Raw genomic sequence first — 72,089 nt, forward strand, 5'->3', positions numbered from 1 at the left:
GGGGGTATAAAACATTATCCTTGCCCTAGCCAAAAAGCCAGGGCAAAGGAAAGTGGGTGCAGACAGGTAGTGTTAAAGTGCCTTCGTGCATTGGTGATCCGAATCCCCAGTGCATTTCGGGCACCCCTGTCCCTTACAGTTCCAGCGGCACAAAACACCTCGAGCTTCTAGCTTCTCCCGACCTCTCAGCCAGACCAAGCTTCATACCCACTCTGTGCCAGGGTCAACCCACAGTGCGAGAGTAGATACTAGACCAGGCCGTTCTCGCTCCACGTAAGGGGTACTATTTCAACCCCTAAGAAGGTAGCGGATACTAAGCCCAGTTTTTCTCCACTCTCGACCAGAGGCACTGCCACACCCCGGCATGGTACTCCACAAAGTGTTTCTCCATTCCTCACTAGGAACCTCTCACGCTCCTAGTGTAAGAACAGGTACTCCACCAAGTGTTTCCCCCAAGCAGGTTTTTTTTTTTTTTTACCTCAGTTTGAAATTGTCCCAACCCAACATGGTGAGAAGCTCGTTGCAGACATCACACGACCATTTTTATTCTAAATGATAAAGTTTTATTATGAACTACAGAAGCTTCCAAAAATAGTCAGGATAATGTGCTATACATAGCAGAAGATAAAGAAGAAGAAAAAAACAGGATATAACTCCAAAAAACAACATAAGAACTGAAGAAAATAATGCAAACACACCCCACACACACAACACATACACCTAATCAAAAACAACCAGTTCCTTCCACTTTCTGTGCTTCCACAAACCTTCCGCATCCTCACTACCTCCCCTATGCCAATCCCATTGAAACAAAAATAAAGCTTTCCTAACACCATACGCACACATTCCTTAACAACAATATCATCCTTCTTAAAAACCAAAATATTCCGAACATCCCATAACACCTCAGACACACAGACCATAAACAACCACAACAATCTCTCGTTAGCCTTACCACTCACCCCTAAACCATACATAGCAATTTTCCAACTCATCACCCTAACACCAGTCAACTCCTTACATAAACCACCTAAAACCTTCCATACACTCTGAGCATCACAATTCCAAAACAAATGTACACCACTTTCACATCCCTAACAAGCCTCCCTAGGACATTCCGCAGACCGCACTAAGTCCCTCTTCTTCTGGAATTCCCTCACCGGCAAAACCCCATGCAGCTTCATCCATACAATCTCTCGCTATCTGTTCGTCAGACCACACACACTCAAACCCTTCCATACCGTACCACTCACCTGTGAAGACAAACCCTCTATCACACAAACATCCTCCCTATCTTTCAAACGTTTGATCACATTCTTATCTTTCCATTCCTCCAAGCTCACATCTAACAACTCAAACTTCCGAATAAAGGTTTCCACCAAAGAATACCACGCACACACATGATATGCCATTGGTATCACGTTATCTCTCACCCGCCACTGCAAACCACACAACATTCAACCAGCCATATATCACATCATACACGCCGCTTTTGTACTTCCATTCAACAGACGTAAAACCTGACAAATCTAATTGATTCCAAAAAATACTTCCAAATTTGGAAAATTAACGCCCCCATTTTTGCACTCTTTCAACACAAACACAAGTTTCAGTCTCTCCATACGTCCACCCCAAAAAAATAAAAACAACATTCGGTTCAACTTTTTAACACAGACACTCCCCGGAGGAAAAATATTATCAACGTACAACAGCATCGGCAACACCACAGCCTTAACAATTAGAATCTTCCCAAAGATAGTCAATTTCCTCAAACTCTGAAAAATTTACTTCTGAGCCACCTTTTGACCAACTGCATCCCAACTGTCATTCCCCTTCAAACTCATCAAAAATCACACCCAACACTTTCAAACCACCACGCACACATTCTATTTGATTATCACTCACTGAAGCATCACCGAAAACTTTCAACTTTTGATTTGTCCCAATTCACTCTAAAAGCAGACGCACCACAAAACAAAGACACTCAATTTTGCCCTATCCAAAGCCACTTTAGACTGACCCACAACCACGACATCCATGAACGCCAAAACCTTCACTTTATCAGCACGCAACATACACAACAACAGTTCCAACATGCAAATAAAAAGGATCGGTGACAACGGACACCCTTGCCTAACACCCGAATCCACTCTCACATGCTCACTCAGATTCCCATTCACCAAAATCCGACTAAATGCATCAACATACAATACCTGCACCTTTCTTACAAAACTATCCGGAAAACCCATACGCCCCAACACTCGAAACATGAACTCATGACACACTCGATCATATGCTTTCTCGAAATCTAACGCCATAACATACATATCCTGCTTACGCCCCAAACAGTCACTAATCAAATCCCGAAACAGCATCAAGTTATCAGTCGCACGTCTGCCAGGCACCACACACACTTGTTCTTCTTCAATTACTTGCCCAAGCACCACTTTCATACGCCATACTAACAACTTTGCATACATCTTATAATCCACATTCAGCAACGTAATAGGCCTCCAATTAGCCAACACTTTCCTATCGTCCTTCTTATATATCAACACAACCACACCCTCTTTCATCACATCAAGCATACTACCAGAATCAAAAATAAACCTCAAAACCTCCACAAAGTCCTCTTTGATCACATCCCACATACTCGCATAAAATTAAATTGGCAAACCATCACATCCAGGCGACTTATTCTTATGCATACTCTTTAACACAGACTAAACCTCACATTCCGTCACTGCATCCATTAACATATCACACTCATCCACTGTCTCAGTTATCGCACTCAAAACCCCAGTAGCCATATCCGTATCCATACTCTTCCACTCATATAGCCTCTTATAAAAGCTTTAAACCTCAAACATAATACCATTTTCATCACGAACATCCAAAATCACATCCATGTCCTTAGTAGTCCCACTCACTTTCTTAAAGAAAAACCGACTGCAAGTCTCCTCTTTCTCCAAATGTTCAACTTTCGACCGAAACATCAACTGACGTCCTTTCTCATGCAAACAGTCATCCACCTCACGCCGCACACTCCTGATATCCTCACACATCCTGACCCATCTCCTGCAGAGCATACAAAAATCCAAACGCTTCAATGCCCAGTCATACTTCAACCGTTTCTTCCGAGCCATAGTACGCCCCATTCTACGAGAAAACCCACCAATCATACGTTTCACCCACACCCACCACTCGAGAACATCTGCAAACTCATGCTTACGTGATCGCCACTTACCATAGCGCACACCAAAACATTTGCGCACATACTCATCCTCAAGCAATCGGACATTCAGCTTCCACACACCCCTGCCATACATCACATCACTCACACACTCAATCTTACACAACAAACATTCATGATCTGAATACACCACACGCCGCTGATCAAAAGACATATAACGCACACCCTTACCTAAAAATACATAATCCAGCCGCGACGCAATCATTCCTCTATCTGCCTTATAGGTAGGTTTTGGATCATTCGCACAACACACACGCGCCATATCAACCAAAAGAAAATCTGCAATCAACCGTTTTAACATATTCCCTGTCACATCCACACGACTCGCACTCTGTCTATCCTTAACATCCATAATACAGTTAAAATCCCCAACAATCACTACGGGCAATCTGCCTGGTAAAAAATACTGTAACTTTTCTAGTAAATCTTTATGCTCGACTTTAACCAGCCGGCGCATAAACATTAAATAAACAAAACTCAAAACCCCGATAAAAGAGATGCACCAAAAGGCACCTCACAGGAACAATTACCGTATAGGAAATAAAAGAAATATCCCTTCCCTTCGGTAATACACACACGCCATCCATTTTTATTCTGCCGGGAGCCCGACCACACAGATAATCCCTGAGGCCAGTCAGCAGCGGCAGGAGCCTCAGATACCACATTCCTGCAGACAAAACAAATCACCCCCATTGCACTGTAGATCATCTAAAACAGCGAGTCGCCTGGCCTTAGATTTGATACCACGAACATTCAGGGATACTATAGATAGAGATTTTGCCAGGATGGAGTACAATTAACAGGGGTAAAAAAACTATAACATCTATATATACATTACAGCAGGATCAGGTCCCAGTACAGGTCTCCATGAAGGAATGGACATCCACCTTCGCCAGGTATGACACGACAGGGGAGCCACCCTGCCGATCCCCAGCAGCAGCTGCAGACACACTTGAAGCTGGAGATGCAGCATCACCACTCACTGACTCCACTGCACCAGACACTTCCATCCCTCCCTCCTCCACACACAGTTCCGCATAACGATTACTGGTAGAGAGAACACTTGCTGTACCTGTAAGCCTCAGTCTTTTAGCAGAGCCTGCAGCAGAAGCACTCCTCTTAGAGCGCACCAGGATGAAATCCTCTTCAACAGGTGTTTGTGCATGGGATACCGCTGGGCTGCCCCCCACCAGACACAGTGCCCCACTCCACAGATCAATCCAAGTCCTCAGAGTCTGCATTAGAGGACACTAACCAAGCGCCACGCCGGGGACCCGCGCTCACTGCGGAGCTGTCCGGCGTTAGGGACGGGAATTCCTCTATGACAGCTGAGCTGCGGGTGGGTGGGGCATAGCGGTGACACACTCTCCAGAATGCATCAGGGTAGGCGAACGTGATATCAAAAGTCCCAGCAGTAGGGAACTCCTGGATACAATATATGTCCTCCACTTTAGCGAGGGTTACCAAGATCTGGTACCATACGTGCATCAGCGTACGCTGCTGTCCCCCGACGGTTCTATTCATCTGTACACGAAAGGTGTTTTTAGCACCTGACATTCTCGCAGCCACAAGGACCCCAGCAAGGGTGAAGATCCACCACTCGAAAATCCCAGGGCCCCCAAAAGGGAAACCCTAATGCCAGACCAGGCACACAAGTGCACCTGATCTTAGCCAAAAGGCCGAGAAGCGATAACCCGAACAGGGGCCGAGAGATGATCAGATAACCGGAACTCTAACCTATCATGGAAAATGATCCCCACACACACACACACGCTTTCTTTATACTATCTGTAGATTGACTTGACTTTTGGCGACGACGACGACCACAGCAAAGAAGGAAAAATCCGGACTGAGCGCGCGCGTACCCACATTCCATCACTCACTCCTGCATCGTGAGTTTTCTCTCCTGGCTGGCTGGTGCACAATCATTTGCATGTGGCCCGCCTCCGACAACCACACCCACCAGACGTCTGCCGCCCGTCCGTCCCTGGCTCCGTGCTTATCACACTTACACAATGCTATGCACTTCAAGCAGTGGGACATTCATTCTTCAATGGAAGGCTCCCTGGTTGCGTTGAACCTCTCTCTAAAACTTGGATTGTTTCGACAGGCCCGTCCATCCTGGCAGATTTAAATTTTCCCACTACAGTGGGAGGGCTCTGTGATGTCATCGTGATGCGTCCACTGTAATGTCATCGTGATGCGTCCACTGTAATGTCATCGTGATGCACCCTCTATGATGTCATCATTATGCGACACGTGATGTCATCATTATGCGACATACATTATGTCACAATGTGTTTGGCTGTATGGACTGCATTTGCTTGGCTTGCTTACCGACATCCACTTGAGGGAGACACACACCAGGAGATAGATGCAGCATATACATACTGCAGAGCTTGTGCCTTTAGTGTCTCTACAGTAACTATCCACACCTCCTGCAGCCAGCGTGGCCACCACCCACCGCCACAAAAATATAAATGATTGCCAAACATTACATACATTAAATCATTACATACTCACGCTTCAGCTTTTCCATTCTAGCACTCCAAAAAAATAAAAATAACATCTGGTTCAATTTTTTTAGACACAACTTCCCTGGGGGGAAAATATTGGCAACATATAACAACATTGGCAAAATCACTGCCTTAATAATTAAAACTTTGCCATAAAACGACAACTTTCTTAGAGACCAAAAATTCAAAGTTTTGGCAACTTTACGTCCGACCACATCCCAACTCTCCCTGCCATCCAAACGATCATCAAAAAACACACCAAGTACTTTTAAACCAGCACTCACACATTCCAGCTGACTATCATACACAGGCACATTCCCAAAACACTTCATTTTCGATTTCTCCCAATTTACTTTAAAAGCAGATGCACCACAAAAGAAAGATACACGCAACTTCGCTCTATCCAAAGACGCTTTCGTTTGACTCACCACCACCACATCATCCATATAAGCAAGCACCTTCACACATTCCCCACCACATCCAGGCACCAGTAAACCACGCACCACTTTATCCTTATGCAACATACACAACAAAGGTTCTAACACACAAATGAACAAAATAGGCGATAAAGGATAACCTTGCCGCACCCCCGACTCAATTCGTACATACTCACTCAAAAAACCATTCACCAAAAAACGACTACAAGCATTCACATACAAACTACTAATCTTCCGTACAAAACCACTTGAAAAACCCATTCGCACCAACACTTTGAACATGAAATCGTGACAAACTCTATCATACGCCTTTTCAAAATCAAGAGCCGTCACACACATACTCTGCTTACGGTCCAAACAATCTCCAATCAGGTCTCGAAACAACATAAGGTTATCAGTCACTCTTCTCCCAGGCACCGCACACACTTGGTCTTCCCCTATAACTTGCTCCAGCACACCTTTCATTCGCCACGCCAACAATTTTGCATACACCTTATAATCAGCATTCAATAAAGTAATAGGCCGCCAATTCGCTAAGACCGTCCTATCACCCTTCTTGTAAATCAAAGCAACCACCCCTTCTCTCATGTCATCAGTCATCCTGCCATTCTCAAACATGTAACTTAAAACTTCCACAAAATCCACTTTCACAATATCCCACATACTCAAATAAAACTCAACAGGCAAACCATCCCGACCAGGTGATTTATTCTTACACATACTCTTTAGAACCGACTCAATCTCACACTCAGACACATCATCCACCAGCATAGCAGAAACACTCTCCGTCACCTGCTCCGACACTGCATCCAAAACTTCACGAACCATCCGAGCATCAACACTCTTCCGCTCATACAATTTTTGATAAAACATTTCCACTTCAGACAACATACCATTCACATCACATACTACAACACCACTCTCATCCAAAAGCCCATTCATATCCCTATGTCCACTACACACTTTCTTGAAAAAGAAACGACTGAATGTCTCATCCTTTTCCATATGATCCACTTTTGCACGATACATCAACTGACGCCCTTTCGTTTCCAAAAAATCATTCACCTCCCGCCGCACGCTAGCAATATCATCCGACACTTCCTCACCCATATCATGCAACCCATACAAAAAATCCAGACGCTTCAAAGCCCAGTCATACTGCTCACGCTTCTTTCTAGCCACGTTACGCCCCATCCTACGGAAAAAAAAACCAATCATACGTTTCAGCCAGTCCCACCACTCAAGCACACAGTCAAAATCAGCCTTACGCAAATGCCATTTCTCATACTGCACACGAAAACATGATCGCACATACTCATCATCAAGCAAGCACACATTCAACTTCCAAACACCCCATCCAAACTTCTCATCCCGCACACATTCAATCTTACACGCGAGGACTTGATGGTCCGAAAAAACCACACACCGCTGAGCAAACGAGACAGAACGCACACCCTTGCTTAACAAAATATAGTCCAATCTAGACGAAATCTGCCCCCTATCCGCGTGATAAGTAGGCTGCGGCCCAGACACACCACACACACGCGCCACATCCACAAGATTGAAATCCACAATCAAACGTTTAAACATATTACCAGTCACATCCACACGACTCGTACCCACACTCTGCCTATCAGAAACATCAGTCACACAATTAAAGTCCCCCACGAGCATAACAGGCAATCTACCTGGTAAAAAGAAGACAATTTTTTCAAACAGATCTTTACGTGCTATTTTGTCTGCCGGAGCATATACATTAATCAGTCTAAACTGGAAACCGCAATAGCAAACATTCACTAGCACACAACGCCCAGGTTCAATGACAGTATAGGATTGGAAGGAAATATCCCGCCCCCTTGCTAACACTCCCACACCGTCATTTCTATTACCACGGGACCCCGACCACACAGTAGCACCGTGCGGCCAGTCCGCAGCATCTGGCGCATCAATAATGCCGCATTCCTGTAAGCAGAAAATATTCCCCCCATGCAAACAGAGGTCATCATACACGGCTAATCTCCTGGCCCTTGATTTAATTCCCCGAACATTCAGGGAAACAACATTAATGAGATGAGCCAGGATAAATTAGAAAAGGGAGATAGAACAGTGACAGTAATGCAGCATAAAACATAACCAGATCATGTCCCAGTACAGGTCTCCATAAATGACTGCACGTCCTCTGCATCTAAATATGGGACCGCAGGAGAGCCCTCCTGCAGATTCCCCACAACTGGCACAGACACAGGGGACGACACAGTGACATCTACAGCAGGAGCACTGGCAGCTGAAGCAGGAGAGGTGACCTCCATCTCCCCCTCCTCCAGCAATCCATCATAACGGTTAGAAGTAGACAACACAGGCACAGTACCTTGGAGACGTGGCCGTTTAGCAGGGCCAGAGTGAGGACCTCCTTTCTTAGGTCGCACCAGGGTGAAGGCATCCAGATCAGGGGTAGTGCAGGCAGAGCTCACAGGGCTGGCAGCACCTCCGGACACAGTGTCCCATTCAACAGAGCCCTCTGAGTCTGCATCAGAGGACTCTGTCCACTCTCCACAGCGGGACTCTGCGCCGCACTGGCCGGCGGCTGGGACGGGAATTCATCAATGACCACACTACCGCTGAGCCGCGGGGGGGCGGGGCTAAGCGTGTCCTCGATCTCCGGAGCGCTTCCCCCGGCGGCCGCAGCAGCAGCGATGACAGCAGGAGCCGCAGCAGCAGGGTCACGTCTCACCCAGCGCTCTGTAACCCGGCGGGGGGGCTCCTCCTCAGCATGTAGAAGTGGCGCCACGGCATCAGACTCCTCAGCATGGGCCGTTACAGGGACAGACTTGGCAGGCATGATGACAGTAGCAGTACCAGACACCCCGGCCGGGGTTCTGGCAATTACTGATGTTTGCCCTAGTGAAACACCCACAGACACTTCAGTTGACACAGGGGCCACAATGGGGGTATTCATCTTCTCCAACACACTAGCAGCAGTCGGCGGGGGGTCAATAAACTTTGTACAGGTGCGCATTAGGTGGTCCTGGCTCCCGCAGAGATCACATTTTTTTCTTTGGGGACATTGCGCAGCTTCATGATTTGCCATACCACAATTGCGGCAACATTTCCCTTTCATGCAAGACCTCCTTCGTATGGCCAAAGGATAAACAGTTACGGCAGTATAAGGGCTGATCCGGGTAGAATAAAAAAAACCTAGCTCCACCGATAGAAAAATTTGCGGGTGGGTGCATGACACCCCCAATCCCCCCAGGGTCCAGGCGCAGCCGCACCCAGAACCGTGTCTTGCCGTTAAAAATGCCCACATATTTCTGGAGGCGTATACCGCCACGGACAGATGAGCAGTATCTTGTCAAAAAAGCCTTGATCTGGTCCGGCTCGACAAAGGGGTCATACATGTGTACGGTCAGAGGGCGTTCTGCTCCCATAAATAAGGGCAGCAAGCTAAACCCTTGGAGGAGGGGCTCATTAATATGGGCTCTTACCCGCTCGTATGTGGTGATGCAGGCTTCAGGATAAACGAAGGTCACGTCAAAAGACCCAGCATTAGCAAATTCCTGAATGCAATACAGGTCCTCCTTCTCCACTTGGGCCAACGGTACCAGAATCTTGTGCCAAATGTGCATGAGCGTGCGGTGCTGTCCTCCGACTGTCCTATCCAACTGAATACGAAAGGTGTTTTTTGCACCCGACGTCCTGGCAGCCACAAGGACTCCAGCAAAGGATTAGATCCACTTCCCACGAACACTCAGAGCCCCCAAAAGGGAAACTCCGAATACCAAGGGCCAGACCAGGCACGCAAAACGCACCTGATCTTAGCCAAAAGGCCGAGAAGCGATAACCCGAATGTGGACAGAGGGAGCTGCGCAGCCGAAACAGGATCTACAATCCATCATGGAGAATCACCCTCCCCCCTACAGGCTTACTCTATACTATCCGCAGATTGACTTGACTTTTGGCGGCGGCGGCCACCCCAGCAAAGAAGAAGGAACAAATCCGGACTGACAAGCAGGCAGTCACCCAGGTGCGCGCGCGCAACCACATTCCATCACTCACTCCTGCCTCGTGAGTTTTCTCTCCTCCTGTCTTGCTGGCTGGTTGACTGACTGGCTGGCTGATGCACAATCATTTGCATTTGGTCCGCCTCCAACAACCACACCCACCAGACGTCTGCCGCCCGTCTGTCCTTGGCTCCGTGCTTATCACATTTACACAATGCTATGCACTTCATCGCTTAAGCAGTGGCACATTCATTCTGCAATGGAAGGTTCCCTGGCTGCCTTGAACCTGTCTCTAAAATCTGGATTGTTTCAACCAACCCGTTCATACTGGCAGATTTCAAGGTTTCACTACAGTGTGAGGGCTCTGTGATGTCATCATGATGCGACACACGTGATGTCACAATGTGCTTGGCTGTACGGACTGCATTTGCTTGGCTTGCTTACTGACATCCACTTGAGGGAGACACACACCAGGAGATAGATGCGCATATACATACTGCAGAGGTTGTTCCTTTACTGACTCTACAGCAAACATCCACACCTCCTGCAGCCAGTGTGGACACCGCCACAAAAATAAAAATAATAATATTTATTTCCAAACAAGAAAGGGTCAATAAGCCAAGCTGCAGGATGATGATAATAATAGTAAGTTAGGAATTTAGGAATTGATTTCAAAGTGGCAATGCTTGCTTGTTCGTTCGCACTTACTTAGCATTCAGGAATTAGGCCTCACATCCACATGGCCCCTCAGCGTTTAAATTTGCCATGTGTAGAAGGAGGGAATTCAATGGAGACAAGAAGTAGACACAAAACAAGACTCCACACAGTAGTTCTCAGGTTGCTTTTATTCATTTTATTCATCCATTGTAGCATTTTGCAAGGAACAGCAACGCTTGAATACAATTTTGCAGCAGTGTAAGCCTGCTTGCAAAATCCCCCCAAATCCAGGAGTTCAGCAATGCTATGCTGCAAGACCTTTGCAAAGGCAAACCCTGGGAAAAAAGCAAAGACATGGTCACTAGTCCTATTTTTGGAAGACAGAATAGGAAAGGTGCACTGGTCCTGGAGGTACTGCAATACCGGGTCAATGCGTGGAGTGGACAGAGCATGCTCTTCTTCCATCTCCCTGTTCTAAAAATCCATTTACTATATGGCCCCCAGGTAGGTGGCATTTTAGATATTATATAGATAAGAACAGATTTTTTTTAAATATTTCCTGTTTTGTCCACAATATTGATACTTGCCACTTTTATTTTTATAACCATTGATGTGTAAGAATGAATAATAATTTTTTTCCATTCATCACATGGTAACATATAAAACATCAATTAATACATTCCAAAATAGACTTGCAAACCTTGCTTATCGTTAATAATTTAAAAAAATAACACCACAGCATATAGCATAATACATCATAATAAAACAAATACATTGATATAGCAATAAAATACATACACAGAATAAAACACCCTCCTAAGCTCCACCCACCCCATCTAGTCCAATCTAACAAATTGCTTCCATTTCTGATGCTTCCACATACCTTCAGCATCTTTCTCATCACCAGTATGTATAGCCCACATATAACGTATAAAGTTTACCCAAGATCATTCACACACAAGCATTAACCTTATTTCCATCTTTTTTTAAGCACACAAATATTTCTAACATCCCACAACATTTCAGGAAAACAACCTGAACAGTATCAATCATCCACACATTCTCAAAAATATAACGTGTAACCTCAATCTAGTCTTCCACTACTTCTCACATACTATCAAAACTCTACAAGCTAACTATCTTTCCCTGAAGATTCCATCCTTCCCATACTCTTCAAAACATCCTAAACTTCAGTCTCAGACACATCACCCAGTGACATTTTACAATCACTTTAATCAACTCTACACTTATACACACACCAGTAGGATGTGCGCACCGTGCAATATTGTATACAATTTCCCGACATACGATATCAGGCATACACACTATACAATGAAACAATAAGATAAGATGAAATGTTATCTTATGGGGCTGGAGTTTTTAAGGGAGCACAAGGAGGAGTAGGAGGGTTCAGGCTGACTTCAACACCCTAAACTCGTATGGTTGTAAGTACACACTCCAAAAATGCTCATGATATTGCACCATCAAGACTGCATGCAGTTCAGATGTTGGATGTCAAATGAGATCCGCAGGGCAGCACATCATAATGATAAAACCTATGTACACACTATGCAATATTGTATGCAATATCTCATAGTGTGGATGCAGCCTCTCACTAATTCCAATCGGCACCTCAAGGGCACTACACACTTGGTGATTCCAGCGATATAAACGATATGATCAATGAACGATTTCCCATCAACTGCAATGTGCACACAAACTGAACGATGTCTATGAACGATTTTTACGTTTTGAAAGATTCAGGTTCATTTAAAGACTGGGCATGGTTTCATACTAGGGAGGGCAGGACTATTCTAAATAATTGAATATCTGCCCTGTAGTTTGTTGGTGAGATGTATACCTGCTAAACCTTCTTGCACTGCTATTTTGCCTTTCCTTTGATTTTGGTGTGCCCTATCAAAGTGTCTTTATTGTGTGGGGAGCCTCAGGGCACTTACAGGGTTACCTTGGATTGGTGGTCCAGGACCAATTGCATTTACCTATAGGCAAAACCAGTGCTAGTGGCTGTCAATCTTATTTTGTCAAACAGAAGTAAATCACATCTCTTACCACATAACTTCGCATTCAGGATGTCACAATTTACATAAGTAAATAATTTTCACCAAAATTCCTCAATAATATTCTTTAGGGACTAGTGGTGTCCTGCAACAACAACAACAAAAAGCATACTGTAGGGAACCTTTTACTCCAAAAAAATGTTTGACCATCTGCCATAAATGGTCTGATTTTTTTCTGGGGCGGTGTGAGGGTGCAAATAATGGGTGGTTTATTGTCAATACTTTTCAGTACTTAAGGGCCCCATACACTAGAACAATATGTCTAGAGGCTGAAGTCGGGGCGATTTCCCTTGAATTCTCCCGGAAGCGTTTACATAAGATTCCAAATGATTTTGTACAATTTGACATTTTTGAGACTGCTATACATCGCATACGATATGTCAAACACCTACATATCGCATGGGATGTATAGCATGCATTCACAGGAACCATCAGATACATCTGATGGGCTGGATTAGGGTGCTAGGGGGGCTGGCCCAAAGACAAATTAACTAGCAGCAGCCAGTATGCCTGTGGACACTGCATCTATGTGATTGGCTGGATTGGTGTTAGGGGGGTGAGCCAAATAGGCATATAAATAGCAGCAGCCATTTTACCCATGTGCACACTGCTGCTCTGTGATTAGTGAGGCTAGTTAATACCTTCCGAGTGTTCCACATTGTTAGTGTGCTTTGCTTTGTTTGGCTTGTTTCAACAAAAGTGCTATACCCTATTTTCAGATGGATTCCGACAGGTATCAACATCTGTTAGCCTATGGCTATTTGAAGCTGAAACGTGACCGGGATCTGAAACGGAAGAGGGTTTGGAGCAAGGAGTTCACATGTCTCTCCTGACCGAGATTAAGGGCGATATCCCTGAAGATTATCGCATCTACGTGCGAGTGGATGACGCTATCTTCCAGGAGTTTCTGGGCATTGTGACTCACTACATTGAGAGGCAGGACACCAAGATGCGGGGGGCCATCCCTGCTGAGGAGAGGCTGACTGCTACGCTGAGGTTTCTGTCTAGAGGGCGGTTGTTGGAGGACCTGAAGTTCGGGACCCTCATCTCACCCTAGGCTTTGGGTCTGATCATCCCTGACACCTGCAATGTCATTCTGAAGGTGCTGCAAGACCATTATTTAAAGGAAAGAAAGGACACCACACCTGTTTAGTTACTTAAACTGTTTATAGAAAAAAGTTGTTTTTCCCTCTTGGAAAATGTGCAAAAAGTAGGACATACCATTCAAGTAGGACATACCTGAAACACTGCATTTGGTTTGTCCTGTGGAGTTATTGTTAGAGCTTCTGTTTTGTGTGAAACAAGTAACCACTACAGAAAATGTATGTCTATTGTTTGCAACTGATCTTCAAGTCCTACCAGCCACCACAGTGCTAAACTGTAGCACTACTGGAAACAATAATAAAACCATTAATGCCTATAGTGTACAAACGGATGACTTAATTATAAGTGTAACATACATAGTAACATAGTATCTAAGGTTGAAAAAAGACAATTGTCCATCGAGTTCAACCTATTTGTGGTCTCCTATGAAGGATAATTTTGTATAAAATGTTGACTGATGTTGATGACTGCCGTTACGTTTTACCCCTCTTTTTTATAATAACCATAGTGCGTGACTATGCCCCGTTACCCTGGATATCCTTATCCATTAGGAATTTATCTAACACATTCTTAAAGGTGTTGACTGAGTCAGCCATTACAACTCCCTCAGGCAGGGAATTCCAAACAGATAACAGAACAGAAATTTGAGCTCCTTACAGATAAATTAATTTTTTGGCTTGTTTAACAATGAAGATGAAATGGAACCTAAAAGTGTCTTCTGGGATAGCTGTGATATGCATGTATCAAGAAGTCCCCTCGGTTGTCAACATGCAAATATGTCAGGTGGATTGGAGTTAAACCCAAAGATCACTGTAATTTTGAAGATGCTCTGATTATGGTTGAAGTAGTGGCTTGTTTAGAAAATCAGGATTTGAACAATTGGCTATATGCTGAACTGTATCCGACTGATGAAACAGACTTGTGCTACCAGGTAACACCAATGCACTCTGAGGGTACTAGAGAAGAACCAGTTTCTTCTACATACATGAAGAAAATAAAATCCATAAACTCAAGTCAATCTTATCTTGAGGTGAAATGGACTTCTGGGGAAACTCCTTGATGGAAAAGAGCCAGGATGTATGAAGGGAAGATATTTATTAAATTATGGGAGCAACAATAGAAAGGGGTTTGCTGTTTTCTCTGACGTCCTAGTGGATGCTGGGAACTCCGTAAGGACCATGGGGAATAGCGGGCTCCGCAGGAGACTGGGCACATCTAAGAAAGATTTAGGACTACCTGGTGTGCACTGGCTCCTCCCTCTATGCCCCTCCTCCAGACCCCAGTTAGAATTTTGTGCCCGGCCGAGCTGGTTGCACACTAGGGCCTCTCCTGAGCTCTTAGAAAAGAAAGTATATATTTAGTTTTTTTATTTTCAGTGAGATCTGCTGGCAACAGACTCACTGCTACGAGGGACTTAGGGGAGAGAAGCGAACCTACCTGCTTGCAGCTAGCTTGGGCTTCTAGGCTACTGGACACCATTAGCTCCAGAGGGATCGAACACAGGCCCAGCCTCGGTCGTCCGGTCCCGGAGCCGCGCCGCCGTCCCCCTTGCAGAGCCAGAAGCAAGAAGAACGTCCAGGAAATCGGCGGCTGAAGACTCCGGTCTTCATTAAGGTAGCGCACAGCACTGCAGCTGTGCGCCATTGCTCCCCAGGCACACCACACACTCCGCCATTGCTCCCCAGGCACACCACACACTCCGGTCACTGATGGGTGCTGGGGGGGGGGGGGGCGCCCTGGGCTGCAATTAGAGTACCTTACTTTGGCAAAAACACATAATATAGTCAGTAGGACTATATATGTGTAAAATCCCCTGCCAAAAATATCCTTAAAAAAGCGGGAGAAGTCCGCCGAGAAGGGGGCGGGTCTATCTCCCTCAGCACACTGGCGCCATTTCCTCTCACAGCTCCGCTGGAAGGACGCTCCCAAGGCTCTCCCCTGCAGTTTCCAGGCTCAATAGGGTAAAAAAGAGAGGGGGGGCACTAAATTTAGGCGCAAACTGTATAGCAGCTATAGGGGAAAAATAACTGTGTGTAGTGTGAATCCCTGCATTATATAGCGCTCTGGTGTGTGCTGGCATACTTTCTCTCTGTCTCCCCAAAGGACTTTGTGGGGTCCTGTCCTCAGTCAGAGCATTCCCTGTGTGTGTGCGGTGTGTCGGTACGGCTGTGTCGACATGTTTGATGAGGAGGCTTATGTGGAGGTGGAGCAGGTGCCGATAAGTGTGATGTCACCCCCTGCGGGGTCGACACCAGAGTGGGTAGATATGTGGAAGGTTTTACACGACAGTGTCAACTCCTTGCATAAAAGGTTCGATGACATAACAGCTGTGGGACAGCCGGCTACTCAGCCAGTGCCTGCCCAGGCGTCTCAAAGGCCATCAGGGGCTCAAAAACGCCCGCTACCTCAGATGGCAGACACAGATGTCGACGAGGACGAGACTAATGTACATTCTACTAGGGCCATCCGTTGCATGATTACGGCAATGAAAAATGTGTTGCACATTTCTGACATTAACCCAGGTACCACTAAAAAGGGTATTATGTTTGGGGAGAAAAAGCAACCAGTGGTTTTTCCCCCATCAGATGAGTTGAATGAAGTGTGTGAAGAAGCGTGGGCTTCCCCCGATAAGACACTGGTAATTTCTAAAAAGTTACTAATGGCGTACCCTTTCCCGCCAGAGGACAGGTCACGTTGGGAGACATTCCCTAGGGTGGATAAAGCGCTCACACGTCTGTCAAAGAATGTGGCACTACCGTCTCCGGACACGGCCGCCCTAAAGGAGCCTGCGGATAGAAAGCAGGAGGCTATCCTGAAGTCTGTATATACACACTCAGGCATTATACTGAGACCAGCTATTGCTTCAGCATGGATGTGCAGTGCTGCAGCTGCGTGGTCAGATTCCCTGTCGGAAAACATTGATACCCTAGACAGGGACACTATATTGCTAACCATAGAGCATAGTAAAGACGCAGTCTTATACATGAGAGATGCACAGAGGAATATTTGCCAGCTGGCATCTAGAATAAACGCAATGTCCATTTCTGCCAGGAGAGGATTGTGGACTCGGCAGTGGACAGGGGATACAGATTCTAAAAGGCACATGGAAGTTTTGCCTTACAAAGGTGAGGAGTTGATTGGGGATGGTCTCTCGGACCTAGTTTCCACAGCAACTGCTGGGAAGTCAACATTTTTACCCCATGTTCCCTCACAGCCAAAGAAAGCACCGTATTATCAGGTACAGTCCTTTCGGCCCCAGAAAGGCAAGCGGGTTAGAGGCGCGTCCTTTCTGCCCTGAGGTAGAGGGAAAAAGCTGCAACATACAGCCAGTTCCCAGGAACAAAAGTCCTCCCCCGCCTCCTCTAAGCACCGCATGACGCTTGGGCTCCACAGGCGGAGCCAGGTGCGGTGGGGGCCCGTCTCAAGAACTTCAGCGACCAGTGGGCTCGCTCACGGGTGGATCCCTGGATTCTACAAGTAGTATCTCAGGGGTACAAGCTGGAATTCTCGCCGTTTCCCCCTCGCCGTTTCCTCAAATCTGCCTTGCTGACAACTCCCTCAGACAGGGAGGCAGTGCTGGAGGCAATTCACAAGCTGTATTCGCAGCAGGTGATAGTCAAGGTACCCCTCCTTCAACAAGGACGGGGTTACTATTCCACAATATTTGTGGTACCGAAACCGGACGGTTCGGTGAGACCCATTTTAAATTTAATATCCTTGAACACTTATATAAGAAGGTTCAAGTTCAAGATGGAATCGCTTAGGGCGGTTATTGCAAGCCTGGACGAAGGGGATTACATGGTATCACTGGACATCAAGGATGCTTACCTGCATGTCCCCATTTACCCTCCTCACCAGGAGTACCTCAGATTTGTGGTACAGGACTGTCATTACCAATTCCAGACGTTGCCGTTTGGTCTATCCACGGCACCGAGGGTATTTACCAAGGTAATGGCCGAAATGATGATACTCCTTCGGAAAAAGGGAGTTTTAATTATCCCGTACTTGGACGATCTCCTTATAAAGGCGAGGTCCAGGGAGCAGTTGTTGGTCGGGGTAGCACTATCTCGGGAGGTGCTACAACAGCACGGTTGGATTCTGAATATTCCAAAGTCACAGCTGGTTCCTACGACACGTCTACCGTTCCTGGGGATGGTTCTGGACACAGACCAGAAAAAAGTGTTTCTCCCGGAGGAGAAAGCCAAGGAGCTGTCATCTCTAGTCAGAGACCTCCTAAAACCGAAACAGGTGTCGGTGCATCACTGTACGCGAGTCCTGGGAAAGATGGTAGCTTCTTACGAAGCAATTCCATTCGGCAGGTTCCATGCAAGAATCTTTCAGTGGGATCTGTTGGACAAGTGGTCCGGATCGCATCTTCAGATGCATCGGCTGATAACCCTGTCTCCAAGGACCAGGGTGTCTCTGCTATGGTGGCTACAGAGTGCTCATCTTCTAGAGGGCCGCAGATTCGGCATACAGGACTGGGTCCTGGTGACCACGGATGCCAGCCTTCGAGGCTGGGGGGCAGTCACATAGGGAAAAAACTTCCAAGGACTATGGTCAAGCCAAGAGACTTCCCTACACATAAATATTCTGGAGCTAAGGGCCATTTACAATGCCCTAAGTCAGGCAAGACCCCTGCTTCAACACCAGCCAGTGCTGATCCAGTCAGACAACATCACGGCGGTCGCTCATGTAAACCGACAGGGCGGCACAAGAAGCAGGATGGCGATGGCGGAAGCCACAAGGATTCTCCGATGGGCGGAAAATCACGTGTTAGCACTGTCAGCAGTGTTCATTCCGGGAGTGGACAACTGGGAAGCAGACTTCCTCAGCAGACACGACCTCCACCCGGGAGAGTGGGGACTTCATCCAGAAGTCTTCAAAATGATTGTGAACCGTTGGGAAAGGCCACAGGTGGACCTGATGGCGTCCCGCCTCAACAAAAAGCTAAAAAGATATTGCGCCAGGTCAAGGGACCCTCAGGCGATAGCTGCGGACGCTCTAGTGACACAGTGGGTGTACCAGTCGGTTTATGTGTTCCCTCCTCTTCCTCTCATACCCAAGGTACTGAGGATAATAATAAGAAGAGTAAGAACTATAATCATTGTTCCGGATTGGCCAAGAAGAGCTTGGTACCCAGAACTTCAAGAAATGATCTCAGAGGACCCATTGCCTCTGCCGCTCAGACAGGACCTGCTGCAGCAGGGGCCCTGTCTGAAGACTTACCGCGGCTGCGTTTGACGGCATGGCGGTTGAACGCCGGATCCTAAGAGATAAGGGCATTCCGGAGGAAGTCATTCCTACGCTGATAAGGCTAGGAAAGATGTGACCGCAAGACATTATCACCGCATATAGCGCAAATATGTTGCTTGGTGTGAGGCCAGGAAGGCCCCAACGGAGGAATTTCAGCTCGGTCGATTTTTGCACTTCCTACAGGCAGGAGTGACTATGGGCCTAAAATTGGGTTCCATTAAGGTCCAGATTTCGGCTCTGTCGATTTTCTTCCAAAAAGAACTGGCTTCACTGCCTGAAGTTTAGACTTTTGTTAAGGGAGTGCTGCATATTCAGCCCCCTTTTGTGCCTCCAGTGGCACCGTGGGATCTCAAAGTGGTGTTGGATTTCCTAAAGTCGCATTGGTTTAAGCCACTTAAAACCGTGGAGCTAAAATACCTCACGTGGAAAGTGGTCATGCTGTTGGCCTTGGCGTCGGCCAGGCGTGTATCAGAATTGGCGGCTTTGTCATGTAAAAGCCCTTATCTGATTTTTCATATGGATAGGGCGGAATTGAGGACTCGTTCCCAATTCCTTCCTAAGGTTGTTTCAGCTTTTCATGTGAACCAACCTATTGTGGTGCCTGCGGCTACTCGGGACTTGGAGGATTCCAAGTTACTGGACATAGTCAGGGCCCTGAAAATATATGTTTCCAGGACGGCTGGAGTCAGGAAAACTGACTCGCTATTTATCCTGTATGCACCCAACAAGCTGGGTGCTCCTGCTTCTAAGCAGACTATTGCTCGCTGGATCTGTAGCACGATTCAACTTGCACATTCTACGGCTGGACTGCCGCATCCTAAATCTGTAAAAGCCCATTCCACAAGGAAAGTGGGCTCTTCTTGGACTGGACATCCTCAGCTTCCAGGTAAGGGACAGCAGGAGAGCCCCCCTGCAGATCCCCAGCAACAGACACAGATACAGGAGATGACACGCTGGCCCCCAACACCACCTCCGGAGCACTCACAGCAGCAGGGGTACCAGCAACCTCCATATCCCCCTCATCTAGCAGCAAGCCATCATAACGATTAGTGGTAGGAACAGTGGTCACAGTACCTTGCAGCCTAGGGCGCTTGGCATAACCAGCAGCAGGACCTCCTCGCTTAGGATGCACCAGGGTGAAGTCTTCTGAATTTGCAGCAGACGGACAGCGGGTGGATACAGGAACCCCCCTTCCCCCGCCAAACACAGTATCCCACTCCACTGAGCCCTCCGAGTCAGCATCAGAGGACTCAGTCCAGGCACAGCGGCGGGACCCCGCAGCAGGGCTGACGGGTGTCAGTGACAGGATTCCTCAATTACCACGGAGCCTCTGAACCGTGGGGGGGGGCGGGACTTAGTGGTGACGCGACCTCCGGAGCGCTTCCCCTGGCGGCGGCGGCTTTCTCCTCCTTGGCCCTCGTCCCAGCAGCAGCAGTGCTCTCAGCGGCGAGAGCTGCGCCCCCTTCTCCGCACTGACAGGCAGAGTGGGCGGCTCCTCAGAATTTGAAAATGGTTTGGCGCCACAGCAGTGACAGTTAAAGCAGCGGGCTTGGCGGCAATTACAGGCGGTTGTGCAGTTAAAGCACCCACATGCACACCAGATAACACCGAGGGCACAGACTGGGCAGACAGGCTTTGAAGAACACTGGCAGCAGAGGGAGGGGGGTCAATGAAACGGGTACAGTTGCGCATGAGGTGGTCCTGGCTACCATAGAGGTCACATTTCTTGCACTGGGGACATGTAGTCTGACATTCCACAATTACAGCAGCATTTACCCCTCATGCAGGTGTCCTTAGTGTGCCCAAAGTGGAAGCAATTTCAACAATAATAGAGCTGGTCAGTGTAAAATAACCTTTCGCCCCCTTCCCCCCCCCCCTCCCCCCCCCCCCAATTGAGAAATTAGCAGGCGGATGCATTACACCTCCAATCCCCTCGGGTCTAGGCACAGCTGCACCCAGAATTTGGTCTTGCCATTAAATATGCCAACGTAATTTTGCAGGCGTACGCCGCCGCGTACAGATGAGCAATACCGGGTCAGGAAAGCCTTGATCTGGTCAGGCTCCACAAAAGGGTCATACATGTGGACAGTTAGTGGACACTTAGCCCACATAAATAAAAGCATCAATGAAAACCCTTGCAAAAGCAGCTCAAATAAGTGGGATCTTACCTGCTTGTGGGTAGTCAGGCAGGCTTACGGCTAGGAAAAAGTGACATCAAACGACCCAGCAGAGGGAAAGTCCTAAATACAATACACATCAGCCTTGTCCACTTGCAGGCTCAGAGCTCTTTCACATGTGTAAGCACAGTCCATTGGTATAAAAAGTCACACAAAATATCCCCTGCTTGGGGAAATCCTGCAAACATAAATGTCACTCACTGTGATCCCAGCCAGCTTCTCCAGCAGTTCTATAACGAGCCACACCATCTCACAGCTATCTTTGAAGGTTTCTTTAGCAACAAAGCGAATTGTATTTCTTATTCCATGATGCTGCAGTATTGCCCAATTCAAGCTGTACAAAGCACCCAAGGTGATATCACTCCTTTTGGCCTGTAAAATATGGAATGCTTCATGAATTTGCATGTTATCCTTGTGCAGGGGCCATGCTAATCTTCTCTGTATCGTTCCAATTTTAGCATATGTGCTGCCGAAGCAAACACTCCTCTTGGCCTCTAACCAGACCTACACTTGATCTTAGTCAGAAATATTTTAAAATCAGGCACATCTTCAAATATTAGAACACCTATTCAATAACGTACATCTTTAATCATCATCTCTGGTCTTTATTTTTACTTTCTATTACACTTAAAGACTCAATTCATCAAATAATTTGCATAATCACACCTCCTTTTGTTTCACCTTTCCCTGCATTCCAAAAGAGAGACACCCCAAATACAAGACCTGGGGGCTATTTTAAGTTCAAGTAAATCACACAAAAATAGCATTTTGAAATTTATCTCCCCACATTTTCTGTTGGACATAATTTTCTGGTATCAAAAAATAGTCCTCTTTCCCAGAGAATTTACTGAAGCCATGCTGTTCCAACAACTGAGACCACAATCCTTCTTTAAATCTTTTCTCTGGTACCATTCTGACCATTCTTCCTTGATACCTCCCAACATGACCCTCTCCATGAAGAACAGTAGGCTCTTCTCCTGGACTTCCCTTTTAATTTGTGATTGCCATCACCTGTGCTGAAACACACTTCTTATCCATTAACCTGTTCAACACAGGTGCCGGCAATCATAGAGAAAGGGAAAAGTCCAGAAGCAGAGCATTGTGTCCCTCCTGAAGAGGGCCATGTTGGGAGGTATGCTCCTTTGAAACTGTTAACAATTTCCTCAGGAATATTTTCAAAATCAGGCACATCTTCAAATCATACACAAACTGATGTTAGTACATACTGTTCCTCTACCTTAGGCTTCTTTACAGATTTGAAAAAAAGAGAAGGATAAGAGGTCGGCGCACTGGTATAGTCACTTAAATCCTAAGTGGCTATTAATTAGTCTAGAAGTACCGGAGTGTTAAATAGTGTATGAAAATTCAATTATCCATAAATCTAATAAATCATGGCAGTTCAATTGAACCTGTTCTTATATATCCAAGCCCGGTAGTGCTCCCAAGAGTTAGAACAAGAATATAGAACACAGAGTAAAGTAAACTCTCTTGGTGGGGCACTCGTGTCAATACTGTTAAAATATAATTTTTATGTCTGAACTCACAACTAGACAGAACATTTAAATATGATAAAATGCCAAAAACCTGTTGTTACTATATTACATTTTCACCACTTGCATCAAACATTTATTTTACAGTGATGTAATGCGCCTTACAAAGATTAAACACACTACCATCAATGTACTGCTCAATTATCAGTTGTCATGCTTCTATTAGATTACCTACTGTCAGTATTCTTGTTAATATCTTCCACATTGCCAGAAGTAAACAGAAGAATCCACACTCTTTTTACATATACATTGTGGGAATTAATATAGCAGCCTCTTTTTTATTGATTTTTCAAAAAGAAGATGCTTGTATCATCAACAAAACTTCTGAATATAGACATTTCAATATGCAAGAACAATTTAGGGAAGAGAAGTAAATAATAATAAAAGACAAACATTACACAGGACAGACACAAAAGGTAAGAGAGGAAGGATTAGGGATGAGAAGAGATGTGTAAAGGAGAAGGAAGGAATGCTAAGAGACATAAACATATCTAATCATCCCCAAACGTACGTAGTAACCATACAATGAGGCAGTAAAACATACCAGGTTTAAGTCAATATTTACGATAAGACTATATCAAACCAGCAGTGCGTTAAAAAGACATTGGGCAATATACAGTAAACATGTTTGTAGTATAAGGGAGGTGTCAGTGGAGTAAAGTAGCGTTATACCATTAGGCAATATAATTCAGTGCAATAACTCTAGACCAGTCTTTTGAACCTAAATAGTTTGCAATCAGAGCACGAGAGTCTGAGTACAAAGAGGAGGTGTAGAAGTCCCATTTGTTGTGGAAGGATTTTGCAGAGATATCTTCATTCAGCAGAAGCGACCTCGCTTCAAAATAAACCAATTGTAAGAGTTTGGCTTTAAGTTCTTGGATAGATAGAGCCGATTTTGAAATCCAGTGGATTAGAATCAATTTCTTTGCTAGCGTGAGAACTGTCACAAGAAAGGGGACTATAACATAAGAGAACTGTCCCAGCGACCAATTATCAAAATGTAATAGTAAGCATGCAGCAGGGACCAGTGACAATCTCAGACCTAAGACAGAGTTCAAGAAAAGCAATGTTTTGTTCCAGAATCTACGAACCTTGAAATAAGTCCAAGTACAATGAAAAAATTTAGCATTAACCATACCACATTTCACACATTCACCAGTTGCATCTGCTGTCATGTATTTCCGTTGGGCAGGGGCAATATAAGCTCTGTGCAGAAAACGGAAATTAACTTCCTGAAGGTACGCTGACCTTAAGAATTTATAACTTTTAGTATAAAACCCTAGATATTTAACAGTGTGATCTGGTAGGAGAGGAATATCTGTTTTCCAATTATTTAAAAAAAAAGGGAGAGTAAATAGGGGTAGGTACCCTAGTATCAATTAATGGGAGATATAGGTGCTTCACTCTGTAAGGCCGTATTGTGATTTTCTGTAAAGACTCAAGTATAATATCGTTTATTGGAGACGTTGAAAGGGTAAATGGGAGGGATTGTACATAGTGTCTAAGTTGTAAATAAAAATGACTGTTCGGGATAGCATATGTCTGTTGTAAGTCCTGGAAAGACATAACAGAACCTCCAGGATCAAAAACCCTGTTCACAAGAAGCAGTCCTTTTTTCCTCCAGCAGTGGGTGGATCAGTTGTAGATTGACATAGAGAATGCTGGGTTGCCCCAGATAGGGAGATATGGAGAGTATCAGAAATCTCTTTAAACATTTTTAAGGCTAATCCAGTTGAAATAGGTGTCATGAAATAATATATTAGAGAAAATAGAACGAGGGATATCGGAAGATTTTAAATGTAGCATAGCTGCCGGAGAGTATGGTGAAAAGACGGCTCTGTCAAGGGAATTATCCGTATATGTCGAGTTACCTAGTAACCAATCACTGGCATATCTAAAGAACACCGCCAGCGTGTATGCTTTAAAATCCGGGACACCAAGGCCTCCCTGGACTTTTGGTAAGGTCAGCTTTGGGTATGCAATCCTGGGACGTTTCCCTCCCCATAGGAAAGAAGAGATAGAGGATTTCACTAATAAAATATCCCGATTGGACAAGGCCTGAGGCAACATTTGGATTAAATAAAACAGTTTAGGAAATATAATCGTTTTAACTGCAGCCACCCTCCCCAGTAGAGAGAGAGGTAAAGAGTGCCACGAGGACATGAGAGAAGAGATTTTCTGGATGAGAGGAGAAAAATTTGCCTTGTATAATTTGTCAGTTCTATTGGTAATCTGTATTCCCAGATATTTGATTTGGGTATTAGAAATGTTATAATTTTAAAAAAGCGGGGATATGGAGATATCAGTAGTATAGGAGCCAAGTGGTAGTATTTCGGATTTGTTAATATTTGTCTTATATCCTGAGGTTTGACTGAAGGTATGTATCAATTTCATGATAGCTGGGAGGGAGTGTTGGGGGTCAGTAATGTAGAGTAACCTATCATCAGCGAATAACGATACTTTCAATTTGTAGGAGGATATCTGGATACCGTTGAAATTCGAAGAGTCACGGAGTGCCATTGCAAGCAGTTCTATCGCAATCGTAAATAGGAGAGGAGAGAGTGGGCATCCCTGCCTCGTGCCTATAAAAATGGGGACATAATTCGAAATATGACCATTACATAAAATTTGTGATTTAGCGTTTGAGTATAAAGATTGAATATAATGAACAAATGCAACAGGAATGCCAAATCGGACCATAGACTTATAGAGATGGGGCCAGAGGATAAGGTCAAAGGCCTTTTCTGCATCTAAAGAGGCTATTATCCCCGAGGGGAGGGAGCCAGTGTAGTCCTGGCTGCCAACACCTTCCGAAGATTCAGAACAGAGTGCCTGTCTTGGATAAAGCCGGTTTGATCCGGGTGGATAATCCGTGGTAGAGTTTCCTTGAGTCTATTTGCTAACAATTTGGCTAAAATCTTGTAATCTGAGTTCAACAGAGAGATAGGCCTGTAAGAACCAGGCATGGTTAAATCACGGTTTGGTTTAGGGAGAAGTTTGATATAAGCAGCATTAAAATACAAGGGAGCAGTACCAGAACTCAGAATATCGTTAAACATAAGGACCAGAGGTGCTAGTATGTCAGAATGTAGAAATTTATAAAAACTACCACTATAGCCATCCGGCCCTGGGGCTTTACCTGGTTTCAGGGCCTTGATAATTTTTGACACCTCTCCCGGAGTGACAGGGCATACCAAGGATTCTCGCATCTCATCCGTAAGTGATGGATAGGTCAAATGAGGCCACAGGGAGTCATGAAATGAGTCCACTGGTTCCACAGAGGTTGGGGAAGGGGGTCAGAGTATAAATCGGTATAAAAACCTTCCATAACCTCAAGTAATTGTGTGTTAGATGAAGTAAGCGTACCATCAGCTTTTCTAAGTGGGTGTACTGTGGTTGGAGATCTAGAACCTTTCAAAATATTAGTGAGGAGTTTCCCAGATTTGTTCCCAAACCTATGATAGTGGTAGTCCATTCTATAAAGGTATTTATTGCCCCTCTTATCCAGAAATTAATTGTAATGAGTTTTGGCAGTAATGTAAGCATGTCTATTATTGGGGGTAGGATCACGATGATAATCTGCATATGTAGAAGATAGTGATTGTTGTAGGGAAATATAAGAAGTCGCGTAGGCCCTGTCCAATCTAGCAGTGTATGATATGATGTTACCCCTCAAGACGGATTTAGCCGTCTGCCAAAATAATGGGGGGTTGTGAGAGGCGCATTCCCGATTATTGGAATCAAAATCTTTCCAGCTGTCAAGAAGCAGCTGTTTAAAAGGGGAGGAAAGGAGATGAGAGGGGAATTTCCATGAGGAATTATTAGATTTCTCATCGTTGATTCTAAGGTCAAACCTTTGCAAGGTATGATCCGAGATCAATATAGGCTCAATTTCCACTGCAGACGTTCTTGTGAACAAGGTTTGAGATATTAGCTGGTAGTCTATTCTGGAAAATGTATTGTAGGCAGCGGACAAACATGTGTATTCCCTAACTGTAGGATTAGAAACCCTCCAGATGTCAACCAAAGAAAGTTGTGCTGCAATCTGGGGAATTCCCAACCCAGGCAGAGAAACAGCGCGTCTAGAAATAGCCGATTTATCAAGATATACATCTGATATAAGATTAAAATCTCCACAGAGCAGAAGAGAACCATCTAAATATGGGGTCAGTTTTGCAATAAGGGAGTGAAAAAAAGTTTTACAATAGACAGTAGGAGCATATACACTGCATATCGTGAATAATTGTGAGTATAGAGAAATGTGTGCGATAACATCGTCCTGCAGGGTCTGAAAAGGTGTGAATCAATTTATAAGGAATCAAGCGTTTAATTAAGATAACCACACCTCGTGATTTGGAGGTATAAGAGGCAAACGCGAGAAGTTTCCAGCCAAGCATCTGCAACTACTGCATTTCAGTAGGTATTAAATGGGCCTCCTGAATACAAATTATATCTATCTTCAATTAATTAAGATAGACTAGAGTTTTCCTGCGCTTCGCAGGTGAATTAAAACCTCCAATATTTATAGATCCTATACGAATTTCAGCCATGTATAACTCAGTTTTGCACACTTGACTCTACCTGCGTAAAGAGGGTGGAAACACAACATATGTATGTAGCAGATTAAGTATAGTAGTGAAGAGGTAGTAGAAAGAGGGGAAGGGGAACACAATGACACACTGAAAATTAAAGTACAAAGGCACAAATGAGAAGGTAGTAGACACGCGCAGCGTGTTAAACATCGTCGTATAGAAATCACATGACTTCTGGATAGTGGAAGAAAACATCATTAGCGAGAGCGTTAGGTACAAACCCAATAGTTAACCCGGAGCCAAGCTCCACCTGACCCCGGGAATGAACTGGTCTGTACATCCATACTAAACTTAATATAACATGCGGAGGGATTCGTAACAGTAAACGCATTAGGCATATGAGAGTTAAACCTGGTAAAATAATATATAACAAAAAGACAGAGTGACGATCCATTAACTTAAATCATGGATCAGAAATATCTGCAGTGGCGCCCGTGGCCATATTATTAAGAAAATCAGCAGCGTCATCTGGGGTGAGAAAATCATAATGTCTGTCTTTATCAAACAGGTGCAGCTTGGCAGGGTATATCATGGCAAACTTTTGTTTGTTTGCAACTAGCCGGGTGCAGATAGGAGAGAGAGCTTTCCTGGCTTTAGTTAGTTCGGTGGAAAAATCATGAAAGATCCTCAGTTTCTAGCCTTCCCAATCTATGAAGGATTGTTTCCTGGAGGCTTTCCATATCTCCAATTTATGCGTATAGCTCAAGCACTTGAAAATAGTGACTCGTGGGCGTGAATCGTTAGGGCGCAATGGTGGACCTACTCTATGAACCCGTTCAATGATCATATCTTTACAGGCGTCTTGTATTCCCAGCAGCTGAGGGGAGAGTATGTTTAACAAAATGCTCCAAAGCAGGCCCTCTAACAGATTCAGGGATCCCCACTATGTGCACATTGTTACGGCGCAAGCGATTTTCAATATCCTCCATACAATTTAAAAAGGTATAATTTTGTTTCTCAAGACGTTTAATGTCACATTGCAGGTCAGCCATATCATGAGCCAGGGAGCCTATTCTGTTCTCAGTGGTAGCAACGCGCATATGAAGCTGCTGCACCGGGGAGGAAATATCACTCACCGCCTTTGATAGTAGTGGGCCCACTGCTGCATTGATCGCTTCCACCAGATCCGCGTAGGTAAGTGGCGAGTCAGGGGATCGAGGTGGGCGAGAGGCAGTCAGGTCGTCAGCCTCCACCGCCATCTTCTTGCTAGCTGGGGTGGTCGCCTGTGAGCCTGCGTCTGGCGCCATTGCGGGGTCCACGCCGCGCTTCACCTGCCTCTGCGTTTGTAGCTGAGAGCGGGTCGGTTGCGATGGGGTGACAAATTTGTCCATCGTCATCCGCAGCTTGGATGTAGTGTGTAGCATTATGGATGTAGTGTGGTAAGGCCGAGAAAAGCCGTGCAAACTCTAAAGAGCCCGGGCACAGAGCGGAGCTGCGAGTCAGCCGTGCTCACTCCATGCACCCGGAACCGGAAGTGTGATAGCAGCCACTTTTATAATATTATAATAAGTTAATTTATTGTAACATACTACAGGGTTATGGCCAAATAATTGTATGCTTTGTTTCAATTATTGTATCTTTTTGAAAAGAAAATTCTTATAGATACTGTATACAAATGATGCCCTTAGTAAAATGTATTATATCATCTGTATTCAACAAGCAATGGTTTGCAAATTGCAATAGAAAATTAATAGATTATATTTAAACACTGAAAAGTACATATAGAACAGAATTACCACACACCGCTGCTTCTCGCCTGTGCCTTATGAATCTATCCGTATCGATGCAAATGGCCAGTGAGTGAGTGTGAATGGTAAGAAGTAAAGGAGAGCTTCTGCTTTCGGTATAATACTAGAAATCGTCTTCCACAATTGTGGTCACCGATGAGAGAGCTCAGAAATATAGACAAGAATAAATAAGATCACAGTCAAGAGAAATAGATGTCAGAAAGTGATTATTTTCCATAGAGTGAATATAGAAAGTAGTTTAAGAATATGCAAAGCCTCACCAAAAGTCACCACTCACCGCTGCTTCTTCTTCTGTCACCCTTGTTTGTCCTTGTACCTTAGGAGAAGTGAGCGAGTGTATGTGGTGACAGAAATGTGCACATTAAATATATCCATTACACACTGAAAAGAGAGATAATATAACTTCAATATCAGTACTAGAAATGTAGACATTCATTTTCCAATATATTCATTATGAATGTAAATTTGAAAATTATGTGAAAATGTAAAAAATCTTAATAAATGTGAAAAATATATATACACACAGAACTCTATGCAGTTTAAATAAAATAATACATAACTTTTTTGGCGTTCTTTCTGATAGCTGGTCAGGTTACCAACAATAGGTCAGGTTGCCTATGGAGCCTTCTACATTTATGTTTCACCTTGGGCGGCTTCGTCAGGAAATCAAAAGTGACTGCTATATTAATTTCCACAATGCATATGTAAAAACAGTGCTGATTCTTCTGTTTACTTCTAGCAATGTGGAGGATATTAACAAGAATACTGACAGTAGGAAACTGGTAATCTTACAGAAGCATGACAACTGATAATTCAGCAGCACACTGATGGTAGTGTGTTTAATCTTTGTAAGGCGCATTACATCACTGTAAAATAAATGTTTGATGCAAGTGGTGAAAATGTAAAATAGTAACTACAGGTTTTTGGCATTTTATTATTATTTAAATGTTCTATGTTTGTTCTGTCTAGTTGTGAGTCCAGACATAAAAATGATATTTTAACAGTATTAATTGACAAGAGTGCCCCACCGAGAGAGTATACTTTACTCTGTGTTCTTTACAGATTTCACAGATTCTGCCTCTTCAGACTGACTGCAAGAAAGATTTTTAGAACTGGATTTTAACCCTTTCTTAGACACACTCAGACTCTGCTACTGGCATTTCCGCACATTCTGATTCCTGGCTACCAAGCAGGTGTATTACCCTCACAGACTGTCCGCTCCATCTCATTTTTACTCTGAGACTCAGACTGATTTTCAGTCTTAAGTTTTTGCTACTGTTCCTTAAACACAGGACATCCTCTTGCCATATGGTCTGCAGCAATATCACATTTGCTTGCCTCTGGGTACTTTCCAGCTTCATGTCCTGTTTTCTTATAGATTCTGCATTTCTTTATCTCAGATTCCAAAAGCATTTTCCATACGCACTCCGCCTTTCACTTCTGTGCAGTAAAGTGACAAAAAAAAAAACCACACACAAACAAATCCAACTGTGTAGGGGTCATAGAGATGTACATATAGAGTTCTCACTGGCCAAGACCAAGGAAGTGGATTTGTTTTATTGAAAGAGCAGTCTTCATTTGCATAAAGAAGCAAAAAACATGTAAAGACATTACACACGAGCACTGTTACAATGCACATTAATTGGTTATCTGCTCAATCAGATTGTGATGTCACTCAGGTGCTAAAAGGGAGGGGTAAGAGAAAAACATTTTGCTATCCCTAATACACACTGAGTAAGAAATAACACTACATAATAATCAGATAATACAAAGATCTTGTTTTCCCTAATGCACACCGATTGAAAAATAACACACCCACCCCATAAATAATTACACATATGTCTGGGTCTGAATGCCCAGTGTAAGGACACATGATAATGGCTCCTACAGCATCTGAGAGCCAGCTTACCTGGAGTCAGCAATCCCTCCTAATGCTGACCCATCCATGCCTCTCTACTACAATGCACATATATTGGCAAGCTGCTCAATCAGATTGTGATGTCACTCAGGTTCTAAAAGGGAGGGGTAATTCTGGGTAAGAGAGAAACATTTTGCTATCCCTAATGCACACTGAGTGAGAAATAACACTACATAATAATCGGATAATACAGAGATCTTAGTTGCGTATATCTGCAGATATAGGTTTAAGCCACCAGGCCGAAAGGGCAAGGCGTCTGTCACTGGGGGTCCCTAATACTGGGTGTGGTCTGGGGTGCGGGACCCCATCATGTCGGCTACCCCAGGGCAGCACACAGGTGAAAATTAGTAAGGGTTAATAAGAAGCACATAAGTGCAATGTGACAGGGAAAACCATAAGTTTTAATAAAGTGTTAGGGTGTGCCAACCTGAAGCAGCCTAGCCATACCAACACGGAAAATCGTACCCCATACCCACCCCATAAATAATGACAAATATGTCTGGGTCTAATAGCCCAGTGTAAGGGGATAGCAAAATGTTTTTCTCTTACACGAGCACTGTGTCACAGCACAGCTAAAACACAATACAAATGCATACAGTATAGTACATTTCAAGAACAACAGCATAAGGCAAACATACAATATAAATTATGACTTGTACTATGTATATAAACTTTCAACAAATACAACCGTTAATAAGGCTATGGGTGTTGGGGGGCTAAGATGGAGAGAGATGGGGAATCCCATGCCCAAAGCTTTATTGAAAGACAGACACATATAAGCGGAGGGTCAATAAATAGAAAGACATCAATAAAACAACAAACATTGTGAGTGAGGGAAAGGGGCCACATTCCCAAGTCTCATTATGCAGTTCAAACAAGGGTAGAGGGGCAGGAGAAGGGGGGTTTAGTCCTCTTCTTCCTCAGGACTGTCCATGATGGAATAGTCTCTTAGCAGGCGATTCCTGGGAAGCCACAAAGTGTCCTTAACACAGTTCATAAGGCACCAGGCCTCCTAGATTGCCCCATAAGTGTGGGTGCCAGGAAATAGTCCATAAAGTACCGAGTGTTACGTAAGACAGTTCCTTGGCACACAGTCTCTTAAGTTCATTTTCCATAGATGTTTCCTCGTGAACGAGGCACCAGGGGCAATGTCTGTACCTGCACAGGTTCCGGGAGTGCAAGAATGACTTGAGGGACGGACCCCCTTGGATGGTCATCCATGACAGGTCTTTGTGTCTATTTGTGAGCCTCATGGAGGCCACATTCTCCCAGACCTGTTAGGCAGTTGCTGAAGGGATCCCTGGAATAGGTTCTATAATATCTTTATCTCTGATCAGCTTATGGATAGTCTTAAGTTTCCACAAGTCAGGTTTAACTCCCTCCAGTTGGTGCTCCCTCACAATCTTGGACACATCCAGGTAGAACCAGGGGGTTTACCAGTTGTAAGGAATGGAGCTGTCCTATTTGTCCCAGCCAATGACCCTCCAAAGGTGTAGGAGGTAGAAACGGGATGTGGAGTTTCCTGCAGAGTTTTTAAAGTTCTCACAAAGTACTGCGGATGCATTTACACACAAAGTACGCTCACAGCATGGTGGGGATATTTGGTATTCCCTTTCCACCTTTTGAGGGGCTCCTTGTACATAACTAACCACTTAACTCTGTCCATCTTGGAGCCCCAGGTGAAGTGAATCACTGTCCTTGTGATGGTCTTGCAGACCATTGCCATGCTTGCATAGTGTACTGCAGAACGGGAAGACTCTCGTTGCGCAGCACAAGTGATTTCCCCTCGATGGTGAGTTCTCTTAGGCTCCAGAGTCCATTTTTTTGTCATACTGTCAACAGTTTCGTCCCAGCACTTTAGGACTGCACCCTCACCACCGAACCAGACTCCCAAGATTTTGATGAAGTCCGGCTTGATAGCGAAGGGGAATGGTTCAGAGGATGACAGGTGCCACTCTCCGAAAAGCATATCCTTTGACTTCCTGCAGGTGACTTCTGCCCCTGAAGCTCAGCCGAAGTTCTCACGTGTCTGGGTTGAGTGCTGTCACCGAATTCTGGTCTGCGCAGAAGATGGTGACGTCGTGCATATAGAGTGAACACTTGGTCTCTCACTGATACAATGATCCCTCTGATCTCTGGTTTTTGTCTGATGCATACAGCCATGAGATCTATATAACACAAATAAAAAGAAGAGTTAAAAGAGGGCAGCCTTGTCTGACCCCAGGGAATACAGAAAAGGGGTTAGTTTTCCAGCCGTTCACCAACACCGAGCTGTGAATATCAAGGAACATCAGGTTAACATACGTTCAAAATATTTCACCAAGCCCAGATTTCTGCAGTACCCTGCCCATCAACTCATGTGAGATATTGTAAATGGCCTTCTCCTGGTCAAGGCTGACCAGAGCCGCGTGCATGTTCCGGTCCTTGATGTAATGGACTGTGTCTCTGAGGAGGGCAAGGCTATCTGCAATCCTGCGACCAGGGATGCTGCAGGTCTGGTCCCTGTGAATTATCTGTCCGATGACAGCCTTCAGCTTGTTGTCGAGTAACTTGGCGAGGATCTTGTAGTCCATTATCAGGAGAGAGATGAGCCTCTAATTTCTCAGCTTACATATTTTCCCTTTACGCTTATAAAAAAACCATTGCTCAGGACTCCTTGGAAGAAAATGGTTCTGTGGTCTGAGAAGAAGCAGGTACTAAGTGCAAGCATTGAATCAGGCGCCGCCTCTGTTTTATATGCATAATCTTCTTTGCGCGTTTTTGTTTTTACCTGATTTTCCTTCATAGAGCCTTTTTCTCACTTGGTTTCTCAAAATTGATAAGCAGTATGAAAATGTGTCTTGTGTATAAATTCCAGTTGATTTTTGGACGACGATGATATGAAAGCAAAGGCCAGAGCCTTTGCAAGAGCAAGTTGGCTTTGGTGATATAAAGACAGTGCACACTTCTTTTTTTAAATGGGCTTTTATCTAAAAACACTTGTAACTGTGCATTCAGAGAAACCAAATGTCTTTCTATGCATAAATTAGCAATAGATGATTGTGTCATTCTTTGGTATGATTGCTTATTTGTATTTACTGGTACATGTGTATCAGGATCTGTGATTTAACTTTTGAAACTATTTGTTCTATGGGAAAATAGTCTGGAAATGTATGTTCTGTTGGCCTTTTCAAAAGATCCTGAAACGTGTTTTGCAATTGAAATTTCCAGAGAACATAGTGAGCCCTATCGAACGCATACAAGTAAAATGACTGTAAATGTTCAAGACAAAGTAGAATGCTGTCCAAAGGTATTTTTTTCCAGTCTGTAGCATCGTTTAACATGTGATTCATGCATTAACACAGTGGTTCTCAACCACCCCCAACAGCTTGTGTTTTCCGTATTCATTACTCACTTGACACATTTTAAAAAGACCCACAGGTGGAGCAAATTATTTCACTTGCAATCCTGTGAGGAGACCTTGGAAAACATGAACTGTTGGGGGTACATGAGGACCGAGGTTGAGAACCACTGACATTATTTGTTGATGTTTTCTCCTTAAATGCTTGGAACTGTTTGGTATAAAATCGACTGGAAATAGAAGCATCAGTACATGTATGCATTTTTCTAAATAATTGCTAAAAGACTCTGACCAAAGTATTTTTAATTGCTCATGCTTAAGTATCCATTCTTCTTTGCTATCTGAATTTCACAATTGTTCTATGTGATCTTTTAAAACTTTGATGTCATCCTTTTTCCCTCCAACACTCAACATCTTTTAAGATGTGATTTCCACACAAAGCTAGTGGAATGTTGGGTACAACTTTATTGAAAGAATTCATTATTCCTTTTTTCATGATCTGTCACCACAGGGATAGGTTTAATACTGCTCAGGTTTAGACAATGTGAAAGATCACTTATAAATTTTTCATGGTGTTTTTTACATTTCCTTTCATGAATCATAAATGCAACTGGAAAAATTGGATTATTTTCTAAAGTAGTATTTATTAGTACAAAGCTAGAAACGTAGAAATTGCCAAGGTTGAAAGTTGTGTCGTATGAAATCATCTGGTTTGTGGCTGGATCATTTTGTGCCATGCTTAGAAGATCTTTTGCTAGATTTGTTATTTCTTTTTTTCCATGCTAAAACAACAAGAACTTGAAAAAATATCAATGACTCAAATAAATTCTATTTGGTATGCAAGCTGTAGTGTTGCAAACAAATCATCTTTATTCCTCTTCTTCAGGTCCTCAGAGTATTTCAGATTTTGAATTTGTTTCAAATCTCTTGGGCGGCTCACTGCAATTCTAGCATTATCTCCTTCTGCAGAAGCTTTACTGTTCTGGATGCTGAGGGTTTCAGCCATTGAGAATACCTGCTTGAAGACCATCTTCTTGCTAAAGGTTTCAGTCATCATATCCGGCATCCTTCCATCAACCTCCTTCAGCTTCATCACCTCCATCTGCCACTTCCAGGGTTCCAAGCCTGGAGGGGCCCTGGAGTGTTCCTGGCTGGGCTCCACTGTGGTGGTGCTGCAGGGGCATAGTGGAGGTAGAAGCAGCTGATTCAGCCCGAGCTTCAGCTGGCTTCTTTCCCTTGTTCCCGGGCCTCTTCCCGGTGAGGAGGGCTAGAACAGAGGCTGAGGCCATCCCCGATGCTGGAGCAGCTGAGGCCATTCTTTCGGCTTCTCCCCACTTAGGTTGGAGGCGGGACGAAGGGTCTGTGTCAGCATCAAGAGGAAGAGAGGAGGCGGTGGCTTCAGAGGGCAGAGCAAACAAGTCTAACCCTCCAGTGCAGCTAAGGGATGATGCAATGCTTTCTCTGTCGAAGTCCCTTTTCTCCTCATAGTCTTGACTAGCAGAGGAGTGGGTAGATTCTCCAGAGGGCAGAGCAAACAAGTCTAACCGTCTGCTGCAGCTAATGGGTGATGCAGTGCCTTCTCCCTCTTCAGTCAAAGTTCTTCTCTCCTCACAGTCTCAGCTTGCAGTCTTTCAGCTTCTCGGCCCGGTGGTACAGCTTAGTCCTGAGAAGGACATTTAGCGGTCCAAGAACCAAGATGCAGCACTGTCAGTCTCTCCCCTTGTGCTCCAACAAAAAACGGATGGTGTTCTTCAATCCTGCCATCATGCAGAGAAAAAATAGGGCAACAGCCCTGCGGCGATCCCTCCTCGTCCAAAGTCCTCCAGGAGGTCTCACGGAAAGACCCCAACTCACACCCCCTGGCCCAGACCAAGGCAAAAGGCCGAGAAGCGATAACCCGAATATGGGCCAAGGGAGCCGCACAGCCGAAACAGGATCTACAATCCATCATGGAGAATCACCCTCCCCCCACAACGCTTACTCTATACTATCTGCAGATTAACTTGACTTTTGGTGGCGGCAGCAGCCCCAGCAAAGAAGAGGGAGAAATCCGGACTGACATACCCCCATTCTTACATTATTTCATCACATACTCTCGCTTCAGCTTTTCCATTCGTCCACTCCAAAAAAACAAAAATAGCATCCGATTCAATTTCTTCAGACACACCTTCCCTGGTGGGAAAATATTTGCAACATCGGCAAATCACTGCCTTGATAATTAAAACTTTACCAAAAACCGACAACTTGCGTAGACTCCAAAAATTCAAAGTTTTAGCAACCTTACGTCCAACTACATCCCAACTCTCCCTGCCATCCAAACGGTCATCAAAAATCACACCAAGTACTTTCAAACCATCAATCACACATTCCAGGTGACTCATACACAGACTCAGTCCCAAAACACTTAATCTTAGACTTCTCCCAATTAACTTTAAACGCAGACGCACCACAAAAGAAAGATACACGCAACTTCGCTCTATCCAAAGACGCTTTTGTTTGGCTCACAACCACCACATCATCCATATAAACTGGCGATAAAGGACAACCTTGCCGCACCCCTGAATCAATTCGTACATACTTACTCAAAAAACCATTCACTAAAAAAGGACTAAAAGCATCCACATACAAACTGCTAACCTTCCGTACAAAACCACTCGAAAAACCCATTCGCACCAACACTTGGAACATGAAAGCATGACAAACCCTATCATACGCCTTTTCAAAGTCAAGAGCCATCACACACATACTCTGCTTACGGTCCAAACAATCACCAATCAGATCTCTAAATAACATAAGGTTATCAGTCACACGTCTCCCAGGCACCGCACACACTTGTTCTTCCCCTATAACTTGCTCCAGCACACCTTTCATTCGCCACGCCAACAATTTTGCATACACCTTATAATCAGCATTCAATAAAGTAATAGGCCACCAATTAGCTAAGACCGTCCTATCACCCTTCTTATAAATCAAAACAACCACTCCTTCTTTCATCTCATCAGTCATCCTATTATTCACAAACATGTAACGTAAAACTTCCACAAAATCCGCTTTCACAATGTCCCACATACTCAAATAAAACTCAACAGGCAAACCATCCCGACCAGGCGATTTATTCTTACACATACTCTTTAAAACCGACTCAATCTCACACTCAGACACATCATCCACCAGCATATCACAATCACTCTCAGTCACTTGCTCAGAAACTGCATCCAAAACTTCACGAACCATCCTTGCATCAACGCTCTTCCGCTCATACAATTTCTGATAAAACATTTCCACTTCAGACAACATACCATTCACATCACAAACCACCACTCCACTCTCATCCAAAAGCCCATTCATATCCCTATGACCACTGCACACTTTCTTGAAGAAAAAACGACTGCACGTCTCATCTTTTTCCATATGTTCCACTTTCGCGTGATACATCAACTGTGACGTCCTTTCGTATCCAAAAACGCATTCACCTCCCTCCGCACACTAGCAACATCATTCGAAACTTCCTCACCAATATTACGCCTACTCATACAAAAAATCCAAACGCTTCAATGCCCAGTCATACTGCTCACTCTACTTTCTATCCACATTACGCCCCATCCTACGAAAAAAAGCACCAATCATACGTTTCAACCAGTCCCACCACTCAAGCACACACGCAAAGTCAGCCTTCTGCAAACGCCATTTCTCATACTGCACACTAAAACATTTACGCACACTCAACATCAAGCAAGCACACATTCAACTTCCAAACACCCCGTCCAAACTTCTCATCACGCACACACTCAATCTTACACGCTAGAACTTCATGGTCCGAAAAAACCACACGCCGCTGAGCAAACGAGACAGACCGCACACCCTTACTTAATAAAATATAGTCCAAACGAGACAAAATCTGCCCTCTATCCGCATGATAAGTAGGCTGCGGCCCAGACACACCACACACACGTGCCACATCCACAAGATGGAAATCCACAATAAAACGTTTAAGCATATTACCCGTCACATCCACACGACTCGCACTCTGCCGATCAGAACTACCAGTCACACAATTGAAATCCCCAACGAGCATAACAGGTAATCTGATTAATACAATATCAGGATTTGCGCAGTGAAACAGAAAAAGCTGCCCAGACACACTGTTCAGTGGGGGAAAAAACACCAATTCCCAATAGTACAGAGGAGAAAAAATGGTGAACCGAGTGTCACTGGCGCTGAATCCGTACGGATGTGTAAAGGACCCCAAAAACGGGATCCTAACACCCCTGGAATGGGGCAATGCCCTATGGGGTGGTGTACAAACTGGCTGAATAGCAATAGGTATAAAATCACAAATACATATTTATTAATAAAAACATACAATACATAATGACTGCAAGTGCAATGTGAACTTATGAATTCCAAAGGTGACTTGTGCTTTTTTTAAAACCAGCAAAGAAGCTCTCACCCTCTCTCTGTGTTGCGGTGGGCTAGCTTATAAATAAGCTGATGTGGTCCTGGGCTGAAATAGCCAAGCACCACCGCAAAAGGATTTTGGACAAACAAGGAGGGAGAGAAATGGTGATGAGGAAAGGGCAGTCATTCAGAGAGGGACTAGAAATAAATCAAAGTCCCAGGATAGAGACTATACAGAGAGATCGACCCGAAGTAGAATAGAAGAGTATGAAAAGACTCCTAGGAAAAGATATGGAGATGAACCTTCATCCATATCTTGGGGAAATGGAAGTACCCGTCCCAGGAGGACTGAAATAAATCCACGGAGAGGATATGGTCCGCGTTTTGATCCAGGATATATGCAAAGAGAAAGGAACACAGGGAGTGTTAGATCTGGTTATGTTTCCTCCCCGCAATCCAGTCGTCCTTTTTTAGAGAGAGGGCATTGGATCCCAAGAAGGGAGTAACTAATTTAACTTATACACGCACCAAACGGGGTAAAAGAGGTGGAATGAAAAAACCCAGACCCAAATCCATTAGATCCACCAAGGAGGGACCCTCTTCAAATGATGTGGGTAACAGTGACAATATGCAGAGTAAAATATTCAACCTTAGCACTCATGTGTTAACTCCAGAGGAACAGAGTGTGTTATTAAAGGGGTTGAAGTTTGCACCGTCAAGTGATCCCAACCCCTTCAAATTATTTGTGGACCTACAGAAGTACATCCGTAAAATTTCTTTAAAGAAATTTTTTATGGGTAAAGGAACCGCCAATAATGAGGACTCCATAGAACGACCTAAGTTTAGGAAGAAGTCACATTTCTATCCTAAACATGTGAAAGGAGGCAGCATTTGGAACTAAGGAAAATACCACAGACTAAAAAGAAAAATATTTATTGAAAAGAATTCCTTGCAGTACAGAATCTACAGAAAAACAAAGATATTGTAGTGAAACCTGCAGATATGGGGGGGGGGGGGGAAGTAGTTATCATGAATCATGATAATTACATTAAGGAGATAGAGAGACAATTGGGCGATAAGAACACGTATAAGAAATTAAAATCAGATCCCCTCATTAATATCATTAAGAAAATGGAGGATTTAATACAAAAGGCAGTAGACCATGGGGCTATCACTAAGGATGAAAAAAACTTCATTCGCATTGATGAGCCATCTATGCCAACCATTTACGTGTTGCCCAAAGTCCACAAGGATATATCCAACCCTCCTGGACGCCCGATCATTACGGGCACCAATAGCGTCACATCCAATTTGTCCGCTGTGGTGGACTCCTTTTTACAGCCGATGGTCACCAATACCTTGGCGTTCTTGAAAGACACAGGAGATGTCCTTAGAAAGTTAGATTTTGTTGATTGGGGCACGGAGTGCACTTTAATGAGTGCAGATGCTAGCTCGCTATACACGATTATTGATTGGGACAAAGGAAAAAGAGCAGTGGAATTTTTTCTTGAGAAAAGTCAATACAACAACACCACTAAGGAATTTATTTTGGAATCCATTGACCTCATCTTGAGAAATAATTATTTTTATTTCCAGTGTACCTACTACCTGCAGATCAGGGGGACCGCCATGGGCACCAGGTTCGCCCCCAGTTATGCCAACCTCTATATTGTCTACTGGGAAGCGTCCACGGTGGACCCTTTGAGAGGGCTGGGGGCGGGCCTGGTATGCTGGTGGCGGTTCATAGATGACATCTTCATGGTCTGGAAAGGTAGTGAGGTATCCCTTCATGAATTCCAGAACATGCTTAATTGTAACCAGTTCAATATTGTTCTTACGTACACCCAAAGTAAGGAAGAATTGTCCTTTTTGGATTTGAGTATATACATAGAGAATAACCAGATCTGCACGAAAACTCATCGTAAGCCAACGGACTCTAATGCCTACCTGAAAATCAACAGTGAGCATCATTTCAGATGGCTAGAGAATATTCCAGTTGGCCAGTACAAAAGACTGAAAAGAAATTGTACGAACAAGGCGATCTTGGACCTACAGATGGATGAAATGACCAATCGATTTCGTGAGAAAGGATATGATGATGCACTCCTGGAAAAAGCAAAAGAGAAGGTCCACAAAATAGATAGAAAGGACCTGTTAATAGAAAAAGGAAAAGACCAACAAGGAGATAATCCGTATCAATGGGCCTTCATCACAAGATACGGTGGCTACCACAAGAAGATTGAAAATATATTCGGGGACAATTGGCGCATATTGAACGATGACCCGGTGTTTGGGGAACATTTACCCCCCAAACCGGTGTTCATATACAAAAAAGCCAAATCTTTGAAGGACCATCTGGTCCAGAGTAGTCTAACGGAGAATACAGGGGTCAGAAGTTGCAATAAGGGATTCCACAGGTGTGGGGCATGCCTTATGTGCCGCACCACAAGTAAGAAGGACATACCGCGTAAAATTACTGAATTTGAAGTGAATAGTTCTAAATATAGAATCAATGATTTTGTGACTTGTCATTCCCGGAACATTGTGTATTTACTAGAATGTCAATGTGGATTGATATATATAGGGAAGACATCGCGCCCTTTGAAAACTAGGGCTGCGGAGCACATATATAACATTCGCAAGGGGTTGGAGACCCACCCCCTATCTGATCATTTTAGAACCACACATAATAAATGTGAAGGACATCTTAAAAGATTTTTAGGACTACAACAAATTAAACCAAATTGGAAGAACAAAACTTTGGAAAAGCGACTTGCACAATGTGAAATGAAGTGGATATTTAACTTAGACACTTTGAAACCAAAGGGGCATAACGTAGACTTTGAATTAAAATGTTTTTTAGACTAATACACATTTTTAAAGCCACGTGTAAATATGTATGTCCCCTGTGTGTAGATTTTAATGTTATTCACAGATTCATTTCATGGTCCTTTTAGATTTTTAATATAGGTCAATTATGTAATGGTTCTAATTTATTCTTTTTTATCTTTTTTCATTTCCTTTCCTTTATGTATGTTCGAATATGGAATCTATGGAGCCAGTATGGGACCCCACTCGGGTAACAGGGATGGACAGGCTGGGAATACTAAGTACCACAAAGAGAGGTAACAAGTGGGTGTTCCCGGCTGCTCCCAGCTAATGCACGAGAGCACCTTATCCCTGAAGCAAGATGGCTGAAGTGACTTCATCGTATGGAGAAAGCAGCTTCAGCACTTGTAATGGATCCTTACGGCTCCGTGTGGAACGCATGTATGAACCGCATCACCGTCACTTCCGGAGGGTGAAGAACACGTGGTACACACGGCAGGAAGTAGATACGAGATAGCGCTCACGTGACTTCTGTTATGCACACCAGTGCCAGCAGGAATGTACTGGTGTCTGAACGGTGAGGGATGCAAAACAAATGAACTCACAGACTGGGGAATATTACATTACATACACAGAAGGTGATAGGGTAACAAAATAAACACAAAGTGAACAGAGAAGCCCAAAGGCTAAGAAACTGGGTGTCTCCCTAATATTAGGAATGCTCAGATGGAAAGAAGCAAGATGTAGTGATTTAATTCGTAGAGAACCCGAAATGCTGTTGCTAAGGGCAACAGCAAAACCCTAAAGGGTTACCAACGGGTGTGGCAGTAAACTCCTTGGTCAGAGATGGAATAATAGACACAAGGAGAGTCTCCACAATCCTAGTCCTCACTTGCAGTGCACTGGTTCAGCTTACTGCCACTAAACTGACACCTGAACACCTTGCACAGTGAGAAAGGATTTTGGCAGGCAAGTCTGAGAATACAGCCGCAAACTTGCTAGGTTCACAGAGTAGCAAAAGAACCCCAGCAGGTTAAACGACTGACTCCAGTCTTACTGCTAGGTCTGGATTGGCAGAGTGTAATACCAAATCCCAAGGCCTATTTGCAGTAAGCAACAAACAAATACAAAGTTTACACAGTACTAGCTAGCTTTCAGGAACTGACTAACCAACAAAGATTCAGCAGCATCTGCCTAACCTGAGAAGAGGGTTTATATAGCAGGTGCTGTCCACGCCCCACTCAGACCTCACAGACTGTGAGCACAAAAACCAGCACCGGATCCCCTGCCGTGCACAGAGCCTGTAACCACTGCACAGCAAAAGACCCGAACCGGAGTATCCGCTACGCTCAGGTTACTCCGCTAGCACTTGTCTCCCGGTTGCCATGACGACGTGGCAGCACAGAGCAGGAGGCCCTAACAACTTCCGGCCAGCGATAGCGGACGCCACGGCGCTCTTAAACTGCGGTGTATTTGTACATATTTCCGAATATAAGTGAGAGAGTGTGTTCTATAGTAAGGCGGGATATTATGTACCACTGGAGAAAAAGTGTTTTATGGGACTGATTTGATGGAAAAACAGACTGGAACGCATACATGTCACTACCGCTTTTAGAGACCGGAAGTGACAACAATGTTGATTAATCAATTGAGTAGCTCATTAACTAGGTATAAAAGACGCTTCAGGATATGAAACCTCATTCAATTCTTGAGAAAGGTTCTATGGAACCGAAACGCGTTGCTTTGGACTGAGGACAAACACGTGAACTGGAGGTGAATTTATGCTGATAATCCTTTTGCGGTGGTGCTTGGCTATTTCAGCCCTGGACCACATCAGCTTATTTATAAGCTAGCCCACCGCAACACAGAGAGAGGGTGAGAGCTTCTTTGCTGGTTTTAAAAAAAGCACAAGTCACCTTTGGAATTCATAAGTTCACATTGCACTTGCAGTCATTATGTATTGTATGTTTTTATTAATAAATATGTATTTGTGATTTTATACCTATTGCTATTCAGCCAGTTTGTACACCACCCCATTCCAGGGGTGTTAGGATCCCGTTTTTGGGGTCCTTTACACATCCGTACGGATTCAGCGCCAGTGACACTCGGTTCACCATTTTTTCTCCTCTATAACAGGTAATCTACCCGGTAAAAAGAAAACAAGTTTATCAAACAGATCCTTCCGTGCAACTTTGTCTGCCGGAGCATATACATTGATAAGGCGAAACTGAAAACCACGGTAGCAAACATTAACTAACACGAAACGACCAGGTTCGATGACAGTATAGGACGGGAAGGAAATATCCCTTCCCCTTGCTAACACTCCCACACCGTCATTCCTATTACTACGAGAGCCCGACCACACAGTGGCACCATGCGGACAGTCCGCAGCATCAGGCGCATCAATAATACCGCATTCCTGCAAACAGAAAATATCCCCCCCATGCAACAAGAGGTCATTAAACACGGCTAATCTCCTGGCCCTGGATTTAATTCCCCGAACATTCAGGGAAACAGCATTAATGAAATGAGCCAGGATGAATTAGAAAAAGGAGATATAACATTAACAGTAATGCAGCATAACATTAACAAAATCATGTCCCCGTACAGGTCTCCATAAATGACTGTACATCCTCCGCATCTAAGTATGGGACCGCAGGAGAGCCCCCCTGCAGATCCCCCACAGCAGGCACAGACACAGGGGTATCTAGATTCTCAGCAGGAGCACTTACAGCTGGAGCGGTAGAGACAACCTCCATCTCCCCTTCCTCCAGCAACCCATCATAACGATTGGAAGTAGGCAAGACAGGCACAGTACCTTGGAGACGTGGCCGCTTTGCAGGACCAGAGTGAGGACCCCCTTTCTTAGGGCGCACCAGGGTGGAGGCATCCAGATCAGGAGTAGGGCAGGCAGAGCTCTCAGGACTGGCAGCACCTCCGGACACAGTGTCCCATTCAACAGAGCCCTCTGAGTCTGCATCAGAGGACTCTGTCCACTCACCGCGACGGGACCCCACAGCGGGACTCAGAGCAGGGCTGACAGGCGGCTGGGATGGGTATTAGTCTATTACTGCACTGCCGCGGGGGACGGGGCTTAGCGCTTCCTCGATCTCCGTAGCGCTTCCCCCGGCAGCCGCAGCAGCAGCGGTCACAACAGGAGCAGCGGTAGCAGCGCGTCTCACCCAGTGCTCTGTAACTTGCCGGGCGGGCTCCTCGTCATCAGTTAAAAGTGGCGCCATGGCGCCAGACACCGAAGCAGGGGCCATTACAGTGACATTCTTGGCGGGCATGATTACTGAATCAGTACCAGAAGCCCCGGCCGGGGTGCTGGCAATAACAGATGTGTGCACAAGTGAAACACCCACAGACAAGATGACACAGGGGCCATAAGGGGGTTATTTAGCTTTTGCAGAAAACTGGCAGCAGTTGGAGGGGAGTCCATAAACTTGGTGCAGGTACGCATAAGGTGGTTCTGGCTTCCACACAGATCAAATTTTTTTCTTTGGGGACAGTGCGCAGCCTCGTGATTCGCCATGCTGCAATTCCGGCAACATTTCCCCTTCATACAGGCATCCTTCGTATGGCCAAATGACAAGCAATTGCGGCAGTATAAGGGCTGATCCGGGTAGAACAAAAAACCCCTTGCTCCTCCAATGGAGAAATTTGCGGGTGGATGCATGACACCCCCAATCCCCCCAGGGTCCAGGCGCAGTCTCACCCAGAACCTCATCTTGCCTTTAAAAATACCCACATAGTTTTGGAGGCGTACACCGCCACGGACAGATGAGCAGTAGCGCGTCAGGAAGGCTTTGATCTGACCCGGCTTCACAAAGGGGTCATACATATGGAAGGTCAGAGGGCGCTCTGCCCCCATAAACAATGGCAGCAAGGTAAACCCCTTCAGGAGTGGCTCATTAATATGGGCTCTTACCCTCTCATATGTCGTGATGCAGGCTTCAGGTGAGACGAACGTCACATCGAAAGTTCCAGCAGTATGGAATTCCTGTATGCAGTATAGATCCTCCTTCTCCACTTGGGCCAGAGGTACCAGAATTTTATGCCATACATGCATCAGTGTACGTTGCTGACCTCCTACGGTTCCATCCATCTGCATGCGGAAGGTGTTTTTAGCACCGGACATCCTGGCAGCCACAAGGACCCCAGCAAGAGTCAAGATCCACTCCTCATGAAACTACCAGGGCCCCCAAAAGGGAAACCCCGAATCCCAAGGCTCAGACCAGGCACGCAAAACGTACCTGATCTTAGACAAAAGGCTGAGAAGCAATAACTCGAACAGGGGCCGAGGGAGGATCAGATAACAGGATCTACAATCCATCATGGAGAATCACCCTCCCCCCCCACACGCTTACTCTATACTATCTGCAGGTTGACTTGACTTTTGGCGGGGGTGGCCCCAGCAAAGAAGAAGGGGAGAAATCCAGAATGACAAGCAGGCAGTCACCCAGGCGCGCGCGCGCAACCACATTCCATCACTCACTACTGCATCGTGACTTTTCTCTCCTGTCTTGCTGGCTGATGCACGATCATTTGCATTTGGTCCGCCTCCAACAACCACACCCACCAGACGTCTACCGCCCGTCTGTCTGTCCCTGGCTCCGTACTTATCACACTTACACAATGCTATGCACTTCATCAATTAAGCAGTGGGACATTCATTCTTCAATGGAAGGTTCCCTGGCTGCGTTGAACCTGTCTCTAAAATCTGGATTGTTTCAACCAACCCATTCATCCTGGCAGATTTCAATTTTTCACTAATGTGTGAGGGCTCTGTGATGTCATCATGATGCGACAGATGTGATGTCATCATTATGCGACACACGTGATGTCACAATGTGCTTGGCTGTACGGACTGCATTTGCTTGGCTTGCTTACTGACATCCACTTGAGGGAGACACACACCAGGAGATAGATGCAGCATATACATACAGCTGAGCTTGTGCCTTTAGTGCCTCTACAGCAAACATCCACACCTCCTGCAGCCAGCGTGGACACCACTGCCACAAAAATAAAAATGATTTCCAAACAAGACCAGGTCGAAAAGACAAGCCAAAAAGATGATCATAATAAGGTAAGAATTTAGGAATTAATTTCAAAGTTGGAATGCTTCTTCGTTCGTACTTAGTTAGCATTCAGGAATTAGGCCTACCTAGGCCTCACATCCAAATGGTCACCCAGCGTTTAAATTTGCCTTGTGCAGAAGGAGGGAATTCAATGGAGACAAGAAGTAGACTCAAAACAAGACTCCGCACAGTAGTTTTCAGGTGCTTTTATTCATTTTATTTGTCCATTGTAGCATTTTGCAAGGAATAGACAGCAACGCTTGAATACAATCTTGCAACAGTGTAAAAGCCTGCTTGCAAAATCCACCAAAATCAAGGAGTTTATCAATGCTACAAGAACTTTGCAAATCCTGGGGAAAAGCTAAGAAGTCGTCATTAGTCTATTTTTGGAATACAGAATAGGAAAGGTGCACCGGTCCCGGAGGTACTGCAATACCGGGTCAATGTGTGGAGTGGACAGAGCAAGCTCTTTTCCATCTCCCTGTTCTAAAAATCCATTTAATATATGGCCCCCAGATAGGGAGCGTATCAGATATTTAACTGATAAGAACAGATTTTTTGAAAGTAGCAAAAAACATACATAAACATGACAAACATAAGTACCGTGTCGCAGCACAGCCAAAACACAGTACAGATGCAGACGGTATAGTGCAGTCGAAGAACTATGGCACAGGCCAGCCTACACTATAGTTCTCAGACTGCACTATGCATTTAAACTATACAATAATACAACAGTTAATAAGGGCTGTCCATGATGGAATAGTCTCTTAGCAGGCTGTGAACCAGCCTGCAACAGTCCTAGATGGACATCCTCTCCCTCGGCAGTATGAGGTGGTTCCTGGCTAGCCACGAAGCGTCCTTAACACAGTTAATAAGGCGCCAGGCTTCCTGGATCGCCCCAACGGTGTGGGTGCCAGGGAATAGTTCGTAGAGTACCGAATGGTACGTGAGACAGTTCCTTGGCACACAGTTTTCCAGTTCGTTTTCCAGGGCATCCAACAACAACTGAGCACAGGCACAGTCCCAAAACAGGTGCATAGATGTTTCCTCATGTATGATGCACCTGGGGCAATGTCTGTACCTGCACAGGTTCCGGGAGTGCATGAATGACCTGAGGGGCAAACCTCCTTGAATGGCCATCCACGACAGGTCTTTGTGTCTGTTTGTGAGCCTTTTTGAGGCCACATTCTCCCAGACCTGTTTGGCAGTCACTGAAGGGAGCCCCGGAATCGGCTCCAAATCGTCTTTAGCTCTAATGAGCTAGTAGATTGTCTTTGTCTTCCACAAGTCAGTTTTAACTCCCTCCAGTTGGTGTTTCCTCACGAACTTGGACACGTCCAGGTAGTACCACGGAGTGTTCCAGTTGTAAGGGATGGAGCTGTCCCATTTGTCCCAGCCGAGGTTCCTACACAGAGGCAGGAGGAGAAACGGGACATGGAGTTTTTTGCAGAGTCGTTAAAGTTCTCGCACAGAATCCTGCGGATGCAGTTACACACAAAGAAGGCTCGAAGCATGGTAGGGATATCAGGGATACCCTTTCCACCCTTGAGGGGCTCCTTGTACATAACTGATCGCTTTACTCTGTCCATCTTGGAGCCCCAGATGAAGTGAAACACTGCCCTTGTGTTGGCCCTGCAGACGGTGGCCAGAGGTGGCCAGTCCTGCAGAACGGAAAGAATCTCTTTGCGCAGCACAAGTGATTTCCCCTCGATGGTAAGTTCTCTGAGGCTCCACAATCCAATCTTTTGACGAACAGTCGCCAGTCTCTCGTCCCAACATTTCAGGGCTGCACCCTCGCCGCCGAACCAGACTCCCAGGATCTTAATGAAGTCGGGCTTGATGGCAAAAGGAAATGGTGCAGAGGATGACAGGTGCCACTTTCCGAAGAGCATGGCCTCTGACTTCCCGCATTTGACTTTTGCCCCTGAAGCTCGGCCAAAGTTCTCGCAGGTCTGGACGAGTGCTGTCACCGAGCGATGATCCGCGCAGAAGACAGTGACGTCTTCCATGTACAGCGAGCACTTGGCCTCTCGTCGGTCACGACCCGGTGCGGTGATCCCTCTGATCTCTTGATTCCATCTGATGCATACAGCCATGAACTCTATAACACAAACAAAAAGAAGAGGTGAAAGAGGGCAGCCTTGTCTGACTCCAGATAGATCAGAAAAGGAGGTGAAAGAGGTCAGCCTTGTCTGACTCCAGATAGAATAGAAAAGGGGTTAGAATAGAAAAGGGGTCAATCTTCCAGCCGTTCACCAGCACCGAGCTGTGGATGTCAAGGTAATCAGGTTAACATACGTACAAAACATTTTACCGAGACCAAATTTATGCAGAACCCTGCCCATCAACTCATGTGAGACACGATCAAAGGCCTTCTCCTGGTCAAGGCTGACCAGGGCCACGTGAACGTTCCGGTCCTTGATGTAATGGACCGTGTCTCTGAGGAGAGCAAGGCTGTCTGCAATCCTGCGACCAGGAATGCCGCAGGTCTGGTCCGGGTGAATGATCTGTCCGATGACAGCCTTCAGCCTGTTGGCAAGGATCTTGTAGTCCACGTTTAAGAGAGAGATGGGCCTCCAGTTTTCCAGGTCGCATCTCTCCCCCTTACGCTTATACAAGATCGTGATCATTCCCTCCCTCAGCGATGGTGGCATTTTGCCCTCCACCACCATCTCCCCGTACAGCTCGAGCAGGTCCGGTCCAATGAGGTCCCACAGCGCTACATAGAGCTCTGCTGGGAGACCATCACTGCCCGGGGTCCTGCCCTGCCTAAAGGATCTGGCGGCAGAGTGCAACTCCTCCAACGCCAAGGGAGCATCCAGGGCGGCTTTGCCTGCAGGATCAAGGGTGTTAGTGATACCTGACAGGAACTTATCAGCCTCCTCGCTGTCTGTGGTCTTAGGGGAGTAGAGGTCGCTGTAGTAGTCTCTGACGACTTTCATCACGCCCTCCTTCCCCTGTCTGGGAATGCCGGTCTCATCTTGCAGCTCAGTCAGGGGCGTGTGGCCAGCGTGGAGTTTCCTGAAAAAGAAAGAGTTGCATTTCTCATCCTTTTCCAGGTTCTCCACCTTGGAACGGAAGACGATGCGTCTGTATTCCTCCTCAAAGTGCCTTTTCAGGCCCCCTTTGGTCTCGTCCAGTTAGTCTCTCACGTCCCAGCCGCACCGTTGGAAGTCCAGCAGGGACTGCAGTTGTCTTTGCAGTCTCCTGAAGTTCCTCTTTCGGTCGCACGCCTGTTGTCTGCCTTTCACCTGAAAGAAACTGCGATTGTTAGCCTTAGCATATTCCCACCAGTCACTCATACAGTCAAAATAACATTTGTCATTTTTCCATGTGATGTAGGCATCCTTCAGCTCCGCCAGCACATCCTCTCTTTCCAGTAGGGCACAATTCAACTTCCAGGAGGCTGGGCCACGTGAGAAACCACTGTCCAGGACTCCTTGGAAGAGAATGGCCCTGTGGTCTGAGAAGAAGCAGGGGACCATCGTATGCCTAGTCTGCTTCAATGCGGGAACGCACAGAGCCATCGGGGCGGCTCCACGTGTAATTCACGGATCCGGCCCCCATGGAGCCCATAGCGTCCCGCAATGATGCTTCGGTCACCATTTCTATAAGCAATTTAGACGTCACATCCAGCTTGGTAGAGTTGCTGGTGCTGCGGCCATCCTCCTCCATGTTGAAGTCTCCTGCCATCACTACCACCCTAGTGGTTGCGAGCTGCAGTCGCAGGGTCTGGAAAAGCTCCAAATGCTCATTCTTACCAGGGGGTGCGTACACGCAGATAAGCCTAATAGGCTCACCTGCCCAGGAGCCGTCTACGACAAGTAATCTGCCGCAGACAAGCTCCTGAACAGAATCCAGTGTGAAGAGGCTCCCCCTAATAAGTATGGCGACCCCCCAGACTTTCACTAACCCCCATCGGACCAATAGGAGGCGCGTGAGACCACTGCCTGCCCAGATGTTTGTAGGACTTGAAGAAGGGAAGAGAGCATTCCTGCAACATATACACATCACATTTCTGACTATCTAAGAAAGTAAACACAGATTGTGTCCTAAGCTTATCCTCACATTAATGGTGAAAATAGAAAAAGACGCCATTAGTTGGGGGAAAAAGAGAGGCTAGGCAACAATTCAACATTTACGTTACCACTCCGTCGGGCGGGGCTTCCTCGGGTTCATGTGCCGGGTCACCCTCCTGGCGTGGATTCATTCTCTCGAGCAGTTGGTCGATCTGGTACATGTGGTCGAGCATCGGGTCAACTCCCTCCACGATGTCTTCCACCACTGATTCCATTTCCTCCTCCAGTGGGAGGGGGTCCTGGACCAGCTCAACTGCCAGCTTCTTTGAGGATTCAGGGTCCGCAGCTGGGCTGTCGAGAACCTTCCTCTTACAATTCCTCGTCTTTTCTGTACGTGCAGCGGGTTTAGGAGGGGGAAACTCTTCCAGGGAGGAGAGGTCGAGGACAGTGGTGGAGGAGGTGGGAGAGGCAGTGGGGTGGAGGAGAGAGCGGGAGGGAGAGGTAGGAGGGGTTGTGACAGATGTGGGGATGGAGGTTTGTGTCACAGAGGGTGGGGGGGTGGAGGTGGAAGGTGTCTAACGCTCCTGAGGCTGCTGTTTCTTCTGTGCTGCTGCTGCCGAGGGCGGCCGCCTGGCAAGGGAGTCACGTCCGGTCACCACCGCTGAGTAGGTTCTCGCCCTACTGGAGCAGTCCCTGTAGACGTGGTCCACCTTGCCACACAGGTTGCAGGTTTTCCTCGTGGGGCAGTCTTTTGTCTCATGGCTGGCCAAGTGACAATTCTTGCAGGCCGGGACCTTGCAGTCCTTCATCACGTGGCCCATCCCGCCACTTTCCTGCAGTTGCGTGGCTGTTCGGCATAGTGAAGAAATCCTTGGGATTCCCCCAGGAAGAAGCACTGTGGGAGGTGATTGACTCCTGAGCACGAGGTGTCCTTTTGCAGGACGACAATCACCGCCCACTTTCCAGTCCAGAATCCATTCCCATCCAGAACCCTTGTGGGGTCTTTCTTGATGGAGCAGAAACGGCTGAGAAATGTGACGATGTCTTTGATGGGCGTGTGTGGGTTGCGCATTGAAACCGTCACCCGCCTTTCCTCTCTTTGAATAGGGCAATTGCCCACAAAGCGAGAGAAAGGGGATTCGGGTCTCACCGCTTTCACTGCCTCCCAGTACCTCTTGCAGATGGTAAGGGAGGCGAAGGTGACGTAGGAGATCCCCTTTCAGGTAGTTCTGTATGCTGAGGGTTTCAGCGGCCGAGAAGCCCTGGTCGAGGATTATCTTCTTTCCGAAGGTCTCCACCGTCATGTCCGGCATCCGTCCATCCACCTCCTTCAGCTTCATCACCACAGCTTCTCGGCCCGGGTGCAGCTTAGCCCTGAGAAGGACAATTGTCGGTCCAAGAAACAAGGTAGCACTGTCAGTTAGCGTGAACTGATAAGAACAGATTTTTGATTGAAAAAGCAGTCTTTATTTGACATAAAGTAGCAAAAAACATACATATACATGACAAACATAAGTACCGTGTCGCAGCACAGCCAAAACATAGTACAGATGCAGACGGTATAGTGCAGTCAAAGAACTACGGCACAGGCCAGCCTACACTATAGTTCTCAGACTGCACTATGCATTTAAACTATACAATAATACAACAGTTAATAAGGCTATGGGTAGGAGGGTGAGGGAGGGGGAATCACATGCCCGAAGCTTTATTGAAAGACAGACACATATAAGGGGAGGGGCAATAAATAGAAAGACATCAACAAAACGACAGACATTGTCAGTGGGGGGAAGGGGCCACGGTCCGAAAGTCTCATTAATCAGTTCAAACAAGGGGAGAGGGGCAGAAAAAGGGGGGTTTTAGTCCTCTTCCTCAGGGCTGTCCATGATGGAATAGTCTCTTAGTAGGCTGTGAACCAGCCTGCAACAGTCCTGGATGGACATCCTCTCTCTCCGCAGTATGAGGCGGTTACTGGCTAGCCACGAAGCGTCCTTAACACAGTTCATAAGGTGCCAGGCTTCCTGGATCGCCCCAACGGTGTGGGTGCGAGGGAATGGTCCGAAGAGTACCGAATGGTACGTGAGACAGTTCCTTGGCACACAGTTTTTCAGTTCGTTTTCCAGGGCATCCAACAACAACTGGGCACAGGCACAGTCCCAAAACAGGTGCATAGATGTTTCCTCATGTATGATGCACCTGGGGCAATGTCAGTACCTGCACAGGTTCCGGGAGTGCATGAATGACCTGAGGGGCAGACCCCCTTGAATGGCCATCCACGACAGGACTGGTAAGAACAGATTTTTTTTTTCACTTGAAGCCCGAGGTGCGGTGCTTCATCACCCAGTGTCTGTGCCAAACGTGCTGGGGGCATAGGATCTTGGACCCTCTCCAAAACGAAAAGGGCCCCGTTACTCCCCAACCCCTCAGAGCCCAAAGGCCTACTGAGGGGAAAAGGGGCTGTGGGTCCCTCCTTGCCGAGGCGCAGAGGGACCCTCATGTGTCCCCAGGGTTGGCCGGAGCTTCCCCCTGGGGACCGAGAACAGCGCCTGGCCCTCCCCAAAAGGAGAGGGCCTCAGCAACTAGGGGAGAGGGTGGCCCATAAGGGTCTTACCTAAACCCCAACAAAAAAACGTGAACATGACTTACGAAACAAAAATTAGTGCTAGTGCGTATATAAATAAATAAGCCCCAGCCAGAAGGCCGGGGGGGTATAAAAAATTGTCCTTGCCCTAGCCAAAAGGCCAGGGCAAAGGAAAAAGTGCTACAGAAGTTGGGGAGTGACAGTGCTCGTGCCATCAAAGTGCAAAGGCGCCCGCACCAGTGCAAATTAAGGCACCCCTAGGTCACCACAGGGTTGTCCGAAGCTTCCCCCTGGGGATCGATAACAGCCTCTAGCCCTCCCCAAAAGGAGAGGGCCTCGGCAACTAGAGGAGAGGGCGGCCCATAAGGGTCTCGCCTAAACCCCGAACAAAAAAAACGTGACGTGACACTACAAAAACAAATATAAGTGCTGGTGCTGTGCACAAGTGCAAAACATGTGCGTGTGTAAATAAATAAGTCCCAGCCAGAAGGCTGGGGGGGGGGGGGTATAAAATGTTTTCCTTGCCCTAGCCAAAAGGCCAGGACAAAGGAAGTGGGCGCAGACAGGAAGGGCCTGAAGTGTTAAGGCTTGCCTTAGTGCACAGGTGGCTCGAAACCCCAGTGCATTTCCGGCACCCCTGTCCCTTCCAGTTCCAGGGGCACAAAACACCTCCAGCTTCTAGCTGCTCCTGACCTCTCAGCCAGACCAAGTTTCATACCCACTCTGTGCCAGGGTCTACCCCCAGTATGAGAGAAGATACTAGACCGGGCCTTTCTCCACTCCACGCAAGGGGCCTTTTTTCATCCCCTTAGAAGGACGGTGGATACTAAGCCCAGTTTTTCTCTCCTCTCGACCAGAGGCATCGCCACACCCCGGCATGGTACTCCACAAGGTGTTTCTCCATTCCACATCTAGAAACCTCTCACGCTCCTAGTGTAAGAACAGGTACTCCACCCTGTGTTTCCCTCGAGCAGGTTTTTTTTTTTTTTTTTGCCTCAGTCTGGACTTGCTCCAACCCAACGGTGAGAAGCACGTAACATACATCATGCGGCTTTTTTTATGAAAAATGTTATTACAGTAATTTTATTACAGTCTAGAGTAATTCCAAAAATAGACAATAACAAAAGATAAAGGAAAAACCAGGAAATAATCCCAACAAAATCAGAACTAGAGAAAAAACATGCAAAACAACTCCACGCACCCTCAACACACCACCAGAGCCTTCCACTTTCTATGTTTCCACAGACCTTCCGCATCCTACCCTACCTCCCCTCTGCCTATCCCACTGAAAACAAAAATAAAGCTTCCCTAACACCATACGCACACATTCTTTAACAACAATATCATCCTTCTTAAAAACCAAAATATTCTGCACGTCCCATAACACTTCAGACACACATACCATAAATAACCATAACAATCGCTCGTTCGCCTTACCACTCGCCCCTAAACCATACATAGCAATTTTCCAACTCATCATCCTAACACCTGTCAACTCCTTACATAAACCACCCAAAACCTTCCACACACTCTGAGCATAACCACAATTCCAAAACAAATGTACACCACTTTCGCATCCCTTACAAGCTTCCCTAGGACATTCAGCCGACCGTACTAAGTCCCTCTTCTTCTGAAATTCCCTTACCGGCAAGACTCCATGCAGCTTTATCCATACAATCTCCCGCTGTCTATTCGTCTGACCACTCACACTCAAACACTTCCATACCATAACACTCTCCTTTGACGACAAACCCTCTATCACACAAAGATCCTCCCTATCTTTCAAACGTTTAATCACATTCTTTTTGTCCTTCCATTCTTCCAAACTCACATCTAACAACTCAAACTTACGAATAAAGGATTCCACCAAAGAATACCACACACACACATGATATGCCATCGGAACCGCATTATCTCTCACCCTCCACTGCAAACCACACAACATCCAACCAGCCATATATCGCATCATGCACGCCGCTTTTGTACTCCCATTCAACATACGCAAAACCTGGCAAATATAATTTATTCCAAAAAACACTTCCAAATTTGGAAAATTAACGCCTGCATTCTTACACTCTTTCAACACAAACACCCGTTTAAGTCTCTCCATCCTTCCACCCCAAAAAAATAAAAACAACATCCGATTCAACTTTTTAACACAAACACTCCCTGGAGGGAAAATGTTAGCAACATTGGCAACACCACAGCTTTAATAATTAATACTTTACCAAAAATAGTCAACTTCCTCAGACTCCAGAAGTTTAACTTCTGAGCCACCTTTCGCCCAACTACATCCCAACTGTCCTTCCCCTTCAAACTATCATCAAAAATCACACCCAACACTTTCAAGTCACCACACACACATTCCATTTGATTATCACTCACAGACGCCTCACCAAAAACTTTCAACTTAGATTTATCCCAATTCACTCTAAACGCAGACGCACCACAAAATAAAGACACACGCAATTTCGCCCTATCCAAAGCCACTTTAGACTGACCCACAACATCATCCATATATGCCAAAACTTTCACACACTTTCCACCACTCCCAGGCACCAAAAGTCCACGAATCACTTTATCCGCACGCAACATACACAGCAACGGCTCTAACACACAAATAAAAAGAATCGGTGACAACGGACATCCTTGCCTAACTCCCGAATCCACTCTCACATGCTCACTCAGATTCCCATTCACCAAAATCCGACTAAACGCATCAACATACAATCCCTGCACCTTTCGCACAAAACCATCCGGAAAACCCATACTCTCCAACACTCGAAACATGAACTCGTGACATACTCTATCATACGCTTTTTCAAAATCTAAAGACATAACATACATATCCTTCTTACGGCCCAAACTATCCCCAATCAAATCCCTAAACAGCATCAAATTATCAGTCACTCGTCTTCCAGGCACCGCACACACTTGTTCCTCCCCAATCACCTGCCCAAGCACCCCTTTCATACGCCATGCTAACAACTTTACATACATCTTGTAATCCACATTCAACAAAGTGACAGGCCTCCAATTAGCCAGCACTTTCCTATCACCCGTCTTATATATCAACACAACCACACCCTCTTTCATCGCATCAATCATACCACCTGAATCAAAAATAAAACTCAAAACCTCCACAAAGTCTTCTTTTATCACATCCCACATACTCGCATAGAACTCAATCGGCAATCCATCACATCCAGGTGACTTATTCTTACGCATACTCTTTAACACAGACTCAACCTCACATTCTGACAATGCATCCATTAACATATCACACTCACCCTCATCCACTGTCTCAGTTATTGCACTCAAGGCCTCAGCAGCCATATCCTTATCCATACTCTTCCACTCATATAACCTCTTATAAAACCGTTCAACCTCAAACATAATCCCTTTTTCATCGCGAACATCCACGCCACAATCATCAAAAAGCACATCCATGTCTCTAGCAGCCCCACACACTTTCTTAAAGAAAAATCTACTGCACGTCTCATCTTTCTCTAAATGTTCAACTTTCGACCTAAATATCAAACTACGCCCTTTCTCATGCAAACAGTCATCCACCTCACGCCGCACACTCCTGATATCCTCAGACACGTCCTCACCCAACTCTCGCATAGCATACAAAAAATCCAAACGCTTCAAAGCCCAATCATACTGCATACGTTTCTTCCGCGCCACAGTACGCCCCATTCTCTAAAAAAAACCACCAATCATACGTTTCACCCATACCCACCATTCAAGAACATCCGCAAACTCATGTTTACGCGCTCGCCACTGACCATATCGCACACTAAAACATTTGCGCACATACTCATCCTCAAGCAAACGAACATTCAGCTTCCACACACCCCTTCCATACCTCACATCGCTCGCACACTCAATCTTACACACCAAACATTCATGATCTGAATACACCACACGCCGCTGATCAAAAGACACGTAACGCACACTCTTACCTAAAAACACATAATCCAGCCTTGACTCAATCATTCCTCTATCTGCCTTATAAGTAGGTTTCGGATCATTCGCACAACACACGCGCCACATCCACCAAACTAAAATCCGCAATCAACCGCTTTAACATATTCCCTGTCACATCCACACGACTCACACCCGCACTCTGCCTATCCTTCACATCCATAATACAATTAAAATCCCCACCCATCACCACAGGCAACCTGCCTGGCAAAAAATATGTCAACTTGTCAAATAACTCTATACGCTCGACTTTATCAGCCAGCACATAGACATTAAATAAACGAAACTCAAAACCACTATAACAAATATGCACCAAAAGGCACCTCCCTGGAACAATTACAGAAGAAGAAACAAAAGAAATATCCCTTCCCCTCGCCAATACACCCACTCCATCATTTTTATTCTGCCGGGAGCCCGACCACACAGATAATCCATGAGGCCAGTCAGCAGCGGCAGGAGCCTCAGAGATACTACATTCTTGCAGACAGAACAAATCACCCCCATTACACAGTAAATCATCTAATACAGCAATACGCCTTGCCCTAGATTTTATTCCCCGAACATTCAGGGACACTATAGAAATAGACTTAGCCAGGATGACATACAATTAGACAGGGGTAAAATATTATTACAGCAATATACATATTATCGCAGAATCAGGTCCCAGTGCAGGTCTCCATGAAGGACTGTACATCCTCCTCTGCCAGGTATGAGACGACAGGGGAGCCCTCCTGCCTATCCCCAGCAGCAGGTGCAGACACAGCAGATATTTCAGTAGATGCAGCCTCATCCCCCACTGACTCCACAGAGCCAGACACTTCCATCCCTCCCTCCTCCACACACAGTCCATCATAACGGTTGCTGGTAGGGAGAACAGTCAGGGTACCTGTGAGCCTCGGTCTTTTTGCAGAGCCTGCAGCAGAAGCGCTCCTCTTAGCTTTCACCAGCGTGAAATCCTCTTCCACCGTTGTCTCAGTCCTGGACCCCCCCCCCCCCTCCAGACACAGTGTCCCACTCTACCGACCCTTCAGAATCCTCCGAGTCCGCATCCGAGGAGACAGACCATTCTCCCCGCCGGGCGCCCACAGCGCTACTCACAGCAGGGCTGTCCGGGGACGGGAACTCATCAATCACCGCTGAGCCGCAGGGGGCGGGGCTTAGCGCTTCCCCGATCTTCGTAGCGCTTCCCCCGGCGGCCGCAGCAGCATCGATCACAGCAGGAGCCGCAGCATCGCGTCTCACCCAGCGCTCTGTAACTAGCCGGGGGGGGGTCCTCGTCAGCATTTAAAAGTGGCGCCATGGAGCCAGACACCTTAGCAGGGGCCGTTACAGGGACAGTCTTGGCGGGCACGATCACAGTATCAGTACCAGACACCCCGGCCGGGGTGCTGGCAATTACAGATGTTTGCACCAGTGAAACACCCACAGACACTTCAGATGACACAGGGGGCACAATGGGGGCATTCATCTTTTGCAAAACATTGGCAGCAGTCGGCGGGGGGTCAATAAACCTAGTACAGGTACGCATAAGGTGGTCCTGGCTCCCACAGAGATCGCATTTTTTCCAATGGGGACATTGCGCAGCCTCATGATTCGCCATGCCGCAATTGCGGCAACATTTTCCCTTCATACAGGCATCCTTCGTATGGCCAAAAGATAAGCAGTTGCGGCAGTATAAGGGCTGATCCGGATAAAACAAAAAAAACCTTGCTCCACCGATGAAAAAATTTGCGGGCGGGTGCATGACACCCCCAATCCCCCCAGGGTCCAGGCGCAGCCGCACCCAGAACCGCGTCTTGCCATTAAAAATGCCCACATAGTTCTGGAGGCGTATACCGCCACGGACAGATGAGCAGTAGTGCGTTGATAAAGCTAAATATTTATCTTATTTAAAACCCTTTAAGAGGCCTAAGAACACTACGCTATTGACGTATGGAGTACCGTAAGGGTACGCACGTTGCGTAGCAATCGCTTAGCCGAGGTCGAGACGCTCAAGCGTCACGTTCGCTCACGGCCAAGAGATCACAGGCAGGCACACTATTGGCTGCCGACTAACATAATGGTTCGCTATTGCGTAGCGAACGCTGTATCGGGAGCGGGCCGCTCGAGCGATACAAACGCTCGCGAGAATACGCTGTTGGTATCGGGCACACTATAGGTGAGCGACTACCGTAATGCTACGCTATCAGCGTAGCGGACGCTCGAGACCACGAGGAGATCACGAGCGGCGCAGACGCTCACAATGTTAAACCTTTATATCTAAACCATAAACAATGTAATATGCTGTAAAACCTTAGTGTAGAGATAGGGTGTAGATGCAACACAGTGTAACCTTATTAACTTAAAAGCTGTTTGAGCGTCACCGACGCTCTGTGAATACTTTAACACTATAATAAATACACAACTACCGGGCTTAGGGTCTAACGCCTTATATGAATGTTATACTTGCAAAAAGAATAATACAATACAAGTCACACACTACAATATAACATAGACTAACTAACCAGATAACTACACAGTAAATACAATACAATTACGTTTAAGAGAAAATGAGAGAAAGAGAAGAGAGAGAGAGAAAGAAATGGCTCATAATAACAAGAAAGACAATATGATTGCGGAGAAAACTTACGCACAAAGGGGAACGATCGCATGCGCCTCTGGACATCCAGCTCCCGATTTTCAGCAATGAGAACCGTTGAAGAGTGAGAGCTGGATGTGATCGGCTTGTCTATTTATGCCCCACACACAATACAATTCAATGGTCCCTACAATCTCATTGTTCATTGGACACAGGAATTCCTCCTCGCATTATAACAAAAGGTCATAGGTTGATTCATACAGGTGGGCTGTGACGATTTCCAACTGCTCAGGTGGGTGGGAAACTAGGTTTCCCGCCGCATGGATAAGTAAGTGCAAATAATAGTAAATGGACATAAACTTCTTATGTCCATAACTATTCGCACGAGCGGAATATTGCTAATTAAATATTCTTCCGATGGATACTAAACACCACTGTATTACTCCTGTCTGACCCTTCGTATCAAACAAAGGGGGATTTCTCTGTCCACGAACATGCTACATTAACTAAACTTTCAGATTCTATCAAAGGGACCATGATCTACAAAATACATTATATAGTGAAAATATGTAACGATTGAGTCGCACGCTACGAACACCTGAACTCTACCGTAAATGCACATACTGCGCGCCCGCGGGTGCCCGCAACAGCGAGTATGCGCACGCACGGGAGAGCGCACGCATGCGCAGCGCGGACCTGTATGAGGTGCAAATATGGCAGTGTGCATCGTGATATTTTTCTGACTTTGACAGTCCACCCTTTGGCAGTCAACAATAACTGCCACTTCCTAAAACATTTCAAAAAGAGAAAAATATATGTCAGGGGTTAATACATTTACATGGTTGGGTAGGGGAGGAGAGGAGAAGGTAGGAAAAGGGTATGACCTAGTGAGATAGCAGAAGCATGTGTGTATGAATCCGTGTTTGGGGGTCATGTATCATCGTGCCGTACGTGTTTTAAATCAAGCTTCGAGGCATTGCGAAGTATACATTTGAATTCCTTCTTATCCCGTGGTACGGGTCTGTGGATGGGCTGTCAAACTTTACCGAGCTCTTTTCGGCTGTGGTTGTAACAAAATGGGGAGCACATTTTAGTTGATGATACATGAATGGGGGAGAATATGTGATTGCTGATATCTGTGCCTGTATTCCCTATCGACTATGTGTGTCATTACCTGAAGGTTGTAGAGATGAAGATAAGAAACAATTATGGTAAATGCAGTGGTATTCTATGTGAGGTTAATATGCATTTGTTGGTTTAAGTCTTGTCTGAAGTCTTGTTTGAAGTCTCCTTTGGGCTTTTGCTATTAACGGTATGCAAAAAGCCTTGTCAATGTCCATAGACTTACAAAAAAAGTTGGGCTAGCGTAAATTTAAAATTTCTAGGGAAACTGGGGGTCTATGGCATAGTCCATCTGTTGTTTGTGTACAAGGTTGTCAAACTTCTTCTTTAATCCATCTGTTGTCTGTATATAAGGTCATCAAATTCCTCTTCCAAGCGGGTCTTTTTATCTTGGAGAAAAGGAGAAACAGGTGAAAGAAACGGACCGTAGAATCACATTTTCATCACATCATTGTCTCTATCGTTGGGTCATAAATCAAATCCATTGGAATTACAATTTCCTCACTCCTTAGACTCATTACCCTGGTACTCCGTTTGCACTTCGTTAAAGCCTGACCGCATCTAAATATCAAGCTAATCGATATGACAACACCCAAGATACATAGAAGAAACTTCCCTACATCCATTATGACTCCTTGAACCCATTCTCCTAAACCAGAGAACCAATTTCGCGGGTTCAACCATGACACCCAACTGGTCAGCTCATTACCCACAGCAGCAAGGGTGAGATTGTGTCTCCTGCGGAATTCCCACTTTAATTGGAGAATGTCGTCCATCTTTTGGTCTATGACCTCGACCGGGTCCTCGGTGCTATTCGTAATATAAGTGCAGCATTTCACGCCGTACTGCGTTGCCAGTGTGACACAATATCCACCTGTCACTGCCGTGAGATAATTAAGAACCATCCTATGCTGAACCAGTTCTGTTTTATAAGCTTGGAGCTCTCTTCCGGTATATCTAAAAGTGTCGTCATACATTTCTGTGATATTGTCTAATAAATTTGCAAGCGCTGATATATATTTATAATTTATCACTCCTCTGGCGGTGCGAGTGATATCTAACGCGATTAGGAATTGAATCCCGGTGGATTCACTGATCAGGTCAGAGGCCGGATGCTCTGTTCTCTCTATCAGATGCCGTTTAACGATGTGCTCGTAATGAGTGTGGGTATAAGGAGCTTGGGCACTGCGGTGAATATCTTTCATTTTAGTATGTGATACAGTCATTACCTCAGGCAGTACCTTTCCAATATAACACAATCCTTCAGAGTTTGGGGCAAGCCACTTATACGCCTTCCTCCCGCATATGAAATATGCATCATCGGGGAGAACATATGGGACGGAGTAGGACATAACCATATTACACATCTTCCATGTGAAATCTCCTAACCCTAATTCTCCCATCTGTCTAGTACACGTATCTGTTTGTATGATATGTGCACAGTATCCTGGTGATACCTCTCCAACTCTCATGGACCTACTTCCTAGGGTATACCTATATCGGAAATATTTTCCACTACCAGAATGAACCCAAGTTCTGTATCTGTTGGCATTCTATCGGCTCTGTATGAAAAGGTCATGGTTTGGTTATTCCATGACACTTCCCAATTTCCCGGCTTTCGGGGATTGGAAATGTTAAAACATACTAGGGACCTATCCACATGATATTGGTGGAGCTTCAAACTAGGAGGACTGGAGATATTAAACCTCCTGTCCACCGGCCTCCCACCACTTAGCTCAAGTACCTCCCCTACCGTTAAAGGGAATGGTACTAAGCCTGATTTACTATGGCCTTGAGGTACTTGAGAACATACCCAACAATCTGTCTGATTTAACACTTTACCCACTAAGGAGTGATAGTCACTCAATGGATGCCGGTCCATGTGGATATTAAAACTGGATTGGCATTTCTTGATACACCCATCCTCAACTACACTGTCACAGAGCCTACAGATACAGTTCTCCTCAGCTAACAATCCTTCACAATTTCTTCTATTGTCAATGCTACCAGATCGTTTTCTGATACTCGCCTTTACTCGTGATTATGTTGTTCTTGGAAATCTACGCCTCCATCTCTGTCATCAGAACCCATTCCAGAACCTCTCTCGACCTCCATGGTACTCTCGCCGGAACAGACTGCTCTGGTCAACATCATGGTCAACAGGAAAATCCGGATCACAGTCTCTTGGGGCAAGTCCATCTTATAGGAGGAAACGGAGAAGAGTAAGAAGGGGGAAAAAAATAATTGAGGGAGATGGGATGGGAAGTGGAGAAAACAATAAAAGGGAACAGGGGATCGACAACTGCTTCCGATCTTATGATTTTCAAAGCTCAGGTGCCGCCTCAGTCCTCCTGAAACAGACACTCCAGTGATACAACTTCCTCTACCGTCTGTTCTTTATCACTGGACCTCTCTGGATCAGCAACCTTCTTACAATGGGACGAATGAACCCAAGTCTCTCTCTCGGCAACCTTCAATGCTGTAGTGCTAGTCAATAAGACTTGGTATGGTCCTTCCCATCTGTCAATAAGGCAACCTGAGCGTAGAAAATTACATATCATTACATAATCCCCAGGTTCAATGTCATGACAATTACTATCTGGCAAATCAGGAATCACTAACTTCAGATTGTCATTTTGATTCCTTAGCTGTTTACTCATGTTAACCAGGTATTTTACAGTCACTTCATTGTTACACTTCAAATCATCCTGAGGGTTAATCATAACATGCGGTTGTCGACCAAACAGAATTTCAAAGGGGGACAGATTAAGAGGGGACCTGGGAGTGGTTCTGATGCTGTATAGTACAATGGGTAAAGCTTCTGGCCATGTTAATCCTGTTTCTGCCATAACTTTGCTCAATTTATTTTTAATAGTGCTGTTCACTCTTTCCACCTTCGCACTCGCCTGGGGGCGATATGGAGTGTGCAGCTTACTATCAATTCCCATCAACTTACACATTCCTTGAAAGACATCACCTGTAAAATGGGTACCCCTATCACTTTCAATTATTCTAGGGATACCATATCTACACACAAATTCCTGCACAATTTTCTTAGCAGTAAACATAGCGGTATTTGTGGCCGCCGGAAATGCTTCGACCCAATTTGAAAACACATCTATACAAACAAGTACATATTTCAAATTTCGACAAGGGGGTAATTGTATAAAATCAATCTGTATTACCTGAAAAGGGCTGCCTGTAGGTGGGATATGAGATGGTTCTGTTGGTATTGCCTTTCCGATATTCTTCCTCAAACAGGTAAGGCATGACATTGCTCTCTTACCTGCATGGGATGAAAATCCTGGGGCGCACCAATATGCTCTTACCAACTTGCACATTCCCTCCTTGCCCAGATGAGTCAGCCCGTGTGCTGCTTCAGCTAAACATGGAAGATATGCTCTGGGGGCCACTGGTTTACCTTGTCCATCCGTCCAGAGTCCTGAGGACTCCTGGCCATATCCTTTTGCCTTCCAGACTGCCTTTTCCTGTGTGGAACACAAATTTTGCATTTCACACAACTTCTGTGTGTTGATGGTATTAAATACCATCAGTTGTGTGGTGTCTGTCTGTCTGGGGGTACAAGCTGCTAACTTAGCAGCTTCGTCTGCTCGGCTGTTACCAAGTGATACTGGGTCTTGGCTATATGTATGTGCTTTACACTTGATAACAGCCACTCTGTCAGGTTCCTGTATCGCTGTTAGAAGCCTTTTGATGTGAGCTGCATGCGCTACCGGTGTACCAGCTGCCGTCATGAAATTTCTGAGGCGCCATTGGGCTCCGAAATCATGGACTACCCCGAAGGCGTATCTAGAATCGGTGTAGATATTGTCTGACTTGCCCTTAGCCAATTCACATGCTCTGGTTAGGGCAACCAGTTCAGCAACCTGGGCTGAGTGAGGTGGGCCTAGCGGTTCTGCTTCTATGGTGCCTTGGTCATCTGCGACTGCGTATCCAGTACACAAGTCTCCCGAGTCCGACTGTCTGTGACAACTACCGTCAGTGTAGAAAGTAAGATCTACATCTTCCAGTGGGTTGTCACTGATGTCAGGCCTTGCCGTGAAATTTTGGGTCAAATATTCCATACAATCATGCATGTCATCCTTTGTATTAAATCCTCCTTCCCCATAGCTCTCATCCTCCACCCTTTGTGCCTGTGCAGGCACACCTGGGAGATATGTTGCAGGATTTAATGCACTGCATCTCCTTATGGTGATGTTTACGGGGGCCATTAGTGCCAATTCCCATCTTGTAAACCGCGCTGATGAGACGTGCCTGGTTTGGGCAGAATTTAGCAAGGCTGACACTGCATGTGGTGTATGGATTGTGAGGTTGTGTCCTAGCACTACATCTTCGCTTTTCGTTACTAGCAATGCTATCGCAGCAACGCTTCGCAAGCATGTGGGGAGGGATCGTGCTACCGTATCTAACAGCGCTGTAGTATGCTACCGGCCTGCTGGTATCACCGTGCTTTTGGGTTAGGACGCCTGCCGCGCAACCAGCACTTTCTGTTCCGTACAGCTCAAAGGGTTTCCCATAGTCTGGCATACCTAATGCTGGTGCCTGCGTTAGGCACTGTTTGAGTTTCTCATGCCATCTCGGATTCGTCTGAATGCGAAATCCGATCAGGTTTGTTTGATGAGACCATTTCCTGCAAAGGTAATGCTAGAATGGAAAATCCTGGGATCCAGTTACGGCAATACCCACACATTCCTAAAAACGTTCTGATCTGTTGCTGAGTTTGTGGCAGAGTCATGTCTCTAATTGCTTGAATTCTATCAGCGATCAGGTGTCTCAGTCCTTGTGTTAGACAGTGTCCCAGATATTTTACTTTAGGCTGGCATAATTGTAGTTTGTCTTTGGAAACCTTGTGTCCTGTGTCTGAAAGATGAAACAGGAGCTGTTTCGTATCCTTCAGGGACGCTTCCAGTGAATCTGAACACAGTAGTAAATCATCCACATACTGTATCAATATTGATCCACTCTCTGGTTGGAAAGACTGTAAACAATCATGCAAAGCCTGGGAAAATATGCTTGGACTGTCTATGAAACCTTGTGGTAATCGAGTCCATGTGTATTGGACTCCTCTGTATGTAAATGCAAACAAATATTGGCTGTCAGGATGCAGGGGTACCGAAAATAAGGCGGAGCAGAGGTCAATAACAGTGAAAAATTTTGCAGTGGGAGGGATCTGCATAAGGATGACAGCTGGATTTGGCACTACGGGGAATTGACTCTCAACTATTTTGTTAATCCCCCTTAGATCCTGCACTAGCCTGTAACCCCTCCCCCCACTCTTTTTCACAGGGAAGATGGGACTATTGGCAGTGCTGGATGTTCTTACCAGAATGCCCTGTTGTAGCAAGCGCTCTATTACTGGGTAAACTCCTAACTCCACCTCTGGCTTCAGAGGGTATTGTGGGATTTTTGGAGCTATCCTACCATCTTTTACTTGCACAACTACTGGAGCTACGTTTGCCATTAATCCAGTGTCTTGTCCATCTTTAGTCCACAGTGACTCTGGTATTTGGGATGTCATTTCTTCTACCTGGGATGGATTCCTATTTAATATAACTGTGTGGGACATTAATTTTGATGGGGAGTCTAACATGTCTCGCACCTCCTGAGCGTGATTCTCAGGAATGTCTAAGAATACACCTTCAGGAGTACAATAAATGACGCACCCCATTTTACACAATAAATCTCTTCCCAGGAGATTAGTCGGTGCCGATGCAGCCAGCAAAAAGGAATGCTTGGTATGTAAAGGCCCTATTGTAATCTCGGCTGGTTTGCTAACAGGGTAGTGCTGGACTACTCCCGTTACTCCCATGGCTGGAATTGTCTTACCAGTGGTTCTCATGCCCACTGTCGAATTTATCACTGATTTGGCCGCCCCCGTATCTACAAGAAAGTTTAATGATTTACCAGCTACATTAATTGCAATTTCGGGTTCACTACCAAGACTTGCAATCAATTTTACTGGCTGCAGATTACAGGTGTGGCCACACCCCTATTGGGTATGGTGACCTCCCTGAATCCCGCTGGCAGCAACTACTTGAGAAGGGGTTAAATGGGAACTGCCAGAAGCTTGCCAGTCTCCTTTTGGAGGATATCTTTTTGTTTCCCCTGTATGTGGCTCATAACTCCGTCTCTGCGGACCCTGATCCCAATTTCGTGTGTCATGTCGTTGTCTAGGGGGTTGGTATGATTTTTGTGAATTTTTCGCTCTACAGTCTCGTGCCATGTGTCCCTGTCTATGACAAAAATAACAAGTTACCACATTTGACTTACCCACAGGGGTCGGAGGTTTATACGAAGGTTGCCTTGTGGTCAAAGCCTGTATACTTACGGCCATTAACTTATCACCTTGTGACTCCCTGTGTCTGGTGATATTTCGATCGTGATCAATAGCAGCCTCTCTCAAAGTAGCCACCGACAGACCTCGCCAACATGGTTGCGTGGTCTGTACCCTTGCTTTCAATACCTCTTTTAAACCATCCATTAACACAGATACTGCTACTTCTCTATGATTTGCATTGGTCTTAATGTCTTCTATGCCTGTGTATTTTGCCATTTCTAGTAGTGCCCGATGAAAATAATCAGCAGCTGTTTCTGTCTCTTTTTGTTTAATGGAGAAAATTCTATTCCATTTGACTACAGCTGGAAAATACTCCTTCAACTGTAAATTTATCCTCTTTACATTGTCTTGGTTGTACACATCCGTAAGGGGTACATCCTCATCTAATTTACAGTCAGCTAAGAATTGTGCTGAGTCGACATTGGAGGGTAAACATGCCCTCAGCAATATCTGCCAGTCTTTGTTATTGGGCTCTACCATGTTCCCTAGGTCTCTAATGTATTTCTGGCTAGCAACTAGATCCTTCCTAGGATCAGGGAATTCAGACACTATTGTTCTTAATTCCATTCGGGAAAATGGACAGTGCATGGCAATGTTTCTGACAGGAGTGACTCCTGAAGTGTCCGTTTTCCCATTTGGCACTGCTATTACCCTAACGGGATTAAGTCTGCTTACATCATTCTGAATAGATTCTACAGCTTGTGGTGAAATGGTTTCAGCATAGTGTATGGTGCCGTACTTACCCGTTGATACGACCTCACCTGTCCCTCCGCTAGGGGCTTTTGATACTAATCTCGGGGGTTTGGACGTGCCTACTGCTGTTTCTGATATGGTGGCTGCTAGAGAGAGCGCCGATATTGTTGCCGATTCGTCCTCTTGATCACACTCCTGGGGAAAGTTTAAAACAGGGTACAACTTGCACGGGTTAATACTTGCATTACTCATCTTATTCATATTATCCTTAACATTTATACAGTTACTAAGTGCCTGTTTATTACACCTTAGTGCGTCATTCTCCGCAACCAACTTCTCTCCCGTTATGTAAGGTGGCGGTGGTGCCGTAGCTATCAGTTTCCTGATAGGGTTAGATCCCGCCGCCTGAGCCAATCCTCTCTGTATTTCACCCTCCTGTTGCCATAACTGTAAATAATCATAATGTTTGATCCGTCTCTTTGCTGATTTAATGAGACATATCCTTCTCCTTAGATTTAGTAACACATCTGGGCTAAAGCTGCCTACTCTTGTGAACTTCTCCCCGTCATGTACAGTCATTCTTTCCCATTCATCACATAAAACCTCTGTGTGTGAACCGTATTTTTCACACATTACATACCTTGCCGACCCGATTGGCCGGTTTACTGAATCAACCCGAACCGAGGTTGATCGCCCCCTACCTGAACAACTGGCCCCCATAACTTGCAGGTGTTGCTTTCACTACCTCTGACCTTTATATCAGGGTCTTCAGCGAACCCTTACAAAAACCAAGATGTTCAAGATAGGCTGACGGTGGCGGTTTACCGAGTACCCCACTCACTCGCCCACGCCGACCAATACGCCCACACACTGTATCAGCGCTGGCGTACTCGACCCAGGGCCCCTATGAACCTTTGTTTACTGGAACATGCGAGTGTGATCCGAAGAGCATTAACCCTTTCCAGTAACTGTTGGTTGTTGGATAATTCCTGAGTGACCAGCGAACTTCCCTTAAAAAATAAAAAATTACACAAATCACGTTAGAATGTACAAATAGCGTTTATGACCCCTTCCGTACGCAAATGGTACTGGGTCAGATTACTAACTAATGCACACAATTACGTGCGGTACAATCGTTCAGCACATAAGCAACTAATCTTATGTGCGGAGCGACCAGTGGAATCGAAATTTAGCAGCTGCGAATTCCTTCAGCCTGAGCTTTATGGCCTATATGGGTTCCGCGCCAACCCTTCCTGGTGTTGGGCTACTTGTCTCTATAGCGGACTTCTTTGTCTGCTGTACCTAGACCTCCTGGTCTGTTCCGGACCTCCTGGTCTGCTACAGTATGACCTCCTGGTCTGCTACACTCTAATGCTCTTTATATGTTTAACAAGGGATGCCTCCCTAGCCACCATGCATGTCACTTACACGTATGTACTTCACGAGAACTCGATGATTTCCTGTGGTTCAATCCCAAAAATTGTAGAAACTTATATATGCAAACACTCACTCACCACATGTACACTTTACTTTTGTTTCTATTTCTGCGCAGAAATTTCTTCCCTTTAGACCAGATGAGTCGTAAATTGGAGAAGGATCTATTAGCTTAAATTTCGGACACTAAAATCGATTTGCGCTATTTATCGCGTTGCCACCTTTTCGCTTGTTTAAAATAACACTATCGTGTGATTTGTTACGTGGGCGTACCCAGACGCTCCGTTGCGTAATATACGCTGCGTGCTTCGGCCTTTGGGTTGCGCACGCGGGTCTCAGCCTTTTGTTAGAGACACGTGTACGCAAGGCAGATATCCACCGTAACACAATTAACACGTTTATCAATGTAGGTGATCCTTGATCATCTACCGAGCACCACACCGGTCTCTCCTTGTATCCTTAGGCAGAGCTGTGTGCGTGCTTTACAAATTACCCCTTAATGTATTACTTTTACTCTTTAACTGTTAATAGCGACAAATCTCTCTTAGCACGTTTATCAATTATAAAATGGCAAACAGGAGAGTGATATGAAAATACACGAATAAAAAGAAATGCAGATATATGCGTGCGTGTGTGCGTACGCAAAACAGAAAAAAACAGTTTTAAAAGACACTAGCGTGTTGTTCTTACCTCCGGTTCCGGATTCCTTCAGCACCCTTTACTAAGCGAAGCAGACGCTTATCCAGGCAGCACTACGAGGAATATGATCTCCCGCCCTTTGCTGATGGATAATGTCTGCTGAAATTACCTAGTACAGATATGTGAAGGACGGACGAGCCGCCAATTGATAAAGCTAAATATTTATCTTACTTAAAACCCTTTAAGAGGTCAAAGAACACAGTACGCTATTGGCGTATGGAATACCGTAAGGGTACGCACGTTGCGTAACAATCGCTTAGCCGTAGTCGAGACGCTCAAGCGTCACTTTCGCTCACGGCCAAGTGATCACAGGCAGGCACACTATTGGCTGCCGACTAACGTAATGATACGCTATTAGCGTAGCGGATGCTTGGGACCACGAGGAGATCACAAGCGGTGCTGATGCTCACAATGTTAAACCTTTATAACTATACCATAAACAATGTATCTATGCAATAAACCTTGGTGTAGTGATAGGGTGTAAATGTAACACAGTGTAACCTTATTAACTTAAAGCTGTACGAGCGTTTCCGATGCTCAGAGAATACTTAGAAATATAAGAAATACACAGATACCGATCTTAGGTTCTAACACCTTATATGAACGTTCTATTTGCAAAAGAATAATACAATACAAGTCATACACTACCAATATAACATAGACTAACTAACCAGATAACTACACATGAAATACTATAACAGCATAATAACACTTTAAGAGGAAAAGAGAGAGAAAAGGGGAGAAGAGAGAGAGAGGGAGAGAGATATGGCTCACAATAACAATAAAGACAATATGATTGCGGAGAAACTTACGCTTAAGGGAAACAATCGCATGCGCCTCTGGATATCCAGCTCCCGATTATCAGCAATGAGAACCGTTGAAGAGAATAGAGAGCTGGCCCAGAGTGGCTTGTCCTTTTATACCCTACACATAATACAGTACAATGGTCCCTATATTCTTATTGTTCATTGGACACAGGAATTCGTCTTCGCATTATAACAAAAGGTCATAGGTTGATTCATACAGGTGGGCTGTGACTATTTCCAACTGCTCAGGTGGGTGGGAAACTAGGTTTCCCGCCGCATGGATAATAAAGTGCAAATAATAGTAAATGTCCATAAACTTCTTATGTCCATAACTATTCGCACGAGCGATTAATCTGTTTCAAACCAACACTGGAATATTGCTAATTAAATACTCTTCCGATGGATACTAAACTCCACTGTATAACCCCTGTCTAACCCTTCGTATCAAACAAAGAGGGTTCTCTTTGTCTATGAACATGCTACCTTAACTAAACTTTCAGATTCTATCAAAGGGACCATAATCTACAAAATACATTATATGGTTAAAATATGTTATGAACGAGTCGCCCGCTAGACGCACATAAACTTTACCGTAAATGCGCACACCGTGCGCCTGCGGGTGCCCGCAACGGCGAGTATGCGCACGCACGGCAGGGCTCATGAACGTGCAACAGGCACTCGCATGAGGTGCAAATATGGCAGTGTGTAGCGTGATATTTTTCTGACTTTGACAGTGGACACAACAATTTCCACAATTAAAGATATAAACAGAAGTGATTTATTGTCCGTTAATCCAAAAAAAAGGGTAGCAGATGAAAAATTTCAGTGGGCATTTATTACAGAATTTACAAATAAACAACACTATATAAAAAGTTGC

At 45.4% G+C, this 72,089-nt stretch overlaps 2 non-coding genes and 1 pseudogene across 2 annotated transcripts; all 3 read right to left on the reverse strand.

Moving 5' to 3' along the window:
• Positions 1–11,253: 11,253 nt before the first annotated feature.
• LOC134899789 (U2 spliceosomal RNA) lies at positions 11,254–11,420 on the reverse strand (annotated as a pseudogene).
• Positions 11,421–21,854: 10,434 nt separating this feature from the next.
• Positions 21,855–21,961, reverse strand: LOC134899961 (U6 spliceosomal RNA). Its single transcript, XR_010173485.1, has one exon. It is a non-coding gene; the product is annotated as a U6 spliceosomal RNA (small nuclear RNA).
• Positions 21,962–47,337: 25,376 nt separating this feature from the next.
• On the reverse strand, positions 47,338–47,523 carry LOC134899742 (U2 spliceosomal RNA). The gene has a single exon (XR_010173359.1). It is a non-coding gene; the product is annotated as a U2 spliceosomal RNA (small nuclear RNA).
• Positions 47,524–72,089: the final 24,566 nt, after the last annotated feature.

The sequence above is a fragment of the Pseudophryne corroboree genome, chromosome 3, assembly GCF_028390025.1.
Source record: "Pseudophryne corroboree isolate aPseCor3 chromosome 3, aPseCor3.hap2, whole genome shotgun sequence".
NCBI classification, from domain to species: Eukaryota; Metazoa; Chordata; class Amphibia; order Anura; family Myobatrachidae; genus Pseudophryne; species Pseudophryne corroboree.